This window comes from Lotus japonicus, chromosome 6 (genome assembly GCF_012489685.1).
Source record: "Lotus japonicus ecotype B-129 chromosome 6, LjGifu_v1.2".
Classification (NCBI taxonomy): Eukaryota; Viridiplantae; Streptophyta; class Magnoliopsida; order Fabales; family Fabaceae; genus Lotus; species Lotus japonicus.
In genome coordinates, this window is record NC_080046.1 from 7853730 (window position 1) to 7925441 (window position 71712).

Sequence of the window (71712 nt, forward strand, 5' to 3'; positions counted from 1 at the left end):
CAATCCTCAAACACATCCTTAATTGGATCAACTTGTGTGGGTTGTCATTTGTCACAGGTTTGTTCCAGTTAAGTCTCATATTTGAGTCCTTACATGTATAGTTGCGTTAAATACATTATATTGGTGTTACAGTAATAATAAATGAATAGTGAGCTCATCGTACATCTATTTATCCAGTTGGTGATTATTCCCTTTTCCCTTTTGCAGCTTTGCATGATTAAGGATATTCGTGTTGATAATTGGATCTTTTTAGTCAAAAATATTGAAAATGACGTAGCTAGCATGAAATGTACGTGAGATTGCATTCTTCCATTTGCCACCGCCATGAGGAATGAGTTGTCGCTTTCCCATGCTGTTAAAATGTTCCCACTTTACTCTTGACAGCAACTTTTGCCTCTGTCTACTCTTGCTAGTGTCGGCAGCAGAAACCTCATTCAATTAGTGAAGGAATAATGTTTTGTTTATCTTTCTTTTCCCTCACCACCTAAAAATAAGAAGAGAAAAGAGAAAAATTGCAATGTGACTAAAAATGCAGAAATATAAGAAGAAAAGATGTGATTCATCTTGAATGTGTGGAAAAGCTCATATCAGGCAACAAATTCACTTCGGTCTAGTGGCTAGCGATATGTTTCACCTTATTTTACTCCGATCTGGAAGGGGAGTTGTTAGGGTTCTAGTGAAAAAATAGACAGAAGATGATAAGAACAACAACAGAAGATAAAAACCTCAAATTCACCATGCATGTGGGTAAAATCTTCAATTCGGTGAAGGATTCACTCTAATCTAGTGGTCGGCGATGTACTTCACCTTGATTTTCTCTAATCTCGACTTGAGAGGAGAGGGTTTCAGTGAGAAGGAACAAGGAGAGAGTTTTCGGTCACAACAACGAAGGGGAGGAAAGGACACGCTGTAGCAAAGTCAGGACTATGGCAATCTAACTCGAACCCGTGGGTACCCGCTCGAACCCGACTTGATTTAACGAGAAAAACTTGATATGATTGAGTTTGGTTTTGGTATTGGTGAAACTCGCACCCTAACCCGAACAATATATATGAAATTACAAAACTACTCTTATATATATTAGGTTTACAACTTGATTTGTTAACAATTTGGTCATATTTGAACAACAAGATACCATATTTTTTTACAAAAAGATATAAAACAGTTTTTTCACAACAAATAATATAAGTTGTGTTTTATTTTACAAAAAAGTTTATGCATCAAGTTAGGTTAGGACGTGGGTTTGAGACTTCAACGGGTTTGGGTAGGCCTGAAACCCAATGAGTTTAGGTTTATGTATGAGAGTTTGGGAAAGACAAAAGCCTGTTTAGTCCCCCTTTTGACCAGCTGAGGTGATTTGTTCACAGTTTGGGCTCTCAAAAAGCCCATCCAGCCTACTTTTTTTGGCTATTTATTTAGTCTGTTTTTTACACAATAAATTAGCTAAAATTGTCATTTTTTAACAAACCAATATTTGCATAATCTTATACATAATATTATTAAATCTAAATTAGGTGGAAAAAATTATAAATATATGTGGTATTGTGAGACCCATTTAATAGTAAAATAAGAAATTGTGGTTGGGTCTGCATCAATTTCTTATAAGTTGTTTATATTCTATGTTGCACTTCGGGCCCATAGGAATAGGATTTAAGAAACCAAAATAAGGAACTGGCATTGGAGATGCTCTTAGAGAAATGAATGAGAGATATGATAAATGAGGTGATAGAAAAATATGAATTAAAGAGATTGAGAGGACAAAAAAGTATGTGAAAATATATGAAATAGAAAATGGGTGTGAAATTTGAATGTATCATAACTGATATAGATGAGATAGCATGAGATATGATTGTGGACACCCAAAAATCTGCAATGGCTCGTAAGATAGCCGAAGCGTTTCGCAGCCAACGTGGCAAGATCAGTTGCCGGAGGAGCTAGTTGAGGCATCACAAACAGTTGATTATTTACGATGAAACGACTTAGCTTTGAACTTGGACAAGATTTTAGCACAAGTACGAGGGCCTCAATACACGATGAAGATATTTTGCAAGATTCTAGATGGTCCGCACATGCTTGAAATGATGAGAAGTTCACCTCTTCAAAATAGGGAAGGTTGTTATTGCTTAAGAAACAGCTAGGCTTAAACCAAACTTTTAGGATGACCAGGATAAGTAGCTGCTGACACCCCACGATAGTACATGCTTGTACAAATTGGGAAACATGGGTAGTTGCAAGGATCATTAACTGTCATAGGTTAGCCGAATTTGCCTCTATAAATAGAGGAAGCATCATCTGTACAAAGAACAACACAATCAATCAATCAAACTACAAATTTCTCACATTCATCTTTGCCTTTTACTTTCATTTCTTTAGTTTTCAGCTTCTAAGTTTCTTTACGGTCTTTTAGCCATTTATCGTTTCATTCCTCTATTTATACAAGTTTTTTCCATTTACTTTTAGTTGTTAAGCTTTTATTTATCCATTTTCACCTTCCATTAGTTTAGTAGTCTTTGTCACCGATACAAACTTCTCAATAGAGATCACTAAGAGCTTTTCGGAGTGTCTTAGAAACTTGTATTTAGGAACAAAGTCTCTTCCTCCAGTAATTGTTGATTGGGGAATTGTTACGTTGGTTTCTCTCAACCAACCCACACAACTACCTAATCCCTTTTATTTGTAACCCAACAAAATGGCACGCCCAAGGGGACTTGTCTCTCTATTGCCAAGTTTCCATCTCTTTCGCACTACTTATGATTACAGTGTTACAAACATATATAGGAATACTAATTATCCATACTCGCCCCTTGCCTAGGTGACATTACTCATGAGCCATACTCAAGAGCTAAACCAAATATAATTTGGAGAATGGAGAATGGGAAGAGAATTAATTTATAGAAAGATGAGTGGATCCCTAACAAGGGACCCCTTGAACAGCTTAATGAATATAATGGACAGATCCTTGGAAATGTGGAAGTTGCTAATTTTGGCACATCTTCTGGTGGCTGGAATATTGATTTGCTTTCCAGAATAGTTCCAACTGATAGTATTAAGCAGAGAATTCTTTCTATTCACGCACCTAGCTAGTTTGCTAGATTCCGAGATAAGATTACTTGGAACCTTCAGTCTGGGTTCAGCTTATTACCTTCTCGCTGGTTTTGATGAAGCGAATAACAAGAAATGTTTTGATTTCATTTGGAAATGGGAAGGACCACAGAGAATCAGGTCCTTACTTTGGAAAGTGGTCAATGATGCCCTGTTAACAAATGGAAAAAAGGCCTCAGAGACATTTAGCTCCTAATGGGAATTGTGATAGGTGTGGGGGAAAATATTGAGACTATTTTGCATATACTGAGGGATTGTCATGGAGCTAAGGAATTTTTGAGACTTCTAGGGCCTAATCGATTGGAAACTGGATTTTTTTAATAGGCCCCTTCTGAGATGGTCTCAACATAATTTGACTAGGGAGGATAAAGTGGGACTTTCTCAGTGGAGAACCATTTTTGGAGTAGCTATTGAAGCTCTTTGGAGGAAGAGAAATCTAAAAATATTTGAAGGTACTGATTTATCTGCTTTCAGCTTATATAATCAAGTGCTCTCCTTAGCTTCTACTATTCAAAAGGCTTCTATGGAAGTAAACAATGTGGACATTGGAGGTGATCAGGGGAGATACCCTGTTATTAGGGGGTTTCCTCCTCCTAAAGACTGGATCAAATTGAACTTTGATGGTGCATACAGTGGGAGTAGGAAAATGGCAGCTTGTGGGAGTTTGGTGATAGACCATTTGGGTCGCTTCATGGTGGCCTTAGCGAAGAATTTGGGGGAGGTTTCGGTACTTGAAGCAGAGTTGTGGGGCATTCTTGTGGCCCTCAAGCTCCTTAGAAGCAAGGGATGGTAAAAAATTATCGTTTATGCTGATTCATTCAGGTGTTGCTATTCAACTCTAGGAAGCTAGCTATAGATCCACTCACCCTTGTGCGGCTTTGGTTTGTGAAATTAAGGCACTAGGGATCCCAAATGTTAGGATATGTTGGAATCATGTGTATAGAGATAAATATGTTAGCTCACGCTTTAGCAAAGCATTGTATATCTATTCAAGGAGATACTAGGGTTTTTTTTTCTCTACCCTCTTTTTGCAGTGGTCCGTTCTTGACAGATTCTGCTGCCACCACCTATAGGAGGGGCATGTAAGGTTTCCGATTCTTTGGGCTTTAGCCCCTTCAGTAGAAAAAAAAATGAAATAAATAAATAGCCAACCAGAATCTTAACTTTTTTTTTGGTACAAAAAGAATCTTACTAACTTTATTATTTTCAATCACCCTACTAACCTTAGTGGGGCAAAGACAAGGTACCGTTAATTGCGGATGAAGTTTCTACTTTCCAGCAAAGAAATTAGCTAAAAGAGTGGGGCATAATATGGAAAGGTAAAAGGCGATAATATCCTCACACCACCAGAGTATAATATTTTAGGCACAATATATGAAAATATATGAAACATTCAACTCAAGAGAACATTACGCATTATTTCGTATTTCCCAAGACAAAACGATTCCCTTTGTTTGATTCATTTATATTCCAAACAAATCTACAATCAATTAAATAAAAATTGCTGGCCAGAGCAGGGGCCAAATCCATACTGTTTGATGTCTTGGGGCAATCTCAGATATTATACAACAGATATTTAGAACATATAAATAATTAAATGCAATATACAAGAAATAAACTTTGAAACACATGTAGCTGTGTTTGGATATCAGTTGACAAGTGCAAACTAGACTTTACCATGCACTTTAAGACAAACATAACTAATATGATTTGAGATAAGAGTTTATTCGTGTTGCAACAACTGGTATCCAAACACACATATTCATTGTTGCGGCGCACCACCATCTTTGCCACTACTGTCTGGGAGATTTTTAATTGCCTGCAAAAGAATAGAGAATCCTAGTCACGTCAAGCTGGCAAAATTTGAGAACAAGGTGGTTGATAGTCGTTGAGTGGTGGATGAGTTACTATTAACCTCATAGAGATACCAAGAAGCAAAAGCATCAGTGGCAGCATACTGTAGTTGCTCCTTTGACAAAACAGGAGTTTCCCAATTTCCCAGTCTAATTTTGTTGGGCTTTTTAAGCTGCAAAATATAAAAAGCTTTCTGAACATAGTTCTTCACCTTTTCCAAGAAAACAGTTTGTAAGGAACATACATCCTTCAATTTGATCAAAGGCAAGAGGAACTTGAGAAAAGAATATTTCAACTAGTAATCTATTATTATGGAAAACAAAAATTGATACAAGAGGAGCACCAATGGCTTGAATCACACGTCCAATGTCACGGGCAATTTTTCCATCATGATCATTACATCAGAATAGCAGAGATCTTTCAAAATATTCAAGGTGGATTCAGGCAAAAATGGGGCTTCACCATAAAGTCTACTAAAAAACTTGTCTGAAGCTGGAAAATATTCCAACATATCTTTAGCCACCCCAAGAGAAAGTTCCCATATAAAACAGCAGAAGATGAAGATTTCCCACCTGAATCCAACATCATGAGGGAGTGCAGATGGTGTAGAACATGCAGTACAAATTCATGTCCCTTTATAAGCAAACACTCAAAACAAGGAATCAGCAGCACATGCTCATATTCAATAGAACTAACATTGATGACAACAAAATTAAGAGCATTATCAATATCAATTGGGGCATTTTTAAAGAACTGAACTTCCTTATCAGTCTCAATTGAAACATGAGCTCTTTAATTTGATAAACAAATTCTAACAACCTCTCCAATGTGCCAAAGTTATCGTCAATTGCATAGCATGCATATATTAATTATATTTAGTTCCATTTTACTCCTATATCTGGAGCATTTTTGCAAACACCTTGTAAGCAGCTCCAAGATCCACCCAGATCAAACAAAATTAACAAATCATTCACCCAGTTAAAAGAAAAACTCCACAATCCTAGCAAAGACTTCATGAACCACTGAATTTCTGCGACGGTGGCAAATTCCACCGCACATGTCGTATCTCTCACATTCTTCATAGCAACCACCACAAGTTCGTTAATTCTTGGATTTTGGCAGTGGTTGAATCACACGCAAGTAGAAACTCGGCCATCTGCAAAATCTGACCTCGGAGCTCCTCCATCAAGTTTAGTTCCAAACGATCTCGATCAGCTGAAGGATCTTCGAACTTCATAACTGAATCTGATGGACAAGAAATGGTCTATGATTCTTGAAGAGGAAATTCTTATGTCGAATCCAACAAATTGTCAAACCTACCGAAGATGAAAGGATCAGGCTCAATGCCGGAAATCCAGAGTCTGTATCGGGGAATATAGAAATTGAAGGAATCAGAGGACGGGTGACAGAATCGGTATCTTTCGACCTTCACAGATGTTGATTGCTCCCTGACAAAATCAGAGAATGCAGGAGAAGAGTGTTCGTCGACTCCAAGATTAGTGATGAAATCCGAGAAATTGAAAGAAGGTAATCTTGCCTTGGTTTTGCGATTACACGGCTTTAAACCTCGACAACAGGTAGGTCAGAGGTAGAGATCATAGCCCGGCAGAAGTGGCGAGCTCCATTGTTGGAGCTCTGATACATATAAGGAACATGCATTCCTTCAGTATGACCAAAGAGGAACTTAAGAGAAAGAATACTTCAACCAATAATCTATCATTATGAAATTCACAGTATCTTATGCACAGTATCCCCTCTCTTTGGTTAGAGCAGGATCTCCAATAATCTTATGCGTAGTATCCCTTCTCTTCAAGGTGAGTCCCAGCCCTCCAAATTCAGCCTTTATCTTCTCAAGGCTAGCCAACCAATCCAACCCCAAGACCACATCTACTCCACTAAGTTGAACAAATAGAAGCCTTGGATAATGTCTAAATCTTGCATCTGGATCAGCAGTCCCTTGCATTTCCCTCGGCATCTCACCTTGCGCCCATCCCCCACTTCCATGACATGTGTGAGAGTATCTGCTACTGGTAATTGCAACCTCTCCACCGACTCCTTGGAAATAAAATTGAGATGCTCCACAATCAATAACAATGATTGTTTGTGCTTGTAACTCTCCCCCTACCTTCCATGATTTAGCTAAAGTGAATCCATCCATGGAGAAAAGTGACAGTTGCAAGGACTTGAAACTTTCTGGCGTAGAAAGGCCTCCTTCCTCCTCCTCGTCTTCCTCTCCCTCCTCTTGCACGATCATACAGGACTATTTGTTTTTGCAGTGATGCTCACGGGTGTAGGGTTCATCACAGCGGAAACATGACCCTTTTTACCCTCATCTCTGCCCCTGTCAAGTACTTGAATTCTCCACCCCTATTTCGAGCTACTTCCCCTGCTGTCCCTCTTCCACTACTGCCAATGACACTTCCTGCCGAAGAATTCTCTGGTTTCTTTTCAAATAAAGCTTTGTTTGTTAATAGAACCCATTAGTTACGGTGGTGTAAGTATTATGCGTCTTCCTATTCAGCACCACATTTTTCAGTTCATTCGAGGGCTTCCTGAATAACTACCGAAAGAGTAATAAGGTTGTACAATCTCACTTCTACCTGAATTTCTTCCTTTAACCCGTTCAGAAATATTCCTTCACAAATTCCAGATCAATCTCCTTCGAGGCCCCCTCATACTTCTCAAACTCATCTACAAACTCCTCCACCGTCCCTGTTTGAATGAGAGATAACAGAAACTCAAACGTATTTTGAACCATGGACAGCTGAAAGCGCCTAACAACTGCCAGTTTGAAAGCCTCCCACGTAGGTGCTGGATTGCACCTTTCCCACCATTGGAACAAACATAAAGCTCTCTCTAGAGTCGTCGCGGTCCCAACTGGCCTCGCTGCTGCCATCTGGAATTTGGACGCCCTGCTTCACACAAACTTGGCTGCTATAGCTGGAAGGAATTCCTCGTTTTTCTTGGTCCGGGCTTCATTCAGTTCCAGCCGGGTTATCATCTCCTTCTCTTGCGTCCCGTCCTCGGTGTCTCGCTCCATCTGTCGTGTCTACACCATGCACAGCCTCGGAGTTGTGGATTTCAGGACACCAGATCGGTGCTCTGACACCAGTGATAAAACTGGTATTTAAAGGTAAGGGGAGAACACAAACAGAGAAGAAATTAAGAAAACTGTGACAGATTCAACTCTGTTCTGTATAGAGACTGAGAAATCGTTTTATTATGAGAAAAACAATTGTTCTTGAGAAAAATCACACCTGGTTTCCACTAACCAGCCACCATCTAATTTTCCCAAAAACTGCCTAATAGAGGTACACTCACATCTATTGACACTAAACCAATTAACCTAATAAATATAATAATAGTAATATAACAACCCAATGCTGTTTGGATAAAATATAATAATAAAAATGTAAAAACCTAATGCTGTTTGGCTAGGTTTAAGTGCACCCCACCCCTATTGGTGCGCCTCACATAAACATTAGTAATAGGAGGTTTAGGCCCAAGCCTATCATTAACCCATCAGGTGTTAGAAACTCAGAAGAATACTGGACCAGTGAAAACACCGTGTCTACTCTATTTATAAGAAAATTGAACTCAAAACATACCTGTTTCGATAAAACTGTTTCAGTCAAAGCTGCAAGACCCCACTTATTAATACCTCCACCTAGCTTTTCATTAGCATGAAAGGAAAGATCTTCCACACCTTTGACAGATACGTTATAGTCTCTAAAAACCTTACTAGCATCGCTGCCAATCCCAGCTCCAACCTTTTAGATGTCAAAATTGTATTGATGTAATATTCATGATAATTGATTAGTTCTCATAAGTTGAAAGGGGAAAAACATAAAATCCAGCTCAATAGAAATTAAAACCTTCAAAACTGTGGGATCTTCAAGTAAAAGCTGTAGATTCTGGGGGATACCAGAATGAATTAGATGTAGAACGTGACAATGACTGGTGTCACCACATATCTGCATTACTGCTACTTTCCCAGGAGGAACACCTATAGATTTAGACAATAATGATTTAAGTAACTTCGAGTAATGGAAATATTTGCTTATAAAGGATTGTGGTTCTATACGGACAAAAGGAAAATGCTCTTCTTCTGCTAAAAAAAGTAAGAAATATCCCTCTTATAGATGACGTTGAGACAAAGCTATTACAGGAAAGATAATCTATAAGTTATGTTATCAAGTAAAGAGTCACAAAATTGACTAGAGTGAGGAAGTTTAATCCCTGAAAACACTTAAGGCTATACCTTCATCCATATTGTAACACAAAATAGAGACTTGAGCAAGGATTTCTAGACTGTCCGTTTGAACTTCCGCATCAGACCGTCCATGGCCAAGTTCAAGAAACTTGAGCAAGGATCTGGGCTTGCTTAAACCGTGTAATATAACGTTAATTTCAAACGAAACTAGTTGTATAAAAATTGGTAAAATAGGCAGGAACACAATTTTCTTCACTCTTGTTTGCATGTCAAACCAACAAAAATATCTTAATATCCAAAACATCACCTATATTATATATTATAGCCCAATAATCAGCTTTTAAGAAAAACAACAAAAGAAGAACTAGAAGAAGCTGATTCAACCTCTTACGAAGCTGGGTCTCCACTCAATGTCAAATCCAATTGCAATTCGCATCATCGCTCTTTTCTTTTCTTCAACAAATTCTAAGAGCTTTGTTACAGCCTTCTGTACATCATCAAAACTCCTGCTATACGTAATTTGGCCACTAAACTTCATTACTGGCAATCTCATCCTTGAGTAGCCTGTGTAAAGTTTGATCAGAAAAATTAGAGGAAATGCAGTTAAAATTTATTCAAAATTCATTTTACAGAAAAGAAAGAGAAAGATAGATTTTAAGGGTTTCCATTGAATTCAGAGCGAAATTGAGAAAGGGGAAACCCTAAGAGAGAGAGAAATGTATAAGGACCTTGAGAGTGAGAAGGTGAGAGAGTTGGGAGTTGAAGAGCGAGAAGCGATGTGGGCAATCGGCGGTGGCTGCTGCGGCGGCGGCGGAGGGAGGAATGAGAGGATTGAAATGTGGATTCGATGGCTTGAAGTTCTTCCTCTGAGACAGAGAGAGGCTCGCATTCGCAGACGAATGAGGCCAGTCGTGGGAAACCAAACTCTTCCCTCTCCTTTTCCTCTTCCCCTAACCGCTTCATCTCAGACTCGGACTCAAACTGCTACTTCTTCTTCTTCTACTCCAGTGTTGTTTGGTTATGCCGATAGACTACTCTACTCAAATGTCATGTACATTTCATATTCGTGTCCTTTGGTTGGAGGGAATATCAATATACGTTGGTCATTATTTTAAAAAGAAAATCACTTTCAATTTTTTTTTATTGTAAAATTTAAATATTTTGTAAAATTATTTTAAGTCATGAAAATGTAATTTTATTTATCTTTTAAGAGTCATTGTTTCGTAGACAGATAAACAGACATAATATGATAGCGTAATCACATTCTACTCTAATATGTTGTTTGTTATGTCAATAGGATAGAATAACATAATTATGTCTCTTATCATATCTTATATATCATGTGTAAAAGTTATTCTGAAGGGGAAGCTGATATAGAATTATCCTGATAGAATAGAATAATAGTTTTTGATTCTTTTAGTAACTAAGCCTAAATTTAACTATTTCAATATTTATGTAACGTCCCAATTTCTCAACTGAGGAGTCACATTAGTCACCTAACAAAGTCTAAGGACTATTTCGTAATCCTAAGAAAACACGATAATTTTTTTCCTTTTCAAAACAACTAAACACAGTTTAATACATAACATAGTCTTAATTAAACAACCCGTTCCCGACATATAATAATAGTGTCTTACAATAGCATAAGCAAGTTTCCAAAATAAGTACGCACACTTAAACAGTGGCGAAAACAGGGTTTTAGTAGCAGAGTTTTCAGATAACGAAGAAGACTCAAAGCATAAACTACTAAGAGGAAACTATACAGCTTCTTCCATCCTTGCTCCGCCAGTTACTATCCCTCCTCCATCTCAGCAGGACTAAGCATCGCCAGAAGGCTCTTCATCGCCTAATAGCGTTAAGCGCCCAAATAACAAGTAGAAAATAGAAATGGTTAACTCCATGCAATTACCACGTATAAAAGAGAAAATCATGCTATTCAAATTTAATTACCTAGCATGGTAAATAAACTAGCAACTTAAGTTAATCCAGATATCAACAAAACCAGCAATATAACTAAACTCATATATCAACAACTTAACATATATTAACTCAGATAATAATAACCTCAACAATGTAACATCCAATCAGATATCAATAAACCAATAACTAAAATCCAACAACATAGGGTCAGGTGTTAGTTTCCTATAATGCAACTATATGCTGCTACCAAAATGGATCGATCAATAACGTCTCGCAAGACGGGACAATCACGCGGGACCACACCCCACCTCATCGTCACTTTAGAACATCTCGCAAGATGGGACAATCACGCGGGACCACACCCCACCTCATCGCCACTGTATAACGTCTCGAAGGACGGGACAATCACGCGGGACCACACCCCACCTCATCGCCACTGTATAACGTCTCGAAGGACGGGACAATCACGCGGGACCACACCCCACCTCATCGCCACTTAAAGACCAAGCCCTATATGTCAAGTCAATCAACAACAATGCCCAAACCAATGATTTATTCGGAGTAACCACATGTTATTCCTATTATCAACGAACATAACTCAATTCAATTGCATACCAACTCAGTTCAATGACAGAAACCAGTAAACGGTCGAAGCCTCTCAGAAAACGGAGACACACGTCTCAATAAGTTCACTCGGCCGAAGCCTCCAGAAAACATTTTCCCAGTTCAGCACAATAATCATAATCCAATGCCAATCAACATAAACATCTTCATCTCAAACGCATGCAGTGCGATAAAAGCATGCAAGACTCAAAGACACTCTAAAACCGAGTTACCCTTACCTTCGTGAGTAGAAGTTGTGCATGGAAATTGCGAACCTAGAACAAGGAAACACAATCATCAACACAAGCCTCACTAGGAGCAACACGATCTAATAATACTAATCGAAATCGTAAAGAACGCTTTTAAAGCTTCAGAGTTCCTATTTAGGCACAAATTGACAACAGAACTTCATTTGCTAAAACGCGCATAACTTGAGCTACAGAACTCGGAATGACACGAAACCAATGCCAAAATTTCGACAATTGAAAGAGCTACGCTATAGCTCAGGTCATAGAGACCCAAAAAAAATTTTTGGACACGGTACCCTAACAAACAGGTTTCAGCCACTTTAGAAAATAGGGTTTCCGAACTTTTTCTTCGATCTAAATCAACTCCTAGGTATTCTTAGGCGATATCTAGGCCAGGGAAATTCTCAGAAAAATTATCGGATCGAAAACTAGAACAGGGGTATTTTGGTCAAGATTTTTAGCTCGGAAACTCAAAATCGGAATTTCGAAAAATAAATTGGATGAGGTCGATGCCCACGACGTTTATGACAACTAATCCTACTGATGCTAAGCTCAGTCGAGAGTTTTTGATTCAAAAAGCGGAACCTCAGCATAAAAATGAGTTTTTGAGCAGAATTGAAGTTCTGCGGCGATTCGACGATATTTAGCGAAATGTAATCCGCTAAACATGCTCTTGGGCATGCAGGGAATAAGTTTAGACAGAGAAATCAAGTTATTTGGACAGTTTTACAAAAAACTCAAAACTTTGAGCACAGAAAGACATAGAGAAAAGCGACAGAATTTACGATCAGAGGTAAGGAAAAACATCAGTACCTCGAGGCCTACGTATAGCAACTGTCAGTGCGACGATCAGTCAAGGATTGCAAAAAGCTCTTCTCCCTCTTCTCCTCAAGCTCACCCACGGCCAAAGCATGGAAAAAGATGAAGATATTTCAAATTTTGGCTATTTATAGATTGGTCAAAAACGCGACAAAACAAATATTTCCCGATTCCGATTTTTCCTGTGCAATACTCCGTGAATTCTGAGTGGGTTTCCGATGTCAAGTTTCCAGAACTTGAATCAAGGTTTTTGTTGTTCCTTTTTTTTAAGTTGTCTGCATTTTAGCTAATGTATGTGTGTGCCAAGATGTAGGACCAGATGTTGTAACATCGTGCTGTGACATTTGTCCCTGCGGATCTGCTGTGTGTTTGGCTGATTTTTCTAGAAGCTTTGGATGGGTTTCGTGATAATCAAGTTAGGGTTATTGAAGAAGCTTCTCTGTGCTATCTGGAATATAATATAGTGGAATCAAATCTGTTGAAGAGGATTTGATTTGGTTTAAATTGTGAAAGTTGTTATCTTTTGTTCAAATCTTATTTGATAAGATTTGTTACTGGTTTAAAAGATTTGTTCCAGATCTGTTTTGTGGACTCTATTTTCGTGCAAGCTCATTGAAGATCAAGACCTGAAGAATGACTATTTAAGGAGGCTTAACCCTAGTTGCAAAGTGTGCGTTGGGCACCCAAGGATTGGGTTTTTAGGGTTTTGTTTTGTGAGTCCTTGTTCTGTTATTTTGTACACCTCTCTACTGCCTCCATTGATAATCATATGACTTAGAGTTGGTTTGTTTAGTTGAGTTGTAATCTCTTCAAATTGTTGTTTGATCATGAGATCTATCTTTCAATCTCTTGTAAGGGATCGGTCACTGTGGCAGTGATCATTAGGAGTTAGGGGAAGTTTTCTCATAGCTTAGAGGAGAAGGGCTAAGCTAGATTCACTTATGTAATAGTGGTAGACATTGAAGAGGCTCTATACTAAGGGGGAGTACTTAGGTATAGGAGGGACTTTCATGTGACCTGAGAGCTATTATTTTATAGTGAATTGACTCCTGGATTGGTATCCTCCAGATGTAGGTGATGTTGCACCGAACTGGGTTAACAATTCCCTGTGTTTTTTTCGTTGATTTAATTTATGTACTGTTGTGCAATTGTCGAACCGATTGTCCCAGCATCGCGTTCGACATCTGTCCTGTGCGAGAACCGTAATTTCAGTTTTGGAATAAATGAAACGATCCAAAAAGCAGTATGAAATAATTCAACCCGAAAAACTACTTTTTTGCAGCGAATGTCAGATGCAGAAACTTCCTTCTGAAGAAAGATTGGAAACATCGAAAGAAATGGGTGACCGCGTGTGGAATCTTCATTTGAAGCTCCGAATAGAAAAAGTCTTCATCAACTGTTTACTTTAAGGTTCTTGAGCTATCAGGAACTTGGTTTCGGCAAACTTCCGAGAATCGAAATCGATCGTTCGTACAGTCCAGGGTTTCTTGTCGAAACACTCGTCATGGAAAGGAATAAGAGAAGTTCTTATATTCCTCTGAATATTTTTGAATATCGTTTCTACAGTGCTTTAAGAGCAAATTAGCCATTTACTAACGTTTTCGCCCTAAGGCTGAAGTGAATGAAACTCGTGCTATAACCTATAGCGACTATATAACTATTCTTAACCATTTCCTGAACTTTCTTCTTCATAACGCTAATCCAAACATTAAACACGAGTCAAGTTCCTCTCACGCTTACACATAATTCTATGCGTGAGTTGGAAATTAATTATTTATTTAATTCTAAAATCTTGGGTCTTACTCCCTCCGTTCCTGATCTTTTGTTGTTTAAGGTTATGCACATTGTTTAAGAGTGCAATCATTGAAATATTTGTTGACATAAACACTCTTATTTAATGTTGAGTTAGAGTGAAGAGAGAGAATAGTAATTATTGGTTAAAAAACTTGTTATGATTTTGATTGGTGAAAATAAAAGGTGGTAGGTGAGAGATAGAGTATTAAATGAGGGTATACATGGAATAAATTGAGAAAAAATGCATTGGGTTTGTAAAACAACAAATGTTTTGGAATTTAGACCAAAACTTAAAACAACAAAAGATCAGGAACGGAGGGAGTACAATTTACTTTTGTGATCACCTTATATATCAGAAGTTTCTCCATTGATCGCGTCTCCGATTGTTTCTCAGTTGCCAGAAGCGTGGCGGCCTGGGTGGCCACCAGTTGAGGAATCTCCACCACCACAGGGCAAGGAACATTGCACTCTCTGCTCATGTATCCATAGCAACCACACCTAGTGCAAATCACATGAAAACCCTCGTATTCAACGTTGTAGTAATAATCCTCCACCATGATCTTTCCAATGATCGGTTTAGTCAGATCCAACTCCACGCAAATCCTTGCAAACTTTCGCCTATCTCCACACATGGTTGAGTATCAAATTTTACTAGTGTGATCCCGATCACCTGTGCCACTGACATCCGGAAGCTTTCATTATATAAAACTACATTCAAGCCCAAGATCCGAATCTAAGCCAAAGTCCTTGTAACCTTCGCTGTCAGCGATATAAATTGTGAGCTCCAAGCCGACACTACCAGATAGTGGTCAAATATCATCCATGGGCCTCCCCATGACCTTGCTCTTGTCCTCTTGCATGTCAAATTTCACTATAAAGAAATTGTTGCACACTTCCTAGAGCTCAAAATCTCTAGACAATCTCCATGTATAGGCCAACTTCACCTTCATCATCTTGAACACCATTTTCTTTCCCAACGAGCAAACCACCAACATCTCCGTCCAAGGTGCACACATGTCATCGATCATTGACTTGTCCACAGTGATCCTAGGAAACATCGTGTTCCCATTCACATAGTTTACCTCCATCCCTCCCTGCTTGAAAAAACCCACTCGCTCTTCTAGAAGAGTTGCAGAACACGATTTGTTTTGAAAATTGAATTTCAAAACTAAAAACCAAAAACTACAATCACCTCGAACAACACCATAATATCTAAGGTTCTTACTTCTAAAGGATCAATAAAACATTGCGATATAACACACATAAAATTATCTAAACATTGCAAGCTGTATTAGACGATGCCACAACCGTGATATTACCTTAACCATTAAAATATGCTTATGGGGGTCTAATAGGAGAACTTGGAGGCTTGCAGCATTATCCCAAGCGGTGGGGCTAATAAAAAATAATAATTAATTTTCTAACAATGCCCTCTTTGATATAAAAAAAAACAATTTACTAATCACCTTATTTTCTATTTATATTCTTCTCTTTTATATTCTCTCCTCTAATTTTCACATTTATTTATAAATTTAAGTGAGTGAACTTGTTGGGCGGGCATGGCCGTATGAGTGAGAGGGAGTGATCAAGAGCATGAGTATGAGAAGACGAATGGTGTAACGTAACAACATCGAGAGGGAGGAAGCAAAGCAAAGCAAAGCCAAAATGAGTACGGTTGACAAGATGTTGATCAAAGGTATCCGGAGTTTCGACCCGGAGAACAAGAACGTCATCACCTTCTTCAAGCCCTTAACCCTAATCGTTGGCCCCAACGGTGCCGGCAAAACCACAATCATCGAGTGCTTGAAGCTCTCCTGCACCGGCGAGTTGCCTCCTAATGCCAGGTCTGGCCACAGCTTCATTCACGATCCCAAGGTCTCAATCTCTCTCTCTCTCTCTCTCTCTCTCTCTCTCTCGCATTTCTTCGTTTAACCATTGTAATTACTCGTTCGTTGATTCAGTGTTTGGTATTGTTTTGTTTCCGATTGCGAAGGTCGCCGGCGAAACTGAAACCAAGGGACAGATTAAGCTCCGTTTCAAAACCCCCGCCGGTAAAGACGTGGTTTGCATAAGGTCCTTTCAGCTCACGCAAAAGGCCTCCAAGATGGAATACAAGGCTATTGAGAGCGTGCTTCAAACCATTAATCCTCATTCCGGCGAGGTACAACCAAAACTCTCTCTCTCTTTGTTTTTGTGCATGTTTGAATACACAATGAGAACATAAGGGTTGGGTGAGATGAAGGGTGAAGGGTCCAGGGTTGAACCCTGAGAAGAAGAGACTAATTTACTAACATTATTAGGTAAAGCCAAAATCGTGGTGGGCAGAAGCAAAAGCTAAGGGAAATTGCTTCTGTGCACCATGATTTTGACTTACAGAGTGATTTTATACCGTGTATCCAAACATGTACTTTTAGACTATAGTTTTCGACTCGTATTAATCTGACTTGTTTGTTCTGCTCTGTTAGAAAGTTTGCCTAAGCTATAGATGCGCTAACATGGATAAAGAGATTCCTGCGCTCATGGGTGTTTCAAAGGCCATTTTGGAAAATGTTATATTCGTTCATCAGGATGAAGCAAATTGGCCCCTCCAGGATCCTTCCACGTTAAAGAAGAAGTTTGATGACATTTTTTCGGCAACGCGGTATCTTCTACTAATCCCTGTTTCATTGTTCTCTTCTCCGCATATGTAACATGTCAGCTTTAACTTAACTACCACACATCTAATTTTGTTACTTTCAAGCTTCAACCTCTTTATCTTTCTGTTAAAGCATCATATTAATTCATTTATCTTGTATTATTTACATTCTCCACCACTCAAATGCTCAAGTGTCTCATCAAACTCATACAGTTACTACAGGAAATTGGCTTTGTCACAGATTGCTATGGATTAATAGGGTGTGTTTGGGTAAACGGCATAATTAAGCGCTTGTTAAGCACTCATTACATATCCATCTGTTTGTAAGTTTATCTGAGAAAATTATTCAAACAAGCTCAAAAGAGCTTATATGTAGGTATAAGCGCTTATTCATTAGGTAATATGAGAAACTTACTGAAAACGTTTTTATCGGTAGGTGATGAACTATTTTCATAAGTTCAACCAAGCACGCTTATGCTACAAGATAAGCTCAAATGAATTTTTCCAAACACACTCTTAGTTTCTTGGTATAACAGGTATTATAGCCTATCTGTACCAGACAGCTTCAAAAACATAGTTGTTATCCTCCATAAAATGTACCAAATCCTCCGCTTGTAGCAATCACAACATGGCGATCTTCTGTTGCTGCTTTCATTTCCTTACCATTCACATACTAGATTACACTGAGAATGGTGTTGCTTATTACTTAGAGTTGGTCCTAAATATATTCTCTTTTACTGGGCAGATACACTAAGGCACTGGAGGTTATTAAGAAACTTCACAAGGAGCAAGCTCAAGAGATAAAGACTTACAAGCTGAAACTAGAACATCTTCAAACTCTAAAAGATGCTGCTTATAAGGTCATTTTCCTCTTCTGAAAGTAACACTCCATTAATAAATTTTGCAAAATCTTTCCTTGGTTTTCTTCTTTACTGCAAGTCTGTAACTATCTTGAACTTGAACAGTTGAACTCTACAAAACCCTGGAGGGTACCCCTACTTCTCTTGCCTTTTTTAAACCATAAGTAAATGCACTTTTTTTTTTCAGGAGGGGGGGGTGGTGGTGGTAGCAGTTCTAACCCATTAGTGTGTCTTCACGTAATAATAGTTTAAATTTTTGGGAAACTTGAGTCATGGCATATTATCAAAACCTTTATGACCAAGTCATCTAGCGGATAGTCCTTGCTCCCCATGCTTCTAATAGAACCTTGAATTTAAGTACAAGGTTAGTGGGTCTTTACATTATCCATGCTTTTAGTCCAAAGGGCTCTTGCATGAAGGGGTGTATTAGTAGCTTAAACTTATGGGATAGTTGGTTTGTAACAGTGTTGTCAAATAGCGGCTATAGCGGCCGCGACCCGCTATAGCGTAGCGGAAATTTGGCCCGCCGCAATCGCTACGCCGCGACAAACGCGATTGCGGCGCAACTCGCAATAACGCCGCGATGGGCAAAGCGGAAATATCGGGTGGGAGTTAATTTCATGCGTGATTTGAGGGAATTTTCAATAATGGCACCGCTTGGAGAATGTAATACCACCGACTGATTTAATTGGATGCCAATTAGTGGAAGAAAATGGCACCGCTTGGAGAATGATGCCACCAACTGATTTTTCTAAAATGGCACCGCTTGGAGAATGTAATGCCACTTCTTTTTTTCACACTATTTTCTTTTCTTTCCTTTTCTTTTCTTTTTTCCTTCCTTCTTTCTTCAAATTTCCAGACTGTTTTCTTTCTTTTTCTTTTTTCATTTGTTCGCTATTCACAATTCAAACTTTCAGAATTCAGAATCTGTTTTTATGTTTTTTCACTCTGCTTTCTTTCCTTATCTCTTTCACATTTTCTTTCTCTTTCTCTTTTCACTTGTTCGTTATTCACAATTATCTGTTTTTTTTTTTCACTCTGCTCTCTTTCCTTATCTCTTTCACTTCGTTTTTTCTCCACAGTTCCGGTTTCTGTTTTTCATTTATTCACCCTCTGTTTTCTGCTTTTTATTCTGTCTCTGTATTTTATTTCGTTCTTCTTTTGTGACAAGCTATTTTTGTATAATATTTTACTTATTTTAACCGCTATGCGGTTACCGCTATTTGCCCGCGACGCTATCCGCTAAATGAAATAGCGGATTTTGGCCTCGCCGCGATTTTCCGCGATCGCGATTTGACAACACTGGTTTGTAACAGTTATTTTATAACTTAAGCTCTCAAGTCAGCTTGACAACAATAAACTAGAAGAAGTACATAATATGCTAATGTCGAAGGAAAAGAAAATCTAATTATTTTATTTTATTATAGCTTCGGGAAAGCATTGCACAGGATCAGGAGAAAATGGAGGCACTAAAAAGTCAGGTACAGCAGTTGGACGGAGGCATTCAAGATTTGGATGCTAAAATTGATCATGCTGAAAAAACATTTAAAGATTTGAGGAGGCTGCAGGAGCAGATATCAACTAAAACTGCACAACGGAGCGTCTTGTTTAAGGAACAACAGAAACAATATTCAGCTCTTGAGGAAGATAATGAAGGTGTGTAAGTGTTGAGCATGGTATATATTACCATCACTCCATTAGTGAGTCAGTTTTAAATTCTCTATCTTTTCTCAGTTGTTTTTTTTAATTTCTTTTATCTTGTTATAGATTCAAGTAACCTTGTTGGATCCAGGTAGATATGAACATCATAATATATTTGAATGTTTCTCATGCTTTCTTCTGCTTTTTGTATTGATTAGACACTGATGAAGAGTTGATGGAATGGAAGACCAAGTTTAGTGAAATGATTGCAATGTTAGAAACAAAAATAACCAAGTTGGAAAGAGAGATGGAGGACATTGACACTAAAAGTTCTTTCCTTCAGAAGCAAATTGATAATTCCAACTGGGAGATGGGCAAGCTACAGACAGAAGCAAAGGTAAATGAATTGATATGCAAGTTGCCTATACTGGCATTCACTCATGAGAACTGTTGTTCTAATTTTGTTTCTGATCTGAATTGCAGGCTCACATGTCTTTGAAGAATGAACGCGATTCCTCAATTCAAAATCTTTTTGCTAGGTATAGCTTAGGGTCTCTTCCAAAGTCACCCTTCAGTGATGAGGTTGCTTTAAACCTCACTAGTCGAGTAAAGTCAAGATTGGGGGATCTTGAGAAGGATCTGGAAGATAAAAAGGTGACTCTTCTATCCTTCCCTTTTTTATTATATATAGGGGATTTATCTAGTCAGTGTTTCCCCCCCTAAGTGAGAGTAAGAGGTAGAGGAATACATCCTGAGTACACAACCATGCATATATGATTATTTGAAAGAATCAATCTCATGATTTTAAATTTTAATCCTCACCATCCCTTCACGTGATTGATTCTTTCTAAAAGTCACATGACTATTATTTGAAAGAATCAATCACATGATTTTATAGCTTAATCCTCACCATCCCTAGATAGTTATAGAGAGACCAGAATTTTCAAGGGTGATTTCTTTTTGTTACTGAATATTGGGGATAGAAGATCTTCTTATCTACTGACTACTTAATGGTACTCAACTAGCAGCTATTATGGAAAGTTTTCATTGTTGGATATAGAGATAAATTGGCATTGTTTGCACCCTCTAAGCTGTTGTTTTTTAGATGTTCTGAATTAGGATATCTTACTCTATCTCCTTCACTTCTCTCTCTCTAATGAATTTATTTTCTTGCTCATTGATTCTGCTTCTTCTCTAAATTGACCTAACTGTCAAATTACTTTCACATTTCAAAAGGAAGAAAAGAACATGGTTATTGAATATATTAGTAATGTTAGATATCCTAAAATGTCCTTGGGGCTTCTCAATCATAGTCGTAGGAACTAGGTAGACTGATTTTTTTCATTGCTTCTTTTTGTACAGAAAGCAATCAACAATGAACTCAAGAATGCGTGGGATTGCTACATGGAAGCAAATGACTGTTGGAAAAATGTTGACGCTACAAAACAAGCTAAGATAGAGATCAAGGTTTGGTGTTTAAAATTAAATGTGTCCACTTTTTGGTCTGATGTTACTTGTACGATGTTAATAATTTATTTGCGCGCAGAGTGGTAAATTAAAGAGCATTGAAGAGAAGACAAAAGAGCGTGACTCATTTGAACTTCAAATATCCAATGTAAACTTTTCTCTTATAGATGAAAGAGAAAGAAATTTGGTGAGTGCAGCCTTCTTTCTTGTGTTGTTTGGTAGTTTTTAACCTGAAGTTTAGACATCTGGAAAATCTGATAAGCTAATTCAAATAATGCTGGCAGCACATTGAGGTTGAGCGAAAGACAAAGCAACTCAGTGAAAGAGAATTTGAACCGAATATACGTCATATGCAAAGTGAGCTATATAGTGTAGACCAGAAGATTAAGGGTGTCAATCGAGAGAAGGATATCATGGCTTCTGACTCGGAGGACAGAGTGAAGCTATCTCTTAAGAAGACAGAGTTGGAGAATCAGAAGAAAAAATATAAGAAGATGTTGATAAATTTTCTTTTTATCTCCTTTACCTTTGGCTTATTGTTTTCAGCTTGGTGATCATCTATTTATTCTTTTTTACAGAATTGATGACCAAAAGGATAAAATAAGAAGGGTGCTAAAAGGGAGGGTTCCTCCTGATAAGGACATGAAGAAGGAAATTACAAAAGCACTAAGGTTAGGCAAACCTTTTCTTTCATGTATGGTGTATAAACTGGAAATCTACACTTTTTTGTTGAGACACATGGGTTTTAGTATTAAAATGGTCTGAGCTAGATGCTTCTTTTGTAAATCAACTAACAAATGTGCAGGGAATTTGAAAATAATAATATTATTCCGAGTGCCTTAGGTGCTTTTGCCCTTAAATTTTTGATTTTGCATGCCAGTGCTTGTCATATTTCAGCTTAGAGAAAAAAGCTTTCTTTGTTTAAGTAGATCATGAATTCCCTTGTATTGATGCTTTTTATGTTGTAGGACTGTTGGAACTGAATTTGATGACCTGAATGTAAAATTCCGTGAAGCTGAGAAAGAAGTCAATTTGTTGCAGATGAAGATACAAGAGGTTAACAGTAATCTATCCAAGCACCACAAGGATATGGAATGTAAGTCTTACTTATATCGTTGAAGAAGTTGTACATATAGTTTTTGAAATCAGTGTTTTGAGTTCTAAATCTGTTATGATGCAATGCATCATTGATAGTGAAATTATCTGCTGGACAGTTTAACAGGATTTCTTGTAAGTTCAAATGTACTTTTGGCCTTTAGATTTGACACATTTTTTTAATTTTGACCTTGTGCAACATAAAGGTTGTCAATTTAGTCCTCATATGAATGTAAAATCATTTTCAATTTGTCCTTGCTGTTTTTTAACACCTTAGAGTTATAACACAGAAAAGTTTAGGGATTGAATTAAAAGTGAGTATAAAGTATAGGGTATGCACGGTACTATATTTTTGCTCCTTATACATCATTTTCATTTTTCATTTGGTCCCTATACTTGACAACAACCTCTTACCAATTTCACAATGTACAAACAACAAATGGTGTTAATGAATTTCAAAATGATTGTACATATAGAGACTAAATTGTAAACTTATTTTGTATGAGGATCACATCAAAAGTGGGTTATATATAAAGGGATAATATATATATATATATATATATGTGTGTGTGTGTGTGTTTAAAGCTTTTCTTAAATAAAAAATAACTACAATATTTGGTTTTATCATTATTTGCATCCTTTACATTCTCTGGGTACATAATTTTTAAGAATAAATTTTTGCTGGATGTTCCTTATGTATTAGATTCTTTAGTAATAAACTAGTTTGATTGTGTCAAATCTTTTACCTTGCGTTATGTGGCAAAGTACTACAAACTAATAAAAGTACAAGAAGTTTGGGTTTCTTCTAGGTTTGAATGTTTGTATGGCTTATAAAGTACTATTAAAACCCACATGATTTTCCATGTCAATACTATGACAACAGTGCACTAGAGAGTAGAATTAAGCATTGGATAGCTAATCAAAGCTTTATGTGTCAGATTTGGCTGATGATGCCCAATTGGTATTTTCATTTCTCTATGCTGCTTCTCCTTTGTCTGGTGGTCCAGTGTTCTTTCTTTCTTCGACATGTAGAAATACTAAACACAGTTTCACCCCATTTATTAATTTTCTTACAGCAAGAAAGAGATTTATTGAATCCAAGCTTCAGTCGTTGGATTCACAATGTTCTGGAATTGACTCTTATCTCAAAGTTTTAGAGTCTTCCAAGGAAAAAAGAGATGTACAGAAAAGGTCATTCTATACCCTACCAAATTCGTGAAGTCATCAAACTGCTGTTTTTGTTGTCACTGGTGTGCTAGTCTCAAATGTACTAATACTTTATATGGTGATTGCCTGCAGCAAATATAACATTGCGGATGGCATGCGACAAATGTTTGATCCTTTTGAAAGGGTTGCCAGAGCTCATCATTTTTGCCCTTGCTGTGAGCGCCCTTTCTCTACAGAAGAAGAAGATAGTTTTGTCAAGAAGGTTGGTGCATTTCACAATTCACACCCTTTTATAATATACTGGCCGAACACTTGAATTGACTTTGACCAAGCATGTGATATGGCTTTGAATTGGCTTTTTTCTTTTTTCTTTTAATGACAGCAAAGAGTGAAGGCCGCCAGCTCCGCTGAACATATGAAAGTTCTTGCTGTGGAGACATCAAGCGCAGACTCACATTATCAGCAGTTAGACAAGCTTCGTATGGTTTATGAAGAATATATTAAACTTAGTAAGGAGGCAATCCCTAATGCTGAAAAGGAACTTCAGCAACTTAAGGAAGAGCTGGATCAAAAATCTCAGGCTCTTGATGATGTAATTATTATAACTTCTGTCAAATATTTCCTTGAAATATCTTAAGTAGACTATCTCTACATGCTTGTCTCTTCTTTTTTAAATTTATGGTTTATGGATGATGGTTATTAGTTTTGATGAGTCATTTTGAAGTATCTTTTTCCCTTTCGTATTTTATGTTACTTGTTTTAGCTTATTCGGCTACTGTATTTTTTTTCCCCCAGATTTGCGGTGTTTTAGCTCAAGTGAAGACCGAGAAGGATTTGGTTGAGGCACTGGTCCAACCTGTTGAAAACGCTGACCGGATTTTCCAAGAAATTGAAGCTCAACAAAAGCAAGTTGAGGATTTAGAATATAAGCTTGATTTTCGAGGACCAGGAGTGAGGACGCTGGAAGAAATTCAATTAGAGCTTAATGCATTGCAGACCACAAAGTAAATCACTTAATATCTCCTATTTACTTACACGGACAATTTTATAATCTAGATTCATTTAAGATAATTGACTTGCATCAACTTAAATCATCTACCATTCCCTAAAAGCATTTATATCCTGAGTTTCTTGGTTTGATGTTGCTTATTCTTAATATTATTTCCATGCATATCTTGGTACCAGGGACAATTTGCATACTGAATTGGAGAAGTTGAGAGAAGAACAGAGGTATATGGAGAATGATCTGTCAAATATTCGAATACGGTGGCACAGTCTAAGGGAGGAGAAAGGGGGAGTAGCTAACACATTGCAAGTTGTTAAACGATTAGAAGAAGAAATAGAAAGTTTGACTGAAGAAATGAACCAAATAGATCTTGCTGAGAAGGTTGTCTAATTATCTGTGATGCTGATGGGTACTTGATTTTAAGTTATAACTTATAAGCATGTGCAGTGCCTTTTTGGTCTTCATCTATTTGATTACCTTATTGATTTACATTCAAAAGAAAATTCAATAAACTAATTTGTCTTCTCAACACAACAAGCAGATTATTGTTTGTTATTATTTTTCTTTCTAAACTATTTTTGGTTCATTGTATTTAGTTTATCTTTCAATTCAATATGCTGTATACTATATTTATTTCCAGTGTAGAAACTTGAGAGATTATACTTCCAAAGAAAATGTTTCTTCAATATTCTCTAGTTCAATGATTGATGCATGCACCTGTTTTTAGTAAATGTTCAAATTTAATATGTTCTATTTGTGTTTGTTTACAAGAAAAAAAAATCAGACTCCTGATTTTCATGAATATTGCCTCAATCAATTCTCAAATTATATATTAGTAGCTACTCTTTACACTCTGATATTTTTTCCTTTCTTCCTACCAAGTCAAAATGCATAAGTCCATGAAAAACCTTGGTATTTGCAGGATCTGGCAGAAACTCTTGGACCTTTATCCAAGAAGAAAGATAAATTACTTGCTGACCATGATGAACTAAAAGCAAGACTTAACCAAGAGTATGAAGATCTGAATGAACGAAAAAGAAGTTATCAGCAAGAAGCCCAAGCAATTTTTGGAATGAATTTTAAAATTAAAGAGTAAGTTTATCAGTTTGAATGATGATATTTTTTTAGAGTTCTTTTAATGCTAGTTTTGTTTGGTCAGGTACTCTGATTTAAAGAAAGGAGACAGGTTGAAGGAACTGCAAGAAAAGAAATCCCAATTAGAATCTAATCTTCAAAGTGGTGAAACCAGGAAGCAGGAAATTTCAGTTGAACTAAACAATAATAAAGATTCGATGCGAAATCAAGATCGATTAAGAAGAAATATTGAGGATAACTTAAATTACAGGAAAACAAAGGCTGAAGTAGATGAGCTAGCATGTGAAATTGAAGCGCTTGAAGGAAATATACTGAAGGTTGGTGGGATTTCCACATTTGAAACTGAGCTCCAGAAACTATCCCAGGAGAAGGAGAGGCTTGTTTCAGAGGTTTTTTCAAATCCCCTTCCCCTAATAACACATCTATACTTGAAATCTTTTAGTAGTTCAGCCAAACACCATGATTGATGGACTTTTTACCATTTACATTTTGGTTGTCTGCCTGTACCCTGGTTACAGTTACATAGGTGCCAGGGAACAATGTCTGTTTACCAGAGCAATATTTCCAAGAATAAGATTGATCTTAAGCAGGCTCAATACAAGGACATAGATAAGCGATACTTTGATCAGCTTATCCAGCTTAAGGTGTAATATACTGCGATACTTTTGTTGTGCACTTTCTTCTTTAGCACTCATTATTAAATTGTTAACAGTGCAACTTATTTTTTATAGACAACTGAAATGGCAAACAAGGACCTGGACAGATACTACAATGCATTGGATAAGTAAGTTTCTTGAAATTCAGTGATACTGTTACATCTGTGATCTGTCAAGTTCCTATTCTTTGTGATGTGATAGTCATGGCTTTGCAATTTATAGCCAATTGAGACCACCTGTTAGGAACCCAATTGCAAGGTATGGGACTTGAGTCCGACATTCGAAGTATGGGATTCTAATGTGGGGTTATAAGGCCTTGGGCTCTCCAACTACAACAGCTAGCTTTTGTGGTGTGGTTCTCCCAAGGTTCTTATCACCATCTCTTTTGAGGTCCTAAGACCATTTGTCTAGCTGTTTGTTTCATGTGGCATTACGAAGTGCCAGGGTCACTTAAGAGCTTTGATATAAGTTGTCTTGGTAGCGCTGGATATATTGTTATTTGAGCAAATTTGATATTATGTTTTGCTTTTCCATTGCATGCTTAGGCATATGTCATGTGCTGTGTATGTAATGTAAGTGCATTTTCATTATTCTTCCTTAATTGGAAAAGAAAAAACTGGAGACTGAGTCACACTTTAGCTCACTTGAGCACAAATATTCGAATTCGATCCCATTAGTCGTTGAATGATGCAATCAAATCCCCCTTCTGTGATTGTGTTAGGATCTAATTATTAGGGATTTAGATTTATTTTATTTTTATCTTTAGAGTCTATCTTAGGAGATCTTTCATTTCGAGTTTGGTTATCTCTTAGATTTAGAGTATCTTATATATTAGGAGGATATTTATTTTGGTTAGTATATCTTCTCTATTTCTTAGGGGTTAAGTTTATCTTATTAGGATTAATTTGTTATAAATAGGAGTACCCTCCTTAGGTTAGATTCAGGAATTGAATTATTGAGTTGTAAGGGGATTTTCCCTAGTAGAAGGTTAAGTTTCTTGTTTATTCAGTTTTTAATATAAAAAATACCAAAAAAATTATCTTTTATCCTCTTTTCTCTACCATTTCGCTGTTAGGATTTTACCGAAACTAACAATTGATCCGACCTGCCCTTTTCTCTGCCTCTACTGCACCTGCCACTTCCAGCCACCACCTCACCGTTTCACTTTATCCAGCCACCACCTGTATCGCCCCTGCCCAGCACCCACCACCGCCGTCACACGCCGGAATCCACCCTCAGCCACACTGCCACACCCATTGGTTTCACCCTCATCAGAGATCTCACGCGCCACTCCTGTTCCTGCGTGTGTCATTCACACACCGCCACTGCGCGTGGAGGCGCATTCACCAGTATTTACGGCCGCCGCTTGCACTGCTGCACTCGCTCCGTCCTCCTTTTTCCAGATCCGGGCTTATTTTTGTTTTCACAGACCTGTGGTGTTCTAGATCTGAGAAAGAACCCCGGTTTGTTCGTTTTCCTTTCGTTCTCTTTGTCAGGTTCTTGCCATCATGGAGGAATGGAAGGCTATTTTGGAGTAGTTTCCCAAGTTTGACGGGGTGGATCCAGTGTCTTGGATCTCTCGGGCCAGAAAATCTTCGTGGTACACCGTTTGCAGGAGAAAGAGAAGATGCACTTGGCATGGACAGGGAAGCCACTCATTGGTTTTATTTTTACTGTTTTTACTCCCAATCTTACTTGGAATTCATTCTTCCCACACTTGCTTCGTTGTTCTGGTTATGTTTATGACAGGCTGAAAACTCAGACAGAGAGGTACCATTGTCGCTTATGTGCAGGAATTTGAAGAGTTGGTGCCCCAAATTCTTAATCTTTTTGGAGTTCAATTGTTGGATTATTTTCTGAATGGCCTCAAGATAGTGGTTCGTTTGCGGGTGCGTTCCGTCCGCACTACAAATGTGTTGCGAGCCATAGAGATTGTACGAGATGTCGACGAGGAATTACGCCTTGCTCAGGGACCACCACTGGCTCACGATGTTTGTTATCCTTCTCGTCACACTGAAGGGGAAATGCTTGCTGGTATTCCAGTAGAAGAAGAAGAAAACGAACCCAAGGAGATTTAGCTTAAAGTTAAATGTTGTAACCGTGATAACTTCTCATGTGCAAAACAATGATTTGGGGGTGACATTGATTGAACTTTCGAAAGAGATTATTGGGTTGAAGATGTATTCAACACCATCGTTGTCGTATTCCAATGTCGATGTGTGCGTCCTTGTAGCCTCAGGTTCGGCCATCCTTCGATGATATGAGTGGGCTTTCATCGTTGATGGCACTATGGGCCTTTACCAAGTGACATCCTCCAATGCCCCCAGTCATGGACATTTGGGATTTTGCTGATTTGGCGATTTACCATGTTTGCCACTTACAGTTTGAGGACAAGGTTGATTTTGGGAGGGGAGTGTCAAGCAACCAATTATCCCAAAAAGCTTAAGCGGTTGAGTAAGGGCCATATGAATGATTTTATATTATATTCTAATACGCCCCCTCACGGAAGAGCCATTTGGGCTTGAAGCGTGGATAATGCACAGACCCACCTACCATGTGGTGGTATTCCACGTTTTATTAGAAATGGGGGTGGTAAGGATCAAACTCTTAATCACTTGGTCACAAAGGCTCTGATACCTTGTCAAATCAAAAGTATACAAGAAGCATTGGTTAAATCCGTGTGTCTCAACTACATAGCGGAATCTATTATTTATAATAGGTGCAATAAATGTATAATATCATTGTTACCCTATTTACAATGATTATGCTACCTATTTGCAATTAATTATATTCTAACAAGGAGTATTGTTAGGATCTAATTATTAGGGATTTAGATTTTTTTTTTAATCTTTAGAGTCTATCTTAGGAGATGGGTTATCTTTTAAATTTAGAGTATCTTTTATATTAAGAGGTTATCTTTTATTTTGGTTAGTATATCTTCTTTGTTTCTTTGAGGTTAAGTTTATCTTATTAGGATTAATTTATTTTAAATAGGAGTACCCTCCTTAGGTTAGTTAGGAATTGAATTATTGAGTTGTAAGGGAGGAATAATGCTAGTATTTCCTAAGAGAGGAATTCCAGTACACTTAAATACATTTTCTGTTTGCAATACACTATTTCCTAGGGTCATTAATTGAACAAATTTCCACTAATCAAAATCTTCATTTATTTGTGTTCCATATGATTCATCTTTCAGAGCTCTGATGCGCTTCCACACAATGAAAATGGAAGAAATCAACAAAATCATTAGGGAATTGTGGCAACAGACTTATAGAGGACAGGATATAGACTACATTAGTATTCATTCAGATTCCGAAGGTGCCGGCACCCGATCCTACAGCTACAGGGTTTGTCATCGTTGCATTGCAACACCGGTTCCTTTGAAAGAGCTGTCTAATTTTCTCATACAAATTTGAAATACTGTTTCTTTTGCATTCCACACAGGTTCTCATGCAGACTGGCGATGCAGAGTTAGAAATGAGAGGAAGATGTAGTGCAGGTCAGAAGGTAGGTTATGTTATCATTAGAAGAATCACTATATTAAGTATTCTTTTTTATTTTTAATCAACAATAGGGATAAGTTAGCGTGACTTAATTGCAAGGTTCACCATTCAGGTACTGGCATCTCTTATCATTCGTTTGGCCTTAGCTGAAACGTTTTGCCTCAACTGTGGAATACTCGCATTGGATGAACCAACCACAAACTTGGATGGACCAAATGCTGAAAGTCTGGCTGCTGCTCTCCTAAGGTATGAATAGATTGTCTAGTTCTGTGTAACTATGCACTTTGTGTACATGTTGCACTTCAAAAGTAAAAGGATTTTTATAGAAATGGACGCCAGAACATGCTTTCATGTTTTTGCCTAGTAAACTGTGTTTTTCTATTTTTCAACTATAGTAATGCTTGACAATGTAATTGTAACAACTATCCAAACATATCTTAAATTGCCAATAATGAGTTAATTGGATGTTTATCCACTGTATTCTTCGTTGTTAACATGCAGGATCATGGAGGACAGGAAAGGCCAGGAAAATTTTCAGCTAATTGTAATTACTCATGATGAGCGTTTTGCACAACTGATTGGTCGGCGCCAGCATGCAGAGAGATATTATCGAGTCGCGAAAGATGATCAGTAAGGACAGCAATACTACTAATGTTTCATTTGTTTTCATGTCATTTCTGTATCGCGTGCTTCATCATTATTGCATCAGAAAATTATGTGGACAGTGCTTTCCTTAACTTGTATGTCTTGCGTTTGCAGTCAGCACAGTATTATCGAATCTCAAGAGATATTTGACTGAGGACAGCTTTGATCATAGTTACTCCAGAGATTGTAAGGCTTATTTCTTATTTTTGCGGTAAGATATAGGATACTGAAGATGGGAAGGAAGTCCCGGTTAATTGAACTATTGACACTTGACTTTGACTGTAACTCGTACATTTTTTGGAAGCGTGATTTAGTTGATCTTGATAGGCACTTCATCCTTGTGGCCTACTGAAGTTTCAAAAATAGGAAAAAAAAAAAAGTTTAGTTTTTACTGAAGGTAGCAGGTATAATGGTATATGGGCATTAGTTTTAACACCCGCTTATTAATCCCACACCCTCTTTTATTTTCTAAAACCCCTTAATACCCTCTCTTATAAAGAGATAATCAAAGGGTGATAGTATTTTCACACCTACTAACTGTGAAACATTTTTTTCACACTCAATGAGTGTGAAAATATTTCACACCCACTAAGTGTGAAACGCTTAAAACGAAAGGAAGAATGTGAAGAGAGAATGAACATACTCGATTCACACAATTGTGTTTCACACTCAAGGGTGTGAAACACAATTCAGTTTCGCACTCATGATCAGGATCGGAGTGTGAATGGACCAACTGTTGAGGATTTTATTTTCAATTTTAAATTTTTCGTTTCTTTAGAATTAGATTTCACACTCAAGTGTGTGAAACATTTTCAAATTTCACACTCAAGAGTGTGAGTTATTGAACTGTTAATAATTTTTTTAATTTTTTTTTGTTTTTTTATATTTTCATTTCACACTCAAGAGTGTGAAATCTTTTCAAATTTCACACTCAAGAGTGTGAAGGAACCAACTGTTAAGAATTTTATTTTTAATTTTAAATATTTCATTTTTTATAATTAAATTTTACACTCAAGTGTGAAACATTTTCAAATTTTTAAAAATAATTTTTGGTTTTTTTATATTTTCATTTCACACTCAAGAGTGTGAAATATTTTCAAATTTCACCCTCAAGAGTGTGTAGGAACCAACTGTTAAGAATTTTATTTTTAATTTTAAATATTTCATTTTTTTATAGTTAAATTTCACATTCAAGAGTGCGAAAAATGCAAGCTCACACCCTAATGTCAAACTTTCCCTTGTATGATTTGAATTTACCACCCTGCTCACACCCTAATGTCAAACTTTCTTTCCCGTTCAAGGTTCCATAGTCAGACATTATCATAATAACAACAAAGTCATTGTTCTTCCCCACCAAATGAGCCCAATCAAAGACTTTCATGCCGATTTTGGAATTTCTACAAACAACAAACACGGTTAGCTTATTATTTAATAAAGTCAATAAATTGTATATATCATATTAAGCACATGAGATATGTGATATTTTATCAGTGGTGAAGGCTTCTGTACAATCTACCATAACAACATGAGATAATGCATTCATGTCATCTATTGCATTCATTAAATCTTCATCCTCCTTCAATATGTGACCCCATTCTTTCATATCATCCACTTCATTATCTACTTCTTTCACATGATCCATCTTGATATGATCCCCTTCAGCCACATTATCGACTTTCTCAATCAGCACATGAGACATGATTAGCTATTCTGAAATGGAAAAGAGTAAAAATCAAAATGAAAAATTCACAAACAAGTAAATTTCACACTTTTGAGTGTGAACGGAACAACTAGTTCCCACACCAAAGTGTGAACTGCAAACCAAATTCACACTCTAAAGTGTGAAATACGAACAACAGTGATAAAATGAAATTTTCCCACTTACTAACTATAAAACATTTTCACACTCAGTGAGTGTGAAAATGTTTCACACTCACTAACGAAAGGAAGAAGGTGAAGAGAGAATGAACATACCTCAGTTCACACTTATAAAGTATGAAATATTTTCCCATATATTAAGTGTGAAAAGTGACAATGAAGAAAACAATGAGATGAGAGTAAAAGGGAAGGGTGGTGTGACAAACAAAAATGATGGTAATGATAAGGTAGGTAAATGGATATGTTTTGGAATGAAATTAAATTTTAAAGGGTATATGAGACATTTTGGTTCATAAAGGAGGGTGGGGGATTAATTGAAAGGGTGTTAAAACTAATGCCCATGGTATATTTATTGCCTGAATGACCTTAATTTTTTTCTGCCGAAAGTGCAAAGACTTCATATATCACAGATGAGAAGTACAGCTTGGATGATCTCAATCATTTAAAAAACTGTGGCCAGTAAATCAAAACAGTGATGAAAATAAGATGATTTTACCATTATTTTATTTCTCATTTTTTTTCCACCCCCCAACAACAGGAAAGTCTTCACTGAAAATTATCCCAAGTTTGGTGGCACTTCAAAGAGCTTCAACAAATAAAGTACTTAAATGTTTTTTTTTGGATGCTTAGTGAAAAGAAGAATGAGAGGAAAGAGTATTGGTGGAATGATAATAAAGAGAAATGATTTTTTTAAGTTGTTTGGATTGAGTGAAAAAAAAATAGTATGATGCGCAATTGGTATGCCATTTTTTAATACATTAAAATTATTATTATTAAAGTTAACTTAATTAAAATGATTACTTCTCCTATTCCTCCTTTTTTTTAAAAGTCAAACACATTAAAATAAATTATTATTTGATAATATGTTAGTAATTATATATTATTAAATAATTTAAAAATTTAAGAAGAAAAAAAGTTGAATTCATACCCATGCAATTTTACAATTAACAAAGTTAAAAGGTATGTATGTGTTTTGATCATTAATTTCATCTCAATCCATTTTCTTGCCATTCATGGAGTGAAAACTGAAATGTTACTATTTATGTTCAGTTTTCACTCCCGCTCTCTTTCCCTAACATGCGAATATACCATTTTCCATTAATTTTCCTTCTCACCAACTTCCATCCTTCCAAACTCCTTTCAAACAACAGGCCTTAAGACAATGGGAAACTCCAGCATCAAATTACCCAATACTCACTAGATTCCAAATAGAGTTTAATTTCTATGCACTGATAGTGTAAAGTTTTTTTACACCGTCAACCAATAAGATTTCAAGAATGTGAGAAAATCTCTCATTTTATTTAATTTCATTAATTGACGTGGCACATCCTTAAAATCTGATTGGTTGACGGTGTAAAAAAACTTTACACCGTCGGTGCATCAAATTTTTTCTCTTCCAAATAACAATACACGTAATATATCATTTTATTGAGAAAATATTATATCACACGCATACAGAAACAAATAACGAAGACAAATAATTAAAATAGAACTGAAAATCCATCCAACTAGCCTAATGTGACACCCAAAAAGAAAGATTTATTGACTTCTTATCTCCTTTTCCCTGACTTGCCTAGGACATTATGACAATTGGGAGAAGAGTTGCATTTGCCACCTAATCCTTGTACTTCAACTCAGATACTAGGAATCCAGGCATATCGAATGAGGCTGAGAACTTCTCAACATCAGCTTTGAGTTCTTCAATAGCCTTATTGTTCACCAAGCCCTTGTTGAAATCCTTCAAAAGTTTGCCATACTCGTTCTGGATCTCCAGCGTGAGAGACACTGCACGGTGAAGGAACTCTCCGATCTGTTCAAAGTCCTTCTCAACCAAGCCCCTGGAAGTCATAGCTGGGGCTCCTGTCAACAGAAACTCTAGTCAGTACTCATGCAAAAGGAAAATACTTCATACACACCTCATTTCCACCCACACACTGAGAGAGATATAGGAATTAGAGACGAGAACGTGCGTGGAAATGAGATGGAAGAGAAAATTGAGAGTGAATGAATCAAAACCCTGAATTTCCTTCCAAAAATAACCCAGCATAACTTTCTAAGAATGCCTGTACCATGAAAGATCACAAACAACAACAATATTTAAGTTCATTCAGGAGTTCTTACCAACTCTTACTCCCCCAGGAGCCAAGGCACTGCTATCACCAAAAACAGCATTTTTGTTCACAGTAATGTTGCAGAGGTCACAAAGTTTCTCCACCTTATTGCCTGCAAGAGTATAGAAATTGCATCAACAAATTGATGCCAACTTTAGACCCTATGAGCTAGCTATTTTGTTCTTAGCTATGATGGGGTTTAGTTTACCGGTCAATCCGAGAGGTCGAAGATCCCACAAGACAAGATGGTTCTCAGTTCCTCCAGTGACAAGGCTGTAACCTTTGCTCATCAAGTAATTTCCAATAGCAACTGCATTGGCCTTAACTTGCTTGGCATATGCCTTGAACCCAGGTGTCATGGCCTGTTTCAAAGCGACAGCAAGGGCGCCGATCTGGTGGTTGTGAGGACCACCCTGAAGGGAGGGGAAGACTGCAAAGTTGATCTTGTCTTCAAAATCATACACTGCATTCTCCGGCTGGCCCTTCTTGGGCGGTTTAGGTCCCTTCCGGTAGAAGATCATACCCGCCCTGGGCCCCCTCAAGCTCTTGTGTGTTGTTGTTGTGACAATGTCACAGTACTCAAATGGGTTATTTGCTTCCTGTATCCACAATCCAAAAAGAGAAACACTCATAATATTAATTAAAAAACACTGGTATCACATCTCTTAATTAAACTCAGTGTCTGTTTGATTTTCAGTTTAAAAGTGCTTTCACCCAACGGAGGTCCAAAGCCTCTTTCAAGTTTGAGGCATTGGAACGTGTGATCTTGAATTCTAATTTCCAATGCCCCAAACGGACTTTCAAACTGAAAACCAAACACAATCTTAATTGCTAGCTTCCTTTATCCATAATGTAATGTGACACGAGAGGATCCTAATTGTTACGTTTAACACGGCGTACCCAAATTGGCAGTAGTCACATAAATGCAAAACAATCCAGAAACTATTTTGTGACTTCTTTCTGAAATGCTGAAACAATTCTATCTAAAAATGATTATAAAACCAAAACCAAACACAAACAAATACACATTCACTCCTTTCAAATAAGAATTTGTACACTCTCAACTCAATCAACAAACAATTACACATCACAAAGAGAGAAGAAGAGAATTGGCATGAAGGTACCTGAGCAGCAACAAGGCCACTAATGTGAGCCATATCACATAGCAGAAGTGCACCACACTTATCAGCAACCTGTCTAAACCTGGCATAATCCCAGTCCCTAGGGTAAGCACTACCACCACAGATAATCAACTTTGGCCTGAAATCCAAAGCCTTCTCCTCCAACCTATCATAGTCAATATACCCAGTACTGAAATTCACCTTGTAAGGCAAACTCTCAAAGTAAATCGAAGTCGCCGAGATCTTCTTCCCGCCGGAGGTGTAGTACCCATGAGTCAAATGCCCGCCGGAAGGAAGATCCAGCCCCATGATACGATCATGCGGCTGGAGCACGGCGGTGTAGGCGGCGAAATTCGCCGGAGAACCGGAATAAGGCTGGACGTTAACACCCCACGCGGCGGCGTCGAGGTGGAAGGCCTGGAGAGCGCGAGAGCGGCAGAGATTCTCGATCTGGTCGATGAACTCATTGCCGCCGTAGTAGCGGTTACCGGGCATGCCTTCGGAGTATTTGTTGGTGAGGGCGCTGCCAAGAGCTTGGATGACGGCGAAGGAGGTGAAATTCTCCGATGCTATGAGCTCGATGCCGCGGCATTGGCGACGCTTCTCGTGCTCGATGAGGTCGTGGATCTCCGGGTCCACCGTTGATAGCGGCGTGTTGCCCCAGTCGTTCACCGGATCCATGATGGATGTATCAGAGAAAACAGAGGAATTTCAGAACGTAGTGAATGCGCAGTGTGTCTGTGTTTAGCTCAATTTTCGCATCTCAATTTCTGTGCTCTGTGTGTGTGTCCCTTTTTAAACATTCTAGGGAAAATGGTTGATTTCTGCATGGATTTGGATCCTCTCCGTCCAAAATCTAACCCATTGATTTTGAAATTTAAATGTGATGATTAATTCATATTTTCTCTCTCTTTTTAAATTGATTCAAGCCTTCAAATACAATTCATTTTTTTTCTCTCTTTTTAAATTGATTCAAGCCTTTAAATTTTAAAATCAATGACTCAGATTTGGATGGAGAGAGGATGGAGAGAAGCTGGATGGAGAGGATCCAAATCCATTTCTGCATAGGAGCATCTCCAATGCTTGCTAGTTGGGTTGCTTAAAAACTATTTCGGTGGGTTCAGACTGACACATAGGATTTAAGCAACCCAAGCAGAATTCGCTCCAACCACGGTTGCTTAGTTTACTTTTAGTTGGGTCCCATTATACCTCTTATATTTATATTATTTCAAGGTAATGACACTATACAAGTAGATGAATGAAAGAGAAAATATGATTTTTTAGTCAAAAAGTAAGGATAGAGAAAATAAGCAACCGTTGCTTAAATTTAAGCAACCCAACTGCCACGTCATGTTGCTCCAGTGGTGCTTCAAAATAAGCAACGTTGCTTAAGTTGCTAACTGGATTTAAACAACCCCCATTGGAGATGCTCTAAGTTTGATACTTTTATATTTCTTCCGTTTCAAAATAACTAAAGAGAAGATACATATATTAACAAATGTAATTAATATTGTTAATTTTTTGAAACATTTCATTTCTTTTCCTATTTTACTCTTTAAATGTATTTTTGTCTTTCTCTAGATAAAAACATCAATTAATGCTCTATTAGGATTTTAAGTGAGAAGTTATTGTGAAATAATTTTTTTCTAGTTATTATGAAATGAATGGAGTAATTTATAGGGTTAAATGGTTAATGGTTACATTAGTATTGAGTTTGTAAGCGAAATTGATTTTCGTCATATGAGGAAAAAAAATGACGTTTAGTGACAGTCGTTTTTATAGTTATTGGCGGTTTTTTACCGTCATTAAAGTACATTTTTTCTTAGATAGACTAAAATCAAACTCCCTTATAAACTAATGAACTAATTTGACCGTTAACCCGCCAAATTTATACCACTTTCTCTTCTACTTATCCTATTTTGACTTTTTTTTTTCTTTTCCAATTATAATATCAAAGTCAAATATATACTATATTATGAAGAAATTTTCTCTTAGAACAATAAATGAAGAGAGATAGAAATACACTTTAAGGAAAAAATTAGGAAAACAAATAATATATTTTTAAAAGTTAATAATATTAATTGCATTTCTTAATATGCGTGTTTCTTCTCTTTCTGAACTCTTATATTGAAACGAAGAGAGTACATTGCATAATAATATATATTTAATCATCATATTACAAATTATTTTTCAATCAAGAATATCTGAAATGCTTTTACAAATATGTCATTAATAATTTATTTAAAACTTTTAAAAGTCAAATAATGGAAGTTACTTTTTGACAATTTACATTTACATAAATTTGGAAAATTAAACCTGTAGTTAATATAAATATTTTATTGAATAATGTCTTTAAGTTTGGTCATGACAATCCTTGATTATTTATATTAATTAATTCATTTACATAAAAACATTGATGTATACATTTAATGTATAATTATTAAAAAAAATTAAAATTAGTTATAAAATAACTACAGCTCACACTCGTATTCAATACATGACATCTATTGCTCATGTGGAATACTTTTTCGATACATCGGAAAACTAAACAAAGACAACAAACTAGCTAAAACCGACTAAATCCCGCAGGAGCAAAGTCTGCACATCCGGGGAAGCCATCTCCATGACCGTTAATGGCGCCGGCGACGAAAAATAATTAGCCAGGAAGTCAGCTGGCATGTTGCACTGCCTAGGGGTGTACCTGACCTCCACCCTCCAATTCCTTTCCAGCAACATCACAATTTGCTGCAGATCTTCTACGAACCTTATGGTATCTTGGTTTCTAATGGCTTCCAACAGTGCCTTGCAGTCACACTCACAAATCAGCTTACGAATACCTCTATTCCAGGTCAAGTTCAATCCATTCCGCATAGCCATGGCCTCTGCTAGGAACGCATTCCCACCACGCACCCGAGAGGAGAAACCGCACACCCAATGGCCATGCTCATCGCGCAGCACTCCACCAGTTCCCATACTATCTTCCATGTCTCGGTAGCTCCCATCCGTGTTGAGCTTCATCATTCCTGGCGGTGGACACTCCCACCTGAAAGTGGCAAATTCACCTTCCTCAGCAACTGCTCCGCCCCTCCTGCACCTCCTAAACTCCTCATAATCATGCCGGACTCTCCTAAGAGCCTCTTGAACTGACCAAGGAGCATCATCAAACGTTCTAGAATTTCGCCACTTCCAAATTCCCCAAAGCGTTGCTAAAAACAAGGTTCCATGCACACCCCGCGACAAAGTTTCAATCCACCTCCCTGTATTAACTTGCGTGAAACCGCGCCAGGAGTAAGCTCCTAAACGAATCCAAATCTCCATAGCATGCGGGCACCCTCTCAGACAGTGAGCAACATCTTCCACCTGGCTAGAGCACCCCCCACACGCTGCAGACGCTGAAATATGACAACTAAAACGGTGATTATTGGTTGGCAGCGCCTCATGCATTGCTTGCCAAATGAAAAGGCGCACTTTTTCAGGAGCTTCCAGCTTCCAAATCCAACCAAACTTTCGCCCACCAGACCTGTCTCTATGGCTTGCATTTAGCCATTCATAAGCCTCTTTAACAGTATATCGACCTGTAATCCCTGGTTCCCAGACCCAGCCGTCCCGTTGGCTCTCGATCACCTGAGGCTTAACCTTCTGAAGCCTAAGCAAAGCCTGGTCAGGCAAGGGGGTATAGACCTGATCTAACACCCATTGACCGTTCCTAACTAGATCTCTCAAAACAAGTTGAGTATCTGCAATGTTCACAAACGGTACAAGGTTCGCTAACTTCCCCAAACCACTCCAATCCACATACCACAGTGACGTTGCTCTATTCCCCATTCTGAAATTGAAGCCCTCTCTCAATCTATCACGCGCTTTTAAAATCCCTTTCCAAACCGGGGAGGCGTTTTGAACCTGTTGAACCTGCATCAACGGCGTATGGGCTAGGTATTTCTCCGTCATAACACGAACCCACAATTTCCCAGGTTTTTCTAGCAAGCTCCACACTGCCTTACCTAGCAGGGCTGAATTTGCATGTTCCATGTCACGAATCCCAAGCCCACCATGCTCTTTCTCCTCAGTTACAATATTCCAGTTCACCAAATGCCAACCCCTACCACCTTTGTTCTTTGACCACATGAATTTTCTCATAGCCCTATTCAGCTCCAAGATAGTTGATCTAGGAAGCCAAAAAACTTGCATCAAGTAAGTTGGAATTGCCGCCATAACTGACTGCACCAAACACCTTCTCCCTGCGAGATTAAGCATACTACACTTCCAAGAAGATAACTTTCTTTGTACCTTGTCAAGGAGGAAATTCACATCTGCCTTACGCATATTACCACCCTTGAGGGGGAATCCAAGATACCTCCCCAAGTTTCGAACAAACGGAATTGGAGCAATCCCCAAAATCTCCTCTCTGATCTCCGGCCTAACCCCCTTGGAGGTAATGGCTTTTGATTTTTGGAGATTTATTTTCAACCCCGAGCTGCCACAAAACTTCTGCAAAGTGTCTGCAACCAGATTAACCTGATCCACAGTGGCCTGACAGAAGAGGAGGACATCATCCGCGAAGAATAAATGTGATATCGGATGACCACCCTGAGACACCCTCACTGGCTTCCACGCTCCAGTGTCCACCAAGCTCTGAATTTGGACTGATAAGCGTTCCATGACTAACACAAACAGGTACGGGGATATTGGATCCCCCTGCCTAAGCCCTCTTCCTGGCTTAAACTGGGGTAAACGCTTACCATTCCAAAGAAGAGATATCTCTGAGGAACTAATGCAACACATAATTAAATCCACTATTTTATCCGGGAAATTAAAGAGCACTAGGGTTTCCTGAAGGAAAGCCCATGACACACTATCATACGCCTTTTCCAAATCAATTTTAAAAGCCAAGCTTCCTTTCCTTGAGGTGGACTTACTCATGTAATGGATTACTTCTTGAGCCACAAAGGCATTGTCCATGGTACCTCTCCCTGGTAAAAAACTATTTTGCATTGGGCCTACAATCATGTCAAGGAAGGGTCGAACTCGACTCACCAGCACCTTTGTAATTAGCTTGTAGGTCACATTGCACAGGCTGATGGGGCGGAATTCTCGGATATTAGAAGGGTTATCTATCTTGGGGATAAGAACCACTGTGGTCTCCATGAGATCAGTATTTACTGAACCTGATTCAAAAGCCTGCTTCACCATTTGCCATATGTCATCACCCACCTTATGCCAATACTTTTTGTAGAAGAAAGGTTGAAAACCATCCGAACCCGGCGCTGTATACGATTTCATTGACATCAATGCCCTTCTCACCTCCTCTTTGTCCACGGAACCCTCCAAGTGATCACACGCCGCTCTGGATAGCTGAGGAAAGGTTACATGCGGGAAAGGGGATGCCGTCCAACTAGGGTCTGCAGCAAAGAGATTCTGGAAATAGTTTTGAGCTTCAGTTTCCAAAACCTGAGGGTCCTCACTCCACTCACCAGAGAGGAGTTTAAGTCGGTGGATTTTCTTCCTCTTTCCTCTAATAACCGCCTGAGTATGAAAATAAGAGGTATTTCGATCTCCAAGCCGGACTCGGTTATCTCTAGCTTTCTGAAACCACAACAATTCTTCCTGCTTCATAATATTCCTGTACTCACACTGTAATTGCGCTTCAAATTGCACTAGATCAGAGGAGATTTGAACACTTAATTTTCTCTGCACCCCCATGAGACGTGCTTCCACTCTTCTCTTCCTCCGATAGATGTCGCCAAAAACCTGTTCATTGAACACAATCGACTCTTGACGCACCCTATGGAGTTTAGTTTGGATCTCCTCCTCAGTGTTTCGCCACGCATTTTCAACAATCGCCTGATATTCTGGGTGTTCTGCCCAAGCCGCCATGAATTTAAATGGCCGAGAACCTACCCTTTGGTGGTTGTTTCCACATCTGATGAGCAACGGGCAGTGATCTGAGTGGACTCTACTCAAACATTCCACAAAGCCTTCTGGGAAAGCAACTCTCCAGTCTATATCCCCAACTGCTCTGTCTAAATTTTTTGATAGTATCAACCTGTTATTATGTTTCCGGAACCATGTGAAGGTGCCACCTACCAAGCCAAGATCAACCAATCTACAGTCCTCCATCATACCTGCAAATTTAGCCGCCCTTGACCCATAGAACTCCCCTCCACGAACTTCAGACGGAAGCAGCACCTCATTGAAATCTCCAGTCAATAGCCATGACTGGGTAATTATTCTTCTCGTCTCAGATAAATGGCACCACAGATCCTCACGCTGAGAAGGTATAGGAGCGGCGTATATTGCTGAGCACACCCAAGAGTAATTATCTCTCCATAATTCAAACGTTATAGCTTGACTGTGTTGTTTTAATAACCGAGTGGCCACCGTTGTTTTATCATTCTTCAACACCCAAATTCCACCTTTAAATCCCACTGCCTCTTCCAGGAAAATTGGAGAGAAACTCAAAGAATGCCAGAAATGTTTTACTTTGGCAAATTTGCATCTTGGTTCTACAATAATGCAAATATCTGATTTCTTGTGGTGCACCATATCCTTAACATATAGTTTACCCACCTCATGCATAGCACCCCTAATGTTCCAAGACACGATACTAAAATCTTCAAACCCAATCATTAAACACTGATTGAAATACAGGGATATGATCCCTTTGGCTCCGAAGAGACCAGTAATGTGTCTAGGATTCATTAATTTGGATTCCTGCAGACCTGCTTGAGCCTGGAGCATCTTTGTTGCTAACGTCGACACCGTCGTTGGCACTGACGCTTTGGTCCTTCACCTTCTTATCATTTCCGCTTGCATCCCCAAATACAAACTTAGATGCACTAGTGGGCCCCATTTTTATTTCCTTCCTCCTCATGTCCTGCACTACTTTCTCCCATTCATCTCCACGTGCCCGTCTCTTCTTATTGTCCACGGTTGGCTCTGATTGCGGCCCACTTCCCATACCAAATTTGAGGCCTTCCACACTTTTAGGTTGAAAAGTTGGAGGCGCTGACTTCTTCTCATTGATTTTCATAGCCGCATGATTAGGTTTTGCTTTTTGCTGGCCATGATGAGCATTAATGGCTTTGCCCATGGAATCTTTGGATCCCCCTTTTTGCGGCAATTGTTTCGGTTGTTTCTTTTTCTTCCTAGATACCACCATCCACTCACCAAAAATCTCTTCTGGCGGTTTCAGTTTTAACTCTGACTTTTTCTGTGTTGGCCCACTCTCTTTGGGATTCATAGAATCCATGGAATCCCCATTACTACTTTCCACGATTTCCGGGGTTCCCATAACTGCAAGATTAACCGTTTCAATATCTTTTCTGATGTCGGTTGTGCTTGTCTCCATACCCTCTCTGACGGCGTTTCCCGGATGAGCAACTCCGGCGATTCCTCCTTCTGTCTGCTCGCTCTCCATCGTCTGGACTCCTACTGTCTCTTCCATTACCACTGGAGTAGTGCACTCTCTACTTCTATGCCCATAGCATCCACACTTAGTGCAGATGATGTGGAGTCCCTCATACTCTATGTTATACCAGAAATCTTCAATCATGATTTTACCATAAACTGGTTTTGTAAGATCTAATTCCACACATATTCTAGCAAAACGACCTCGATCCCCTCTCAGCGTGTTCATGTCCACTCGTACTGGTTTCCCAATGACTTGGGCCACAGACATCAGAAAACTTTCATCATAGAACGCCACATTCAGTCCCGGGATACGGATCCACGCCAACGTTTTCTTCACCCTTGCAGCAGGAGAAATGAACTCAGGACTCCAGGTAGCCACCGCTAGGTAGTGGTCAAAGATCATCCACGGGCCACCGCCTATAACCTTGTTCCTGTCCTCCTCCATATCAAACTTGACCATGAAGAACCCATTTCCCACGTCTAACAACTCAAAGTCTCCTGAGAGCCTCCATGTATAAGCCAGTTTGCTCTTCATGACTCTGAACCCTAGCCTTTTGCCTAGCAGACACACCACTAGTGCCTCCTTCCAAGGCGCACACATATCCTCTATCACTGACTTGTCCACTACAATCCTGGGTAGTCTCTTGGCCTCGTATAGAAACTCCACCTTCATCTTGCCTTGCTTAAATAAATCTACCCTCTCCTTCGGGTCTGCCGCCTTAGCCCCGCCCATAAGCTTGTCTCTAAAGGAAGGTCGTGATGGTCTTGTTGCCTCCTCTCGCGGCTGCGCCACATTTGGCATGCCACCGCCTCCATCTGGGGGGTTGGAGGCCAGGGTTTCCATCTCGCACTCCATCCAGTTAATTATCGCTCATGTGGAATACTAATAAGTAATAAGAGAAGAGAAAAATAAAAAAATAAAAAAAAATAATAAGAGAAGAGAGAAAAATAAAAAATAAAATATAATAGAGTAAGAGAGATAGAAAAATAATAGCATGAATGAAATGTTTTAATGTTGTTAAATAGTTTGTAAGTTAAATTTTTTGAACTATTCATTTGGATCACATTAACAAAGATTAGATTGTTTCAATATAAATTCTCATGCACCTCCATCTCATTCCACACTATGTAATTCGAACTTGGATCCTCCGCAGCCAAGCCTTTGTCCAGCAAGTTCTCAACCATTGATTTTTTTATTTTGGACTGAGATTTTTTATTTACAAAACTGAATGATGCTTAGTTTAAAATTTTGAGTATGCTGATTTAGTTTGGCTGGATGATCAAGCACTGAGAGAAGATCTCAATCCATATAATCTGTATAACATTTACTCTCCTCCATTCTCATCTCTCACAACTTTGATCCGGTACTGTGTTTTCTTTCTCTTTCTCTTTAATCTCTACAAATTTTTCCTGCCCTACCGATATATTCCAGTTTACTTTATTTTATTTTTTTATCAAAATTTCACAATTTTATTCTTTATATCCCTCTTTTCTTTTCACGTCACAACACTAGCTGTAGCCCCCACTTCTTTTTATATCTCTTAAATTGGAGTGTGAAAGTAATACTTCATTTTTCCTAAGACTCATTCACTTTCTCAGTGCATACTCACATATACTCAAAACTCCATTGGTTAGCCCCAAATTTTTTGTTGATTAAGGATCGGATATGCACTATTCTAATGGGCATGCAATCTAGCTACATGAACTTTGCCCTCGTATATCCGAAAGAAAATTCATTGATGCTATTAGTAAAATATTTTAAGAAGAATTTACTTTATACATAGTTTACATCAACCAAAAATCCAAAAGCCTAACTTGTTAGTTTTTTTGTTTTGATTTTACAGATTCAAAGCCATGTTACCAAATAATAAGCCACTCATGACTAGGGAAAGAGTTATTGAACTTTTTCATTTTCAAGTGAGTGCACTCGTTTTGCTGAACTATGATGTCCAACAAAGTTTAAAATTATTATTGAGCTTTGGGACGCTTCTGCATAAACCTTATTATGCATGTTAGTTGCCCCATTCTTTGTTGTAATAATTACTCAAGTAGTAATAATTACATAGTGTTCCAAAATGACAAGTGTGTTGATTTTGCATTGAATGGATTTGAAACAAGTCCCACATAGAAAGTTGAGCAACTTTTCAAAGCATTTATATATCATTAAATGCCAACCATTCAACAAAGGGACAAAGAGAGGATATAGTGTCACATGTGCATGGTTTAGTGGTCCCAAACTTTTATGTGACATGTTCCACTCACACCACGGCGACACCGGCGTGGGCGTAGAGGCGCTAGTGGCGGCTTGTAGACGGCACGACACTTGAGCACGACGCAACAACGGCAACGGCAACGCGGTTGCCGTAACGTCCGTTGGTTTTGCTCAGTTTTGGTTTTGATTTTGAATTTTGCAACTGTTCACGAAGGGTCGCAACTGTTCACATATCTGTTGGTAAGAGACATAATTTATGAAGGGTCGCAACCTTATAAATTGTTCTGTTTGACCTATAAATATAGTGCATGTTCAGAATTCAATCATACAATTATATCTTCTGATTTTCCAGAAAACCACTTCGCTTCATTTCGAGTTTTCATTAGTCTTGTGCAAACTCGAATCAAGACTGATTATCCTGAGTATTCTTGCATCCAAACTCTAAGACAAAATTCAGAGAGTGCTTGAAATACTTTAAGGAAAGTGATTTCATCACGATCAAGCCTGTTCATTTCTAACATTCTTACCACCGTTTGTTGCGTGGACAAATTTCAATGGCCTCTCACAAAGGATACAGTTGTTTTTCGAATTACCAAACGAACCTTTGCAATTGCTTTGCCTGGCCTCTTATATGGCCTTCAATTTCCCAAGGGCGGTGAAGGAGTCATAGAAGATACCTTGGAGAGATTCTAATTTGCTCATTTCAGTCATTACACAAATATTAATGAGAACAACCAAGGTATATCTCATTTCTATTTAATTATTCTATTGGATTGGAAAATTTTATTTTCACATCACCATTTTAGTCCTTTTATCTATATTATGAAAAACTAAAGTTTGGGCATGAAACAAATTAGATGTAGAAACTAATTATTTATTTTTGGGCATTTAGCATGTTTGTTTAGGTAAGATTTCAAATAGTTTATTTCTTTGTAAGCCAAAAAAATCATTAAGAGTGTATCAAAACAATGTAAAATAGTGTAAAAGAGGATGTCTACACCATTAATAAATAAAGGAAGATTAAAACCTCTAACTCTAAACCTAAGACAAAAACAAACTAAATTCTTAACTTTTTTTCCAGAATAGATGCAATGCATATTACCATTACAAAAGACAAGCTTACAGAATAATATCATTTCAGAGACCCCAAATAAACTAGATGATCACAAACCAAACAACTGACAAAACTTTCTTCGGGATCTTATCATATAAGAGCACAACAAAGTGTGAAAAGTTAACCCTGCATGGCTGCATTTAGCATGAGGAGTGTCGTGTAGACCCCAAGTCTATTAAAACAACGCTCATAAATAGATTGATAAATTGAACAATAGAAAAAAAAAAAATTAAGAACAAGATTCATGACTATAATTACACAGGGGACATAAAACATTATTTCTTTTTCAAAACAACTCATCAACTCGAAATTTATATCTTGTCTGCAACCAACAAGATAAGCTTCCCATCCAAACACTTAAATTTTTGGAAGTACAACATTTGACCAAAACAAGGTTTAGAACGTATTATCCAGGTTCCAAAATTCTGTTGCAAAGATGGAGAAGTTCTGATTCTTTTCATCAGCTCTGATCCTTTCAAGATGCAGAAGCTAACCATGCTGAAATATATCCCACTGAAGCATAAGCTTTCCAACACCCCGTATCATTAACTTCCTTTTGGGCTTTATTTTAATTTTTACCCTGTGTTTACGCGGAATTTTGGTAAACAAACAGAATCCAAAAACAATTTAAGGACCGGATTCGGAGTCATTTCTGGGTTTTTTAGTGAAGACGTTTTAAATGTCAAGGCTGGGTTTTTGTGAAAAACGGTATGAACAAAAGGGAAAGGTAAAAGATTGAAAGGAAAAAAAAAAACATAAAGTAAAGGCATCCATGGAGAGTTTTGAGTAATTGTGTGAGTCTGAGTAATTTTACAATCAGATTTGCTACTTATAGAATAAGAAATGAAACTGCCACTAGATCCTACGTAGAGATTAAATCTTAGAAAATAACTCCCTACACTAGAGCCATACACTTGGCATAAGTACAAACATAATAACTTGCAGCCCCTTCCATTTTCCAAGCCACTCTCCATGTTGCATCTTCAGTAAGTAACTGCCACATTTTCCACTACTCCACTTCAATAGCCACTAATAACTTCCACTAGCTTCCATTTTGCTAACCGCCATCTTCAGATATCTTGGTCTTAATATTTCTTGAGCATTTAATTTCCAACGTGACCATTTTCCACTTGATATCATGCAAGTCTTAATATAACAGTTTCCTTGACTTTGCCAATTCAAAGATTATTCCTAATCATCTTCCAATGACTTCGACCATGGAAAACATGGATGAATGGTCGAATATATATTTTATCTTCTGGTCGAAAAATAGTATCCATAAGGCTTGGTTGAGAAATGACCATGATCGGAAAATGAAACTTGAAACACCACTTCTAACAAATCAATGTTGAGATGCAACTTCCAAATGACAATACCAGTAACCAATCTTCTTTCTATGATCCTCAAAATTATATTTGATCAATAAATATCATGGATCTCTCAAAGACTGGTCGAAGAACATATTGGTCGTAAAGCTCTCAACCACATTTTCTCTATTGCCTTTCCAATGTGGCATAAGATTTCGACCAATGACAAGTCTTAATATTTCGACACACAGACGTGGTCCATAATAATTTGGCAACATGATAAAAAATCCACTAAACCATACCATGCATCCATGTACACCATATCTTAATTATCAATTTCCAAACTAGGAAATTTTGGTGTTAACAGAGGCCCCCCAAAATGTTGTTTCTCGAAGGAAGTGAGAGGAATAACATTTTGAGTAAAATCACCAAAATTGACCAAGACTGTCTGGCCATTTTATTTTAAAACCAAATTCAATCCATGGTGAGGCCTTTACATGACCATGTGAGTGATCTATTGCCAAAAATAAACATTAACGTATCCAAACCTCTCAAAGATGAATTGGCAATATATATCATTCATGCACATACTCAATCAGGAGATCAAACTCACAAAACTCTTGGTCGAGATAACTAATCCTTCAGACATCACTGGTGCAAAATTCGACGGGCGTGCTTGGTCCAAAAACAACCATTTTTCGACCATCATTTGGTCTACTGTCTTGATAATTTAGCATGTAATCTGACCAATCTTTGATCTCAATAGTTTTCGACCCAATGGTTAAGTGATCTGTCAACACAATTTTTTTTTTCATGGCTTCGAAAACCATCTCTTCTATGGCTTTAGAAACCATTTAATTTCATTTTCGGCCACATAGGCCGAAATTCAAATCAAGGTGCTCATGCTTCAGCCAATCCCTTTTGGTTTTGAGGTCCTTAGCAAATTCTGGCTCGTTTTCACCATAACCTTCTGATAGTCACTTGTAGTCTTCAATCCTTCAAAGGAGTTTGCTGGAAATTTTCTCTTACTCTCACCTTCATAAGTATAGGGAGACTTTGGCTTAAATTCAGCCATATTCACCTCATTTTCATCACTACCACTATCCTCATCAGATTGATCAATCTCATCTTGACCAATTTCAGGATTTTGAGTGGCTCTTATGCAAGAACTTTCTTCTCCTTGAAAAACTTTTTCAGGCTTGTATTTCTCAAGCCTTAGTTTCTCTATTCTTCTAACCTTATGAGCCAATTGAGTCATATTGTAACACCCCGATTTCGATGGCGTCACTTTAGTAACCAAAAAGAAACTTAAAGCGGAAAAAACGTGAATTTTTTTTGATAATAAAATTAAAACTGAAAGAAATGAAACTCAACAGCAAAAGATAACAGAACTAATATACAGTAATAATTACAGCCCCCGCTGTAAGTAGCGAACCTCGTCACGAGTAACCTCCAGCGACGGAAAGTAACAGAAAGTAACGCCCATAGGCAAAATGTACAATCCAAAAGGAAGGTCAAGTGTCCGCAACACTGTCCCTCAAAATGAGAATAAGTCAGCCCAAACGGCCTAAAACAAGACCCCCTAGTCCAACCAACTCTCTGGGATTTCCGTAGAGAAACCACACAAAAACTATCGGCATGAAACTACCCTGTCCCCAAATAAACATGACGGTCAGAGCTATGACTCTACTCCTACACTAATCCTGTCCCGAGTAAGTCGCTCGGTGGCCTGCGGGGTCGACCACCCATGAACCGTAGTCCTCCTGATCAAGCAATCCAACCTAGTTTCCCCCGAAGGGTGAACCATCGTGAACCAGTCCGCCATGGACATCTGATAAAAGGGCGTAGTCCGCCAAAGCACACACAGAAGACGCGAGGGTCAACTCCAAGAATTACGTAAATAATAAATCCAATAGGTAAAGATAAGGAGTAGCCACTTAGGCTTATAAGTTAGAAATAACATCCTAGAGTTGTATATTTCACAATGAATATAAAAGACGATAATAACAATTAGCATGCATCAAATAGGATTAACAAGTATCAATCACACTCAGCAACTAAGTCAGTGTGCATGTTGCATGAAATGCAATGCTGGTTGACAAGATGCATTCCGGAAGGATGGACATCAACGAGTCAGCCCTAGCACCAGCAACGGTGGGACCATTTCCGCTCGCGTGTCTCTTATACCACACAAAGTGTAGTCAGATCAGCAGTGAACCCGAAGGTCTGCCATTTCCGTCTGCTACTAAGAATCACCGCAGTGTTCTTATATGGAAATCCGGGTCTTATGACCATTTTGGAATCCACCGAGGTCCGGTATTCCGCCGTGTATTAACCTCAAAATGAGTGCATGAATGCAAAGTGATTAGCCAAGCAACGTCTTCGACCTCACTCGACACGTCGCCACGTGTTCTAACTAACTTACTGTCTCTATAAGGAATACCCTAAGGTAAATGTCGATTCTGCGACAAAATACAATTAATCATAAAAAGAGTGCAATCACTCACGATAACTCTTCGAGTCATCAATGCTTTCACGAAGTCTCACACTTCAGTGAAGTCTTATACAATCACGAAGTCTCACGCTCCAGTGAAGTTTTATGCTTTCACGAGGTCTCACGCCTCAGTGAATTTACACACTTGCACGAAGTCTCACGCTTCAGTGAAGTTTCATGCTGTTCACGAGGTCTCACGCCTCAGTGAAGATCCATGCTTTTCACGAGGTCTCACGCCTCAGTGAAGCTTCTCAGCTCATCCCTTGGATGGCTAAACAAACTGCTCAGAGAGCGAAGGAGTATCAACATACTCCGAACTTACCATTTCCCTAAAACTTGGTTTCGACGACACTTCTCATTTTCCAAAACTAAACTTCAATCCTAAGCTTGCATCCGAGATTTTTATCTTTATTTAAAGGTTTAGAGGTTGTTTAATATCTTATGAGTTTTCCTTGTAAAAATAGTTTCCATTTAGTCTTATCGTAATTCCTATGAATTTCAAAGATCCCATAATCCCAAGTAATTCCCAGAGAATGTCTCGATCCACTAAAACCATAACAAGGCCCGAACTCCGTTCGTCCCGTCAAACTTTCTCAAAATCTCATAAAAATTTGGCATGACCTGCCCGCTATCCTCACTCTCCAGTACCACAGACATATGTGTAATAACATAGTTAAATTAGCACAATCCAACAATCGTAGCTCATGTATCAACACATCCTAGATTAACCACGTAGCACTTAGCATATATAGCAGATATCACACATCCTAGATTAACCATTTAGCACATAGCATGTGATTCAAACTCAAAAACAGTCAATAGATGAATAATCATCATTGTCAGCCGAAGCCTCAGAAAACATTTTCCCAGTCAAACACAAACAAGTGCATACACAGTAAATCACGTCGAATGCGTCGACACCTAAAGCATTAGCTAATAGTTCAGTGAGTAGCCCTCACCTGTAGCTCCTCCAGGGTTCTCTTCAAACGCTGCTTCACAATCCACGCCTTGTTCTTCGGGAAATTCCTCAAAAGAACCTTTAGAGCAAAAACCACAGAATTCCATCATAATCAGTCAGAAACTCAGCAATCAATACTCACTAAGGTTACACGAAGTAGCATATACTCCGAGGTACGATAATCTAACGAAATCGGACAAGTTTTCGAAAAAGAAATTTTCTTCCTCCCCTAGGGTAGCTCACGGCCACACACAACAATTGTGTGCGCCGACTTTTCTTCGATCAAACTTGGTTCCTAGGTTATTATTAGTCGTAACTAAGGTGAATCTAAACTCGGAAAAATTATCGGATCGAAAACTGTCGCAGGGGTATTTTGGTCAATATTTTTAGCTCAGAATTTTAAAATTGAAATTTCGAAAAAAAAATTGGATGGGGACGTCAACTACGACGTTTATGACGACTAATCCTACTAGCACTAAGCTAAGTCGATAGTTTTCAGCTTAAAGGATGAATCTTTGCCCAAAAATGGGTATTTCCTATAGAAATGAATTCCGGCGGCATTTCGGCGACATTCAGCAAACTGTAATCCGCTAGAAGTACTCTTGGGCACGTAGGGAAGATGTTTAGACACTAAAATCAAGCTATTTGGACAGTTTTACAAAAAGCTCCAAACTTTGAGCACAGAAAGACATAGAAGAAAACGATAGAATTGACGATCAGAAGTGAGGGATAGTATCTATACCTCGTAGTCTTCAAGTAGCAACGAACTGTGCAGCAATCGGGCAAGAAATGACGAAAATCTTCTTCTCCTCCTCCTTCTCCTATGCTCGCGGGTTCAAGGGAAGAAAATGGGTAAGTTTTGCAATTTTTCTCATTTTCTTGCTATTTATAGGTTTTGGAAAATGCGGAAAAATGAAAATTTCGCGATTCCGATTTTTCCGGCTTCATTCTCCGTGAATTCTAAGATAGGTTTTGGCGACAGAATTCCAAAACTCAAAAGAGGTTTCTTGGAATTAAGGTAAACGATTCAAAGTCGGTGTAAATCTATTTTACCCGAAAAACTACTTTTTGCAGTGAATGTCGGAAGAGAAAACCTCCTTCTGAAGAAAGATTGGAAACATCAAGAGAAATGGGTGTACGCGTGTGGAATCTTCATTTGAAGCTCCGAATAGAAAAAGTCTTCATCGTCGGTTGATTTTAGGTTTCTTGAACTATCAGGGTTTTAGTTTCAGCAAACCTCCGAGGATTGGAATCGGACGTTCGTACATTCTAGGGTTTCGCATCGAAACGCTTGTTTATAGACGAACAAGAGAAGTTCTAACATTTCTCTGAAGATTTTTTTGAATTAATTTCCATCGTGTCTTTAAGTGTAAATTAGCTATTTACTAGTGTTCTTGCCCTAGGTTTAAGCGTATATCAATCGTGCTATAACCTTTATCGATTTTGATACCATCCTTAGACTTTTCCTGAACTTTCTCCTTCATAAATTTATTCCATTCAATAAACTCTTGTTCAGGTTTCCCTTCACGATCAATCAAACCTATTCGTGAATAAGAATTTTATTCACTTATTCTAAACTTAAAAACTTGGGTCTTACACATATCTATGAACTCATCATTAACCAAATTCTTTTTAATCGAATAGTCTAGGCCCCCAATAGCCATTTTTACTAATTCGAATTCAAGCACATGAGTAGAACATCTAGCTTTCATATGCCTAAATCGAATTAAGTAGTCATCTATTGACTCATTCGATTGTCTCTTAACATTAACCAAGTCCATTAATGTCACTTTGGTTTCTCCTCTAAAGAATTACTCATGAAAAGCCATCTCCAATTCATTCCAATTATGGATCGAATTAGGAGGTAGAGTAGTAAACCATGTGAAAGCATTTTTCGTCAAGGAACTTGGAAAATATTTCATTTTCAACTGTTCATTGTTAGCAAGATCACCAATTTCAAGTCGGTACCTTGCAATATGTTCAACAGTTGACTCACCTGTGTCTCCTGAAAATTTAGTAACTTTTGGAACCTTCCATCCCTTTGGGAGTTCTGCTTGAATAACTACTTCAGAAAACGGAGACGTGAAACTTGGGCGATTGGCATCTCCAACATTGAAACCATGATGATTTAGAACTTGTTCGACAGCATTAGCCACATTTTGTGGCCCCCAAATATCATTTTGGTTTCGATTGACCAACATAACATTGTCTAAATTATGGTCAAAATTTTGTGGCTGATTTTGGACTATGTTTTCTTGTCCATTTTGACCACAATTCTGAACTTCATTCTGAACCAAATTTTGAGGAACATTTTGACCATAATCGGGAACTTGTTGGAACGTTTGGTCCAAAGGTGGTGCTCCAAAAACATCAGCAATTCGACCTAGTTGTTGAGCCAAGTGTTGAGTATTTTGAATGAGAGAATTAATCATAGTTGACATATGTTGTGTCAACATGTTCACCATGTTATACTTACTCTCATCAATTTGTTGCCTAATTGATTGTAAATCAATATCAGTGGTTGAATTTGAAGGAAATAAATTCATTGAACCACTTTAAATCAAAGGCATGTTCATTCCCAATGTGCTGAACTCTATATGTTCTTGACCATTTTGATTTGCTACTTGCCCAAATGCCAAAGCTTGGCTTCTAGGAGAAACATTTGTCATTAAAGGGTCCGTAAAAATCATCTGGGCACTACCAAGACCAGCCATGAATTCTAATGGCATTCCATGTTGTGAATTTGGAACATACCTTTGGCTTGAACCAATTTCTAGATGAGGAAAAACTGAATCAACTTGGTTCACCATTGAAGAAGTTTGTCCGTAATTTCCAGCATAAGAGGCATTATATCTTGGACTGATATTGACATTTGAGAAAATTCTCAAACACAAACAAGAGCACTAGTGTTTTGGCGTTCAATAATTCAAAGATTCAATCTTGGCATAAACTTGAATCACGTTGATGTGCACAGACCAAAAATGAAGTCACGATGGTCCTTGATAATTTGGTCTTGAATTCTACAAACCAATATGTGGAATTAAATATTGAATACAGATTCAGGACCAAATACAAATGACACTTTAAAACTTAGTTTTCACTAAAATGGTCCCACTGGGCGTGACAATTTGTTTACGCTGAATTTTGGTAAACAAACAGAATCCAAAAACAATTTAAGGACCGGATTCAGAGTCCTTTCTGGGTTTTTTAGTGAAGACGTTTTAAATGTCAAGGCTGGGTTTTTGTGAAGAACGGTATGAACAAAAGGGAAAGGTAAAAGATTGAAAGGAAAAAAAAAAAGAAGAACAGAAAGTAAAAGGAAATCAAAATGGCAAAGGAAATGAAATTGCATTGAAAATTAAAGGTGAGAATCACAGCACACTCTTAGTCTCTTTGTAGTCATATGTCACATGAGACTTGAAGGCATCCATGGAGAGTTTTGAGTAATTGTGTGAGTCTGAGTAATTTTACAATCAGATTTGCTAATTATAGAATAAGAAATGAAACTGTCACTAGATCCTACGGTAGAGATTAAATCTTAGAAAATAACTCCCTACACTAGAGCCATACACTTGGCATAAGTACAAACATAATAACTTGCAGCCCCTTCCATTTTCCAAGCCACTCTCCATGTTGCATCTTCAGTAAGTAACTGCCACATTTTCCACTACTCCACTTCAATAGCCACTAATAACTTCCACTAGCTTCCATTTTGCTAACCGCCATCTTCAGATATCTTGGTCTTAATATTTCTTGAGCATTTAATTTCCAACGTGACCATTTTCCACTTGATATCATGCAAGTCTTAATATAACAGTTTCCTTGACTTTGCCAATTCAAAGATTATTCCTAATCATCTTCCAATGACTTCGACCATGGAAAACATGGATGAATGGTCGAATATATATTTTATCTTCTGGTCGAAAAATAGTATCCATAAGGCTTGGTCGAGAAATGACCATGATTGGAAAATGAAACTTGAAACACCACTTCTAACAAATCAATGTTGAGATGCAACTTCCAAATGACAATACCAGTAACCAATCTTCTTTCTATGATCCTCAAAATTATATTTGATCAATAAATATCATGGATCTCTCAAAGACTGGTCGAAGAACATATTGGTCGTAAAGCTCTCAACCACATTTTCTCTATTGCCTTTCCAATGTGACATAAGATTTCGACCAATGACAAGTCTTAATATTTCGACACACATACGTGGTCCATAATAATTTGGCAACATGATAAAAAATCCACTAAACCATACCATGCATCCATGTACACCATATCTTAATTATCAATTTCCAAACTAGGAAATTTTGGTGTTAACACCCTAATTCCCTTCTCCAAACCAAATCCAATCTCCAAACACCATTACCCCCCTTTCCCACCACCCACCTTAGTTTTCATTTTGTATCAAACAATCTAGAAAAATTTACACAACACATCCTCCAACTCTATTCTTCAAACTTAAATCTGAACACACACACAAAGATGATACACATTCAACTCTAATAGAAACATACGCTAATTGATAACATCTTTGCTAGAAATTATTAAACTTCTATATGTTTTTCCACACTTTTCTTACAATAATGGTATTTCTTAAAATTTATCTCCAAGACCATACAATTATGATTAATTACATGAAGGGAAGTGATCTATGTGATCTATGTGACCTGGAAACTAATGTCGCAAAACAATCCAATTGAATAAATCATGAAAAACCCTCCCAATTATTACAAAAATTTTCTTATAAAAAATTGAAACAATGTGTTTCATGCATGAATTTCTTCATAGAGTGATTATTAACATTCCTTAGAACATTGATGTTACATTAAATGTGGTATTGGTTAGACATAACACTTGTAACTTGTAACTGACATTTTGTTACCACACAAAACTTACTTCCATTTAGGAAAAAGGAACCTGCGCCTACACCAGAAGAAGCAGGGTCCAATCATACTCAAAAGAAGAGTTTGATCCTGGCTCAGAAGGATTGCTAGCTATATGCTTAACACATACACTCATGTTTCAGCTCCCGGATCTGTAGGTCCATGCTTTCGAAGTCAAGTCACTGGTTATACTCCCTCTGAGATGAAGCATGATCCAGCTCTTTTTTTTCCACTACTCCCCTTTCCCTTATCTAGAAGAAAGGGTCCCCTATCCCAACGAGCCGTAGCGGGAGGGAGGCCAATGTCCCGTCAAATACCACAACCCACGGGCAAGCCACCGACGCGATCGACAATTCGCTCAGGCAGTTAGTTAATTGTAATTGAGTAGACAGTTCTTCTCTTTACCTTTCAGCTGGCTAATCTGCTTATCTCTCTGTGAGCAGAGATGGTGATACAGGAAGTGTTGTGGCTTTGGTGGAAGGCTGGGAAGGTCCTTGTTTTAGATTGGTAATCTATGTGTAATAAAACTTGTAACTTAAAATGAAGTTTGAACTAAGAAAAATTGCGAACTATGTGATAAGTTACCAAATCAATTACATATCACTAAACAAATTAAGTTACGATCGCAATGGTGTTATGATGAGATCAATATGAGTTGATCGTAGATATACAATGTTACGAGGGCACGTACCATCTGCATTACTGTTCCACCACGATCGCTATTGGACATCATGTGACGTTTTGATGATAAACAATGCGACTAGGACTACTGAGCGACGTTCGACTTTTGGTTCTACAGACGATAGCGACAAAGCAAATGTAGAAAGAAATAAGTTTGTTTATGAATTACTTAGAATTTATAGGAGCATAACGTGAATCAACGAAATCACTACTCGATTACTTTTCTCTCATAAGTACTTTTCTTTACAATCGTTTAATTTTCTTTCTCATTTCTAAAATTGTTACCAAATAAACCTTAATCAAGAGTTCTACTGTAGGAATAATTAAATTAAACTGGCATTGAACCCACAGAGCAATTCAGTACTCTTGCAGAGTAGTTATTATCGCAAGTGAAGATCAAGCCTGAATTCAATTTTCTTGACCCAAATCACTCATTTCAGTCCACTATTAAATTCAATAGATATAACTATTTTTTATTAAGTAAATTCTGTGGTACCCATAAAATATTTTGGGTATGGTACCCGCGTTGAGTAATTTAATAGATAATTATTATATTTTTGTAGGTAAATTTTACATTTTTGCATTTCATTTTATTTTTCAATTAATTTCATCTCACGAAATTTGTTTTTTTAATGAAAAATGGTTTAGCTATAGAGATGAACGATGATGGTTAAGTTGCGCGCAAAATGACCATGATTGACGGATGAACAAAGCCTAAAAAAACACAACCTACAAATCACATGTCTCAAAGAATGAAACGTTGCATCACTACGATAAAATAACATCAAAATTATAACTTGTACATACTTCTTTATTATTAAATTATCTCATTTTGGGTACCATACCTTGATTTGAGTTAAGGTACCATAGCAATCACCTTTTTATTATCATCAAAAACTTACTAAGATATAAGTATATTTTTAGAATTATGATTCATTCATACCTTTCACATCTTTTGACACCTTTATTTTTTTTTTTTTATCTATTTTTCTCTTCTCTATCAATTAAATCATCTATTAAATCTTTACTTTTTCTCTCTTTTCTTCATATCTCTCTCCTCCTCCACCTCTTTCCACTCATCTTAGAGGTGTGAATAAAAGATTATTCATTTTTTTATTATGATCAAATCAGAGACAACAACCAAAATACATAACTTTAATCTCATTATATCTCTTATTTTTCTTATTTTTCTTGTTCTTTTATTCATGAGGTTGGGTGTTAATAAAATTTTCTGGTAAATGTCACTAGTGTGGTGGATCCCGGAGAGAGAGTGAGAGTCAGTCTTACATAAGCTTGATTTGTGTTTCAAGGAAAACGGAGCGCTGTAAGATTCATTCCAACCAAAACAGAAAATCCACACCATCCATTTCCTTCATTCAAACCTATATATACATTCCCGCACCTCTAACAAACACACATACTCTAACTTCCACCCTTCTCTCTCGCTCTCTTGCTCATCATTCTTGTGATCTCATTTCTCTCATCATAACCAAAAATGGCGTTGGTGGTAGAGAAAACCACGTCCGGCCGTGAATACAAGGTCAAGGACATGACCCAGGCCGACTTCGGACGCCTCGAGATCGACCTCGCCGAGGTCGAAATGCCCGGTCTCATCTCCTGCCGAACCGAGTTCGGTCCCTCTCAGCCCTTCAAGGGCGCCAAGATCACGGGCTCCCTCCACATGACCATCCAGACTGCCGTCCTCATTGAGACCCTCACCGCCCTCGGCGCTGAGGTCCGCTGGTGCTCCTGCAATATCTTCTCCACGCAGGACCACGCTGCTGCCGCGATCGCTCGCGACAGCGCTGCGGTCTTCGCGTGGAAGGGAGAGACTCTGCAGGAGTACTGGTGGTGCACTGAGCGGGCACTCGATTGGGGTCCCTCCGGGGGACCTGACCTTATCGTCGACGACGGCGGTGATGCCACGCTACTCATCCATGAGGGTGTTAAGGCTGAGGAGGTGTATGAGAAGGATGGGACGTTTCCTGATCCGGCTTCCACTGACAATGCTGAGTTCCAGATCGTGCTTACCATCATCAGGGACGGGTTGAAGACCGATCCTCACAGGTACCGCAAGATGAAGGAGAGGCTCGTCGGTGTTTCGGAAGAGACCACCACCGGTGTCAAGAGGCTTTACCAGATGCAGGCTAATGGTACCCTCTTGTTCCCCGCTATCAATGTCAATGACTCTGTCACCAAGAGCAAGGTAATTTCCTTTTCCTTATGTTTATTTTTCCTTTCTTTTGGATCTGAATCTAATAATTTCCTGTTTCTGTTTTGAATCTTTGGTTAAATTCAGATATATCATGTGTTTTGGCTATGCTATGTTGATGTTTTTTTTTGTCAAATGCTATGTTGATGTTCGATCTAGTTAAATTGAACAATTCTGAAGTTTGGTCGACCCATGATTTGTTAGTGTTGGGTATTAATTAATTAAACCATGTTACTTGCTTACTAGTCAGTATATAATATTTTTTATATTGATATATTAAATATTGTATTTTGTTTATTTTATTCTTTGACTAATTTCCACAAATACTTGTTAGTATTATTATAGTGCTTCCATGATCAGATTTATGTTGTTGTTAATTGTTAGTGAGAAATAAAATGAATGTTCTTGTCTTTTTTAAAACAGTCCAATTTTTTATCATTCTTTATGAGTTTATTTTACTTTTATTTATAGTTGTCCCTCATAACTTGTATGGATCCCATGGGAAAGGAAAATGTTACAAATACTTTTGATTTCAAATGAAAAAGTTTCTACTTTTGATTTCTTACTTATCCTTAAGTCACTGACTCGTTAGCATCTGTAAAAGTTAATTTGTACCAAAAAAAAATCTTTAAAAGTTAATTATGTGTTTTACGATGTATGTTAATTGTTAGGGAATAATTATCAACTAGAAGTTATTGGAGAACAACAATTAGGTTGCTATCTAGTTATTATAATTCAAATCTGTTTGTTGATGTGGTGTGGTGTGGTCTAACAATGTTGTGTGATGTAACAGTTTGATAACTTGTACGGGTGTCGTCACTCACTCCCCGATGGTCTGATGAGGGCCACTGATGTCATGATCGCCGGTAAGGTTGCTGTTGTCGCTGGTTATGGAGATGTTGGCAAGGGTTGTGCTGCTGCCTTGAAGCAGGCTGGTGCTCGTGTGATTGTCACTGAGATTGACCCCATTTGTGCTCTTCAAGCTCTCATGGAAGGCCTCCAAGTCCAAACCTTGGAGGATGCTGTTTCTGAGGCTGACATCTTCGTTACCACCACTGGTAACAAGGACATCATCATGGTAGACCACATGAGGAAGATGAAGAACAACGCCATCATTAGCAACATTGGCCACTTTGACAATGAGATCGACATGCACGGCCTCGAGACATACCCCGGTGTGAAGCGCATCACGATCAAGCCTCAAACTGACCGGTGGGTCTTCCCTGATACCAACTCAGGTATCATTGTCTTGGCGGAGGGTCGGTTGATGAACTTGGGGTGTGCCACAGGGCACCCTAGTTTTGTGATGTCCTGCTCCTTCACAAATCAGGTCATTGCTCAGCTTGAGCTGTGGAAGGAGAAGGGTTCTGGGAAATATGAGAAGAAGGTGTATGTTTTGCCGAAGCACCTTGATGAGAAAGTGGCTGCTCTTCATCTTGGCAAGCTTGGAGCAAGGCTCACCAAGCTTAGGAAAGATCAGTCAGACTACATCAGTATACCTATTGAGGGTCCATACAAGCCTGCTCACTACAGGTACTAAGATGATGATCAAGGGATAATGATGATATTAATTAAGCTTCTAAGGAATAAACGATTTCGTCGATCGGCTTCATTGTTTCACTTCCATTTTTTGATTTTTTCTCATTATAGTTTTCAGATTTGTGTGGGTAGATTTGGCAATTTCTTTGATTTTTTGTAGAATCTTAGTTCCATTGGGTTGAAGGGTAAGGGAAGGAAAACAAACCTCTTGGTCTCTCTGCAATGAGACCAAATTTGTTTTAGAATAAGGCTTTGGGTGTGGCTGTGCAGGTTTATGATTTAGCAGTTATAATACATGCGTGTTTGCCCATTATTGATAGATGAATCAAAATAAGAATGAATGGAGAAAAGATGTTTTACTTCGTATCTGTCATCCAGTTTCTAAAACTCTGCTTGATTGGTTCTGTTTTTGCGGAAAACACACCTGTCTGACTTCTAACATATCAACAGGGATATAAGCTTTTATTAGGTCACTATAAACATGAAGTCTCACAATTTATGTTTGCTAGTACACCGACGTTTGCAGAATGGTTGGTAAACTAAGCTCACCTAAAACTAAACTGAAACTTAAGACCAAAGTTATAAAGTCTCACATCTAACATATCAACATGGACCACTCTAAACATGAAGTGACACCATTTATGTTTACGAATACACTTATACACCCACTTTTGCAGAATACTTGGTAAACTAAACTACCTAAAACAAAACAGAAACTTAAGACCAAAGTTATGATGTCTCACATTTTATGTTTGCTAATACATCAACTTTTGCAGAACACTTGGTGAACTAACTACTAAGCTACCTAAAACAAATTTGAAACTTAAAACCAAAGAGAATCTAATTGATTTGAACATAATTTATTGTCGAAAAAGGATTAAATCGAACATAATTACGGTTGGATCCAATAATTTAAGGTGACTGGACTGCGATATTGATTAACTGTCAATCTATTGTTCAGATCTAGGATTTGAAAAAGACAATGTTTAGAAAATTGGACCGATCATCAGGTACAGGTTCAAGGTTTAAAGGTCGAACCGGAGTCTGACCGGGGTAATTTAGATGATACATTACATATATATGAATATAGATAATATATGCTATATTTGTGAATAATGAATAGCTTAATAAAATTATTTTTTATTAAATAGAAAAGTAATGAATATAATCAATATCAATATCATCAATATCAATCAATATCAATATCAATATATATTAGAAAACAAGAACTTCTATCAGGCTGATTTAGTGACATGTCATTCTCACGTGAATTCTTAGTGACGTGTCATTCTCATAAAAAAAATTTCACGTGTCATTCTCAGGTTAATTCTCATAAAAAAATACATTTTTAAATTTTAGATTTGATTAGGATTTAAGTTGTTTATTTTTTTTATTTTATCTTAATTTATCTTATTATTTATTTTTAGAGTATTAATTAATTTTTATGGTATTTTTATTGAATTTTCGGATTTTTAATTAATTCAGGATTTTATGAGTTTTTATTGTGATTTTCTAGATTTTGATAGTTTTTATCTATATCTATTTAGTACCTTTTTAAATTTTAGATTTGATTAGGATTTAGGTTGTTTATTTCATGATTTTATCTTAATTTATCTTATTATTTATTTTTAGAGAATTAATTAATTTTTATGGTATTTTTCTTTAATTTTCAGATTTTTAATTAATTCACGATTTTATGAGTTTTTATTGTGATTTGCTAGATTTTTGTAAAAAAAAATATGTAATGCTGAGATTATAATCTATTAAAATTTAAAAGATTTTTCCTAATTATATAAGATTCTGCATAAGTCATCTCCCCCTCTATATAATAATATATATTAGAAAAGAATTAGATAACTTATCTTTTGTTGACACGTGTTTCCTAATTACAAAACAGATCTTGAAACCGAATTTTAAAAGATTTGTCCAAATTATCTAAGATTTAAAAAAACACGCGTAATCACATTCATTATTAATTGATATATCAAATACAATAGACATATTCCCCGTGCAACGCACGAAAAAAAAAAAAACACTAGTATATTAGAAAAGAAGAACTTCTATCAGGCTGATTTGGTGACGTGTCATTCTCACGTTAATTCTCATAAAATAAAATTCCACGTGTCATTCTCAGGTTAATTCTCATAAATGTTTTTTTTCAAATTTTAGATTTGATTAGGATTTAGGTTGTTTATTTCTTGATTTTATCTTAACTAGTGTTTTTTACCCGCGCGTTGCACGGGGAATATGTCTATTGTATTTGATACATCAATCAATCCCTTGATTATTAAAAATATATTAAACAACAGATGAAATAGAAGAGTCTGAAATGCTAAGCAAAGTAGAAAAAAATATTTATCTTCTAAGCCTGATCTAGATCAACATGAACTCCTTTCACATTCTTCATGAATATGAAGACAATAACACAAATCATAGATATAATGAATTACCAACATATTTATCTTAATAAAAAATGAATGTGCTAGTAGCACAAATCATGATTGTGAAAGATAAATCATAAAGTATGACATTATTGTGTTTATTCCAAGTCATCCAAGTTTGAGTCAATATTGCAGTGTACCTACAGAATCAAATAATAACACAACTTGATATCTTTACAAAATCATGATAATCAATACTCACTCGGTCATTGTTGTGGTCTTGCTCAGACAAACTCAATTAGGTCACATATCCCCATAGGCCATAGCCCTGACCACCCACAAACTTCATCAGAAACATCAACAGTTTCACCACCATACCATTTTTAGTGTTAATTTTAATAGCAAACCATATCGATTAACTAATTAAATTTATAACAAATCATGGATTAGAATAAAACATCATGGAGGCTAAACACTGAAAATACAAACTCTCTAACAAAAGAGAAAAATGGAGGGACAAAAAAGAAGTAAAAAAAATTAGAATCTAGTATCAAATACTTAGAAAGTAGCCAACATATTTTCCCTACACCTATAATTCAACATATTTTCATTACAAAGAATGCCTCAAAAATCCAGTGAATCATAATTCTCCACAAATCTCAGCCAAGTCAATGTTTGTACATTTACCAAATCTACAGACAATGACAAACCAAAATTGACCAAAATCTATCATCTAAGATGCTAAATTTCACTTCCACTTATATTAATAAAAGAAATATTTCCCCACAACCTTCCCACTTCTTGTCTCATCTCAATCATAGCTCCACTTGCTTTCTTTCACCTCAAAATGCTTCTTTACTACCAGATGTAAGATAGAATGCAACATGTCCAACTCCTCGCTAGCTCTGAGGAATGATGTGCTTCTCCTTTGATTGTGAAGCGCTTCACAAAGGAATAAACGATTTTGTTGATCGGCTTCATTGTTTCACTTCCATTTTTGGATCTTTTCTCATTACAATTTTCAGATTTGTATGGGTATATTTGGCAATTTCTTTGATTTTTTTGTAGGATCTTAGTTCCATTGGGTTGAAGGGTAAGGGGAGGAAAACAAACCTCTTGTTCTCTCTGCAATGAGACCAAATTTGTTTTAGAATAAGGCTTTGGGTGAGGCTGTGCCGGTTTATGATTTAGTAGTTATAATACATGTGTGTTTGCCCATTGTTGATAGATGAATCAAAATAAGAACGAATGAAGAAAAGATTTACTTCATATCTGTCATCTAGTTTCTAAAACTCTACTTAATTAATTTAGTTTTTGCGGAAAACACACGTTTTAACTTCTAACATATCGACAGGGAAATAAGATTTTAGCAGGTCCACTCTACACATGAATAAGTCTCACAATTTGTATTTGCTAATACACCGACGTTTGCAGAATACTTAGTAAGACTAAGCTCACTTAAAACTAAACTGAAACTTAAGACCAAAGTTATAAAGTCTCACATCTAACATATCAACATGAACCACTCGAAACATGAAGGCACACAATTTATGTTTACGAATACACACTTTTGCAGAATACTTGGTAAACTAAACTACCTAAAACAAAACAGAAACTTAAGACAAAAGTTATGATGTCCCACATTTTATGTTTGCTAATACATCAACTTTTGTAGGACACTTGGTAAACTAACTACTAAGCTACCTAAAACAAATCTGAAACTTAAGTCCAAAGTCATGAGAAAGAGAATCTAATTGATTTAAACATAATTTGTCGCCGAAAAAGGATAAAATCTAACATAATTACGGTTGGATCCAATAATTTAGGGTGACTGGACTGCGATAATGATTAACTGTAGACCTATTGTTCAAATCTAGGATTTAAAAAATGCAATGTTTAAAAAACTGGACCTGCAGGTTCAAGGTTTAAAGGTTGAACCGGAGTTTGACTGGGGTAATTTAGATCATATATTACACACGCACATATATATATATATTTAGTGTTAGAGATAGTCAATATCTTAAAAAGGTTCATAATTTAAGCTAGTCTATCACAAAACATGATTTTTTTTATGAGTGAACGGGGCAGAGCCCAAAGAGAGGAATCAAGTCCTCAGATAAAAGAGCCTCAAAAACCCTATAAGAGCTTAATATAGACAGCTCATTCTTGGCAAAGGCATTAGCCACATAATTAGCTTGCCAAAACACATGCCGCCAATGGAAATTATAATCCTGACCAAGAAGATGCACAATATCCTTAACCAAAGCACTACAAGGAGGAATAGCTTTACCCCCTTTATTTAACAGCCTATTGCCACCTCAGAATCACTCTCAACTAACACTTTGGAAAACCCTCTAGCCTTCACAATCCTGATCCCATGAAGAATACCCCATAACTCAGCTTTTAATATAAAACAGTTCCCCAAATTCATCGAGTCTACCATGATGGTCCTGAAAAACACCCCCACAAACTCATTGCCCCTCAGGGGCATAAGATATATATATATATATATATATATATATATATATATATATATATATATTAGTATTTGGGAATAATGAATAGCTTATTAACAATATATGATATTTTTTTTTATTAAATATAAAAGTAAAGAATATAATATTACAATAACATAAATTATTACTTAGTTCCCGAATGACAACTCTAGTGGTAGAAGTTGGACACATATGATTTGAGAAGGGTAAGGTTCAGAGATCAATCATTGAAAGATGAACTTAAATATTTTCCGATATAAAAATATAAATAAATTATTGCTTAATTTATCTCTATATTTAAATAAATATAAACTAATATGTCAAAAATATGTATATAATAATTCTTGTGTATCTAAGTTTTTTTTTTGGATAAACAACAAATTCATTAATGGGCACAAGGGGTGCCAGCCCAAGGGAAAAAAAAGGCTCACAAAGGAGCCCAAGGAAACAAACAAGAGACTGCGTACAGAATTAAGAAAGCAGGGGAGGGAGAAAAAAGTAGAGACAGAAACATAGCAAGTCATACAAAAGAATAAAAGAAACATCAGTAACTGTCATCCTCATAAACGTAGCAAAGACCATGGATTGTGTTAGTTCCACCGCCCTAGCCAAAGCTAAGATAGTATCCCCCAATAAGTGATAATTTTTTAAGTGATAATTTTTTTATAGATCCAAGTGATAGAGGGAATGGAGCGAAAAGGAGGGAGGAAGAGTTCCACTATTTGGATTATTTGAAAATGGATGGAAAGGATTAGAACCCAGTTGTACATATTCCATCAGATACCAAGGTTATTAGAACCGGACCGGTGATCAAACCGATTAGGGTATCGGTTCAAGGTTCACTAATCCAAGTTGAACCGATTTCACCACCGTAAATTCTACCATTTGTTTTTTATTCACATAAAACTCAACCCCCAACATCACATGAAGAAAGAATAGCCCAAAACACGCATATTATTTGATCTTCAAGATTCATCAAAGTTATACTATGTCATAAGGAATAACCAAAACACGTAGCACACTTAGAATTTCAGGGTCTGTTTGATTGTGTTTTCAATTTTTTGTTTCCAAAACAGTTTTGTAAAACAATTTCTGAAAACAATTTCTTAGAATAAGGAACAAAAAAAAATTGTTTGGTAAATATGATTTTCAAAACAATTTTGGAAACAAAAGAACAAAAATACTTGTTTGATAAATTTGTTCTAAAAACATGATTTAAAAATAAAAAAGTAGAAAATTTGTTTGGTTGTATGTTTAATTATTGATATAAATTTATTCAATTAAATTCATTTGTACCATAATATTTTTTTGATATAATTTCTTTCATATTTTATGGTTTTTTTTGTTGTAAAAAGATTTGGGTTTTTAGCATTATTTTTTATGATAAACAAAAATTTATCATAAGATTTTCTTTATATATTTTTAATCATTTATGAAAAATAGTTATGAAAACGTTTTCTAGGCTATTATATTCTTTAAATATTATACATTGATATGAAAATAAGCAAGTAATTTAAAGATAAGAGAAGAAAGTGGAAAAAAAACTAATATTAGTTGACATGACACCCTATGCTTGCCATCAAGTTAACTTTAAACGTTTGTATGCAATGAGATGATTAATTACCTAGAAATAGAAAAGTTTATAATTTGGCCACTGTTTTATGCTTGCAGTGAAATTCTATTGGTATGCTTCCAGGGAAAAAAGGAAAAATAAGGTAAGTGAGAGCAAATCGCAGTGTTATAAGCAGGAGAAGAGCACTGCGGTACTGAGAAGAAATACATTAGTCCCACATGGACGAGTTGCATCTTGTTTCCCTATTTTTCTTATTTTAATGTTGCTGCGTCAATAGTTCCTTATAATTACATAAGTGCCATTAATGAGAGAAAAAAAAATAGGTTGTTCTCCGTGTCTTCCTTATTCTCAAAACAGAAATAGAAAATGAAGAACAAAAACAAGTTTTAACTGTTCTTGTTTTTTGGTTTTAAAAAGGGAAAAATCGGAACAGTTTTTAAAATTGATATTAGAGAACATCTTAATCAAACATGTTTTTTTTTTTATTTTTTTTTATAAAACAAATAACTGTTTTTAAAAACAGAAATCAAACAGGCCCTCAATATTTTTGCACAAACACCAAATGTTTACATGACAAAGCCTAGTTAGTGGTTAAATGTTACGAGTGCACAATTTTTAAATGTTAATTTACTTCTAGATGGAGTAGAAGAACCAATGGACATAGATGATCACACACAAACGAATGGTAACATAATAATTACGTTGTCTTGTGGTGTAAAGAAGCAACAGTTTTCAAGGGGCCAGGGGGAGTGGGGAAGCATTTTTTTATTGGGTTAAAACTTAAAGCCTTCAGTTTTTCTATTATTTTTGTTTTCTGAATCCTCATATTAAGAATGGGCCGAGCCCATTCTTGGGTTAAAACCGTCAGTTTTTCTATCATTCTTTTTTTCTGAATCCCCATATTAGGCCGGGCCCATTTTTGCAAAACAAACGCAAAAAAACATAAACCCACAAAAAACTGCCTACCGCCCGATTTTCCCGGTTCAATACCGGTTCTCTTTGACCAAAAAAAAAAATATGGTTCTCCCAGTTCAGCAACGGCTTTTCTTCCAAACGGTTTTGTGAGTGTTTTGGACCGGTCAGGGGTCTAGTTCCGATTCAAAGTGCTGCATCTTTCATCCCCCAGATCAGCTGCAATCATCTCCCTCGCACCACAAGCAACAATCCACCGGATTTGGTGTTCTGTGGGTTTGAGGTTTTGGTCCTTTGCCTCGCTCAATTCTTTGGGCTTCTCAAAACAAGCGATTTCAAGTCAATCATTTTTTTATTCATAAAAGAAAAACAATTGACACAACACATCACGGATGAGAAATTGTTGAAGGGTGCTTGCATTAAGATTGCCACAAGGAAGAAAAAATAAAAAACGTCAAAAAAATCATATAACTGACTAAGCTAAACACCCCTTTCAGCCGTTCAAAACCACTAAAAGGTCTGGTCATTCAAAACATTATTCAATAACACATTATATCGACGCTGATAGTGATCCCATTGTACATGCCTAAGCAATTCACCTCCTAAAGTTTAAACTTCAAAACTATGAGTTATGATAATTCAAATAAATCATTATAATGAAATTGCGAAACACTTATAGTAATCAAGAGCACAAAACAAAATGTTAATATAAGACCAGACTTTGATAACTTTGATATATATTAAGCATCAACTCTCAACCTTTAATGAATTGATATAGTAGTTTGAAAAATTTCAGGCAATTTGTGCACCATCTCGTACACCTTCTATAGCATTCACTAATCATATAGCTATCTAAATTTTAAGACTCGTACTATAAGCACAAAAATAACAATAATGTAATGGATTTTTTACCAATTAGACCTGAACTTGACTTGGAATTATTTTAAACTCTCTATAGTCTCTGCTGAAAATCAGATTGTGCGAAATTAGAGGAAGAAGAGGGTCAAGTTAAAAGCTAACAATCCTTTTTCCTTTACATTTTTGCTGCAATTTTTTTTTCTTTTTTAGAAGCTCCCCCCTTCCTTATGGGTGACCTCAAAGCAAGTCTCAAAGGTAATTCATAACTCATGAGCTTCAACTCAAGATAAAAAGTTATTACATAAATCATAAGGAAGCATATAGGACAATATGACTAATAAATAGGCACATAAAGTTTATAATTCTACATCATTGAGTAAATATGCAAACTCATTTCAATAGTTCTTCTTTCATGAAATCAACCAGTTAACACAAACTTGCCTAAATTCTTTTTTTTACAAGGAAAATTAAACAAAAGATTGTGCTAACACAGCATGCTATCTCCATTCCGTTTTGCTTTTCAAATTAGATCACCAATTACACAACCATATAACGATTGGATTTTCAGAAAGAAACTCATAAGCTTAAATCACATGCTAACAGTTTCAAACCAGAGCCCAAGACACCCAAAGCTGATTTAAAAGCAACAACTCATTTTAAATAATAGAAAACAGTCCTTCACACAATACAGTGAGATTTTAAGCCAGTGAGAATTTTTAATTAACATAGATGCCCAAAACTGATTCCTAAACATTTTGTGTATATAACTATGATCAAGGTTTTTAGAAGAAACAATTCCATATTCATATCAGAACTCACAATTCCTTAGGAAAAACAATTGGAGCATGCCAACTAATCCTCAAATCAGTTAAGGTTTCAAACTTTCGAAAGCTCCAAACTCAAATGGCCCATGCAATTAAAATTTGTTCATTGTAATTTTCTGACATATAGATGCCCCAAAAACAGGGCCTTAAATCTGATATGCACTTTCAAAAACAAAAGTTCAATCCATAAATAACACTACCAAGACAATTATAGTTGATTAACAAGGACATGCGATACAAAGCATTGAATTCACAAGGAAACTCTAACCGTTCAGAATAACATATGCAAAACAGTCAAGATGTCGATGCAAAAAACAAATTTCTTAAATCCAGTCCATAAGCCATGGATCCACACAGCCTAATAAAGAAACATCTATGTGTTGTGGCAGGATATTCAGCTCCTCATAAACATAAACCGTTCATCCAATCAATGACTTATCATATGTGAATCAAAACATAATTAAATACAAAGAATTACATGGGAGATGGATAAATAAAATGAGGAAGTTAATAATACTTAAACACAGGTAATCGAGGAGGGATCAAAGCAAAGGGAACTCATTATCTAAGCAGTCTCATAATTCAAGCATATTAGTTCAGGCATTTCTTCAAGCACTTGTCAAGCTAACACGCAAGGAAGCCACCTTCAATATTTCTACCCGGCTCAACTATTAATAGAATTTCATCTCCAAATTTTCTTTCGAGTTCCTCGAAGTCACTTTATTTCTTTTTTTTTTATTTCCTATTCCCACAGCCGGCAGCCATGCGACTAATCCCCCGACACTCGGAGATCATGTTAAGAGGGTAGACCTCTCCTAACAAATGCTTCTCCATACGCACCACCCAGGAATCGAACCCTCTCTGAACTAGATGCTTAAGGAGCCCAACTATCTACCTGTGCTTTGGTCAATCACTTTATTTCTTAGAAACTTAGTATCAAAAGAAACATACATAATATATTCTCTTTCTCAGCCGTTTTTTTAATTATCTTGGAGATTTCGAATAGTTTTACTAACCCCAAATTTGAATCAAACCTATTTTGTAACAAATGTGAATCAAAATGTCAAGGAATGAAAATGAGATATTTTCATAGATTCTTCATTCATACATGTTTAAGAACATAGTAAATTGAAAGCATGAATTAAAACCATGATCTTCACTACACATGAGAGATCATAAAACAGGATTAGATAAAGATTCAGGGAAAGTGAAGGGAGAAGAACATACACACAGCCAAAAAGGCTCTTGATTCATGATCCTCTTGCACATGCAGTGATAACCTCGCAGCCTCTATTATAGTGATTCGCTGGTCTAGCATGACAATTGTAGTAAGAAGCTCCAGCTCTATCACACGGAACCATGTCCCTCTTGAGCGTCTCGTAGCTGATGTACTTCTTCTGCTGCATCGCGAGAATTCTTCTGTTGGTTTCTGAATCCATCAAATCGAGCCCTATCACACCGATTTCACTGTGATCTGATAAATTGAGGTCTGTGGAGGATAGAGCATTGCAGATTGGGAGATGAGTGTGGAGGAGGAAGAAGAGGAAGAGGAAGATGATGGAAGAAGTGAATCTGGGTTGGGGCATTGTTGGTTTGGAGGTTTTTCTGTTTTGAGTTTGATTTTGTGAAAGTGAAAGAGATTGCTTGGTTGTTGGTGGGAGGGTCATTAAATTGAGTGGGACTCAGTTGGGCACAGGTGCAAAATGTTAAGTACAATTAGTCAAATGTGTGAGTGAGTGGGGGTGGGGGTGGTGCTATCATCACTGTCAGCAATCCAGGAAGGGAGAAATGATTGCATCCATGAATTGAGTCTACAGTGAGGGAGTTTGTTTGTTTAATTGTCTTGATTTGAGAGTCAATAATGATTTGATTAATAGTGGTCATATGTTTTTTTATTTTATTTTTTATTTTTTATTTTTTATAGGGAAATGTTAGTGGTTATTGTTAGTAAGTTAGAAAGTCCCTTCAAATTTTCCTTCCAGGATTCGAACCCTGGACCTTCCCCTCCCCAACCCTTATGTCCCCTAACTCTTACCACTTGAGACTTGAGCTAACCTCGGGGACAATAGTGGTGATATGTAACCCACGAAAGTTGTCTCGATACCCACTTTTGTGGCGGTCTTAAAAAAACGCGATGTATGACAGGTTAAAACCACTATAAAAATAGGTGTTTGGAATGTTTACTATTGTAGAGTGGTCCATCAATCATTTTTGTTTGATTAATAAAGCCTCCTCCGCAATAGAGTTTTTAATTTGAGGGCAGGATAAATGCAACCAACACACATTTTAATATTATTATTACCGTTCTATAATAGTTATTGTTTAAGGTTGTGGTTCAAAAGTAAAATGATAATTATTTATGGTATAATTATATTAAAATATTCTTATTTAGTCATATTCGTACCATGTGCAGC

At 37.1% G+C, this 71712-nt stretch overlaps 6 protein-coding genes across 6 annotated transcripts; 2 read left to right on the plus strand and 4 right to left on the minus strand.

Moving 5' to 3' along the window:
- Positions 1 to 4500: 4500 nt before the first annotated feature.
- Positions 4501 to 10227, minus strand: LOC130724446 (3'-5' exonuclease-like). Its single transcript, XM_057575673.1, has 6 exons — positions 9898 to 10227; positions 9554 to 9733; positions 8832 to 8962; positions 8565 to 8726; positions 5018 to 5128; positions 4501 to 4921 (listed from the first exon to the last, which is right to left on the minus strand). Exons 1-6 carry the CDS (start codon positions 10130 to 10132, stop codon positions 4865 to 4867), a joined length of 876 nt encoding a protein of 291 aa, XP_057431656.1. The 5' UTR covers positions 10133 to 10227; the 3' UTR covers positions 4501 to 4864.
- A 5856-nt stretch (positions 10228 to 16083) lies between these two features.
- Positions 16084 to 30714, plus strand: LOC130722436 (DNA repair protein RAD50). The gene is made up of 26 exons (XM_057573158.1): positions 16084 to 16428; positions 16547 to 16714; positions 17019 to 17194; positions 17934 to 18048; positions 19476 to 19704; positions 19908 to 20086; positions 20173 to 20343; positions 21052 to 21156; positions 21236 to 21343; positions 21441 to 21652; positions 21735 to 21827; positions 22125 to 22252; positions 23328 to 23442; positions 23551 to 23680; positions 23801 to 24010; positions 24214 to 24422; positions 24604 to 24805; positions 25347 to 25516; positions 25584 to 25908; positions 26038 to 26163; positions 26251 to 26303; positions 29372 to 29522; positions 29620 to 29682; positions 29791 to 29924; positions 30180 to 30308; positions 30438 to 30714. The coding sequence occupies exons 1-26, from the start codon at positions 16219 to 16221 to the stop codon at positions 30475 to 30477; spliced, it is 3951 nt and encodes a 1316-aa protein (XP_057429141.1). The 5' UTR covers positions 16084 to 16218; the 3' UTR covers positions 30478 to 30714.
- Positions 30715 to 33608: 2894 nt separating this feature from the next.
- LOC130723135 (serine hydroxymethyltransferase 4) lies at positions 33609 to 36227 on the minus strand. Its single transcript, XM_057574093.1, has 4 exons — positions 35437 to 36227; positions 34521 to 34911; positions 34323 to 34424; positions 33609 to 34061 (listed from the first exon to the last, which is right to left on the minus strand). The coding sequence occupies exons 1-4, from the start codon at positions 36112 to 36114 to the stop codon at positions 33817 to 33819; spliced, it is 1416 nt and encodes a 471-aa protein (XP_057430076.1). The 5' UTR covers positions 36115 to 36227; the 3' UTR covers positions 33609 to 33816.
- Positions 36228 to 42121: 5894 nt separating this feature from the next.
- LOC130724823 (uncharacterized) lies at positions 42122 to 43687 on the minus strand. The gene has a single exon (XM_057576096.1). The coding sequence runs from the start codon at positions 43685 to 43687 to the stop codon at positions 42122 to 42124; it is 1566 nt and encodes a 521-aa protein (XP_057432079.1).
- Positions 43688 to 52739: 9052 nt separating this feature from the next.
- On the minus strand, positions 52740 to 53474 carry LOC130724824 (uncharacterized). Its single transcript, XM_057576097.1, has one exon. The coding sequence runs from the start codon at positions 53472 to 53474 to the stop codon at positions 52740 to 52742; it is 735 nt and encodes a 244-aa protein (XP_057432080.1).
- Positions 53475 to 57908: 4434 nt separating this feature from the next.
- Positions 57909 to 60621, plus strand: LOC130724068 (adenosylhomocysteinase). The gene is made up of 2 exons (XM_057575237.1): positions 57909 to 58710; positions 59510 to 60621. The coding sequence occupies exons 1-2, from the start codon at positions 58000 to 58002 to the stop codon at positions 60254 to 60256; spliced, it is 1458 nt and encodes a 485-aa protein (XP_057431220.1). The 5' UTR covers positions 57909 to 57999; the 3' UTR covers positions 60257 to 60621.
- Positions 60622 to 71712: the final 11091 nt, after the last annotated feature.

Excerpts from the sequence above, each read along its gene's own strand:
- LOC130724824 (XM_057576097.1), bottom strand. The coding sequence starts at position 53,474 with ATGAATTTATTTCCTTCAAATTCAACCACTGATATTGATTTACAATCA.
- LOC130724823 (XM_057576096.1), bottom strand. The coding sequence starts at position 43,687 with ATGGAAACCCTGGCCTCCAACCCCCCAGATGGAGGCGGTGGCATGCCA.
- LOC130724068 (XM_057575237.1), top strand. The coding sequence starts at position 58,000 with ATGGCGTTGGTGGTAGAGAAAACCACGTCCGGCCGTGAATACAAGGTC. Across the intron at positions 58,711-59,509 it reads ACTCTGTCACCAAGAGCAAG|TTTGATAACTTGTACGGGTG; the intron begins GTAATTTCCTTT and ends GTGATGTAACAG.
- LOC130723135 (XM_057574093.1), bottom strand. The coding sequence starts at position 36,114 with ATGGATCCGGTGAACGACTGGGGCAACACGCCGCTATCAACGGTGGAC. Across the intron at positions 34,912-35,436 it reads GTGGCCTTGTTGCTGCTCAG|GAAGCAAATAACCCATTTGA; the intron begins GTACCTTCATGC and ends TTGTGGATACAG. Across the intron at positions 34,425-34,520 it reads TCGACCTCTCGGATTGACCG|GCAATAAGGTGGAGAAACTT; the intron begins GTAAACTAAACC and ends ATACTCTTGCAG.
- LOC130722436 (XM_057573158.1), top strand. The coding sequence starts at position 16,219 with ATGAGTACGGTTGACAAGATGTTGATCAAAGGTATCCGGAGTTTCGAC. Across the intron at positions 23,443-23,550 it reads AAAAGAGATGTACAGAAAAG|CAAATATAACATTGCGGATG; the intron begins GTCATTCTATAC and ends GATTGCCTGCAG. Across the intron at positions 26,304-29,371 it reads TACTACAATGCATTGGATAA|AGCTCTGATGCGCTTCCACA; the intron begins GTAAGTTTCTTG and ends TTCATCTTTCAG.
- LOC130724446 (XM_057575673.1), bottom strand. The coding sequence starts at position 10,132 with ATGAAGCGGTTAGGGGAAGAGGAAAAGGAGAGGGAAGAGTTTGGTTTC. Across the intron at positions 9,734-9,897 it reads CTCACCTTCTCACTCTCAAG|GCTACTCAAGGATGAGATTG; the intron begins GTCCTTATACAT and ends AACTTTACACAG. Across the intron at positions 4,922-5,017 it reads CTTCTTGGTATCTCTATGAG|GCAATTAAAAATCTCCCAGA; the intron begins GTTAATAGTAAC and ends ATTCTTTTGCAG.